Raw genomic sequence first — 72,089 nt, 5'->3', positions numbered from 1 at the left:
CAAAACTGTGGACTTACAAAAACATTAGGACTTCAATATACCGTCTGTCAGTGAAGTGCTCAGAGCTATGTCAAATATAATTTTGTGTGTGGCACACACAAACAGCATTTATTTGCTAAAACACTGATGAGCCAACACAAACGTTGAATATTGTGCTACCGCAGCACAAAACTACGAAAGGTGACTTGGCAATGGAGGACACAAAATACAGTCCTCTTATGATGCTTCAAAAGAGAGAAACGCGTCTGGTCTAAATAAGTCGCTTATTACAGTTGCAGAAGAGGGATATATTTCAATACCATTGGTAAAACTGCGACTGTGGAACAAAAACAAGAAATAGAACATGAATACCATTGTGTATGTACCATACCTTTCATCGATGGAAGTGCTTTAAAATAAAGCCAAACGCGCCCTGTGTAAATAAAACTTTTATTACAGTCGCGAAAGACAGAATATTTCTCAATATTACATACGACACCTATATTGAGATATTTTTAAACAGTAAATACTATATGAAATTTAGGTATCTTGTCCACATTTCATTCTCAACATTGTGGCAACTAAAATCGACCATACGGAAAGTATACGCTATGGACTTTTACTCTTCAAAATTTCGTGCAATGGTTTACTACATTTAATTCTGAACATAAAAACAAAATTAAGTCATTTATGGGGGGAAGGTATCAGTCAAGAAGACGTGTAAAAATCAAATTTTTTGGCCAAATAGTTTTTGTGAAATCGAATGATAAGTGTGGCAAAGCAGTGGAAACACCATGTGTCTGCACAGGCGAGAAGTGCAGTGATGACAAAATCGCTCACAGCGCGGAATGCGGGGAGCACGTGTCTGCAGCAGCGAAAAAGTTAATGAAGAGGCAAAGCACTAGAAATTTCATTCAAACGAAAAAAATTCGTGAAGTAAGGCACTCCAATATTGTTTTTAAATAAAGAAAATACTAAGCACCACTCAAGGTTTGAACTCATAACCTTTCACTTGGCAGCCCAACACCTTAACCGTTCTGCTACCTCAGCTCGTCGAACAGTGTAACTCCATAAGGACTCTAACACCTCACGCAACTAGTTATAAACACTGTTGGTATGACTATGAATTACTCACGCTTCGTCGAAGTACAATAGGAAATAAACAATTACTGCTGTTCTTTATTGCGAAAAAGCAGTTCGTGAGATTGAAACAAACACCTTTCCTTGCTATCGCCTGAATTAGGAGTCTTATTGCTTGTTTGGTTTAATTAATTAATAGAATATGAAGCAATTGGTATAAAGAATGCTTTTTCCAAACTTTCTATAAAAGAAATTCTGATATCAAGACATTGCTTTTGTTCTATTACTTTATTTATGACTGAACGTTTCTAAAACTGAAGACACTCGTCCGTGCTCTGCACTGCAGTCGAGATCTGGCAACGTCGTTCTCTGTTCATTGGCTGACTGTGTTTTGTGACGTCAGATGCGCAGAACGAACCTAAACTCGGCCGCCAAGATATATGACGCGCACTTTAGTCCGCCTTGAGCGTCGGCACATGTGAGGTCGCCACGTGAGTCCAATGGGCAGCGCCGTATAGAAAGGGATAGTGGCTTCGCGGTTCACACGAGAGCAACAGGAGTGAAACCACGACATCGGGCTGGCCCGGGGCGAGCTGCGACGCCGTGAGACGGGAGATCGGCCCGCCTTCCTGCGTCCGTTGAAGCGGCAGGCAGCGGACGGTTCGGGAGAGCGATGGGGGTGCTGCTCCAGGTCTTCGCCAGAAATCGCAGTTCATTAGACGTTAAGTGACTGGAGATATGTTGTTTCATTTACTTGTTAAATTCTACTTGTTTTCCTGGTGAGGTCACCAGCCGCTTTGTTTTGGGGTCGTCCCACCATTATTCTCCGTTTCCCCACCCATGGTAAGGTGGTTATTTATGTATTGGGTGGTCCGTTTTCCCTTGTGGAGTTGGGGCGGGTTAGAGCAATCTGCGGTTCGGGTTGTTCAGTAATCCCCCTGTCAATCTGCCATACGTTAATAGCTGCCTCTGTCATGTTTGTCGAAATCGGTGTTTATTGCTTAAGGTGTAAAGGCCCAATTCCTGAAATATGTTTTAATCGTGCCTATCATCTTGCGAGATGGTATATGTGTAAAGTAAAGCATGTTGGTACATTTTATGTAAAACTACATTTCATGGAATTTATTTTAAATGGTCATTTTAGTATATAAAGTTGCCACCCTTCCACTGTAAGAGTTCTTTAAAAACAAGTTGCACTTTCGGTGGCAAATAATTTTTAATCTGAGTATTTTGTACCATTTCCGTCCCTCTTACGAAGTGCGTAGTTTATGTGTTTGTGTGTGTTGTTAAAATTTTTAGTTTAAAGTAATCTGGTGTGTTGCACATTTGCACCAGTGTAGTCTTTCAGATGTTGTTGTGAGTGGTCGTGACTAAGGCCGTGTTAAGAGGGAGCGGCAAGTTTCTCAGCCCGGAAGCTCTTACTATAAAAAAATTGTTATTTCTGCCTCTGAATAGATTGTAACTTGATATTTACAAGGTACTTTCTGATGATAATTTTAGATCTGTGTAAAAAAAAGGGGGGGAGGTCTTTTAGCAATAAAATTTCCATTTATTAAAAATATTTTTTAATTCGTTTCTTCAGTTACCATTGGCAAGTACTTCCACGCTCACATAGTGTGATTAAATGTGTTAATGTTCTTGATGAATCGGGCACAACCACCAGCTTCGACACATTAGACGCTTAACAATTAGTTTCTACATTGCCGACGATGCGAACCAAATGCACCAGATGTTACCGCTTACTGTCAAATGCTCTGTACGTACGACAATGAGGAACGCAAGCTGGCGACGTTCATTCTCTCTGAGCCTTAACATACGAATATATCCACCGTGGTTTTGTATGCACAAGCGAGACTTGCGTGGAGAGAGACGCTGTATGCCACACCTGTATCTACGGTTGTCCGTCAGGTGAGCCATTGTTGACGCGCTCCTCCAGCCGCATAAAGGGAAGTAGCATCAATTGTCGGTCTACTGACAGTCGTTGGGGCTCCAGGCGTCGTCTTCATCATCATCATGCCCTCCTCGCCGTGTCCGGCGACAGCGACTCCATCAGTCGTTTAATCCGTATTGCGGTGGCTCAATTGTGGCTTCCAAAACCGGGCTTTGTTTTGAAGATCCGGTAGCACGAAGTGCAATACAGTTGCCCAGTGGAGTTACACGTATAGATGTAATTAGGCTTGGGCTTATATTTGCTGAGCTTTCGTTTATCGTCCAGGTTCTTTAGGCGGATATGCTCGAATTGCTCCACACTCTAGCGTACAGTTGAGCGCTACTCTGATCGGTGCAATGCCAGCTCCTCCCAACGTTTGCTCGGAATGCCACACACTGTGAGGTGGCGTTTGATGGTTTCCTTATACCGTAGGTGTTGGCCACCTTGCCACCGCTTTCCACACGAGAGCTCTGAGGAGAACTCCGCTTTGGGAAGTCTACTGTCGTCCATGCGTATGGTATGGCCAATCCATCTCAGATGGGGTTTCATCAAGAGAGCTTCAATGCCAGGCAGTTTCACGCGACGCAAAATCTCCGTGTTTAGAGCACGGTCGTCCCATTTCATGCGGAGAATTGATCTCAGACATCTAAGATGCAAGGTGTCTAGCCTCCTAATGTTAGCTTTATAACAGCACCAGGTTTCCGAGGCGTAGAGTAAAGTTGGTAATACTATAGCGTTGTAGACCGCAATTTTAGTTTGTAATCTGAGATCATGTTATTTCTATACTCGGTGATTCAGTTTGCCGAAAACTGAGGCAGCGTTGGCTATACGATCTTCAATTTCTGTTATCATGCTGTTGTCACTTCTAAGTTGGCTACCTAGATATTTGAAGTGTGCCACGTTTTCCAAATGTTTGTTGTCCAACTTAATACTGCAGTCATCTGTATTAGAACCCCTAAGTGGTTGCTGAAAGACTTGCGTCTTGGTGATGCTCATGACTAAACCAGACCTTCTGCAGAGGTCATTTAGCTGGTTCATGTAAGTTTGGAGAGATTCAGGAGAATCAGCCGTCATGCATACGTCGTCTGCAAAGAACATTTAAGATAGGAATTTTATTTACGGGACTTTTTGTTCTGAGGCGAGAGATGTTGAAGACACTTTTGTCTGTTCTCATGCAACATTTGATCACTGCAGGCTTTGGTCGCGTCTCTCATAACAGCTGCGAAATTAAGTGAGAAGAGTGTGGGAGCCAGTACACAACCTTGTTTTACACCGATTTTTGCCATCATGTTGTCATGAAACTGTCAATTAAGCTAATAATTTTGTCAGGGCAGCCGGTTTCTTTAGTATAATCCAGAGATCTTCCAGTGGGACTCGGTCGAATGCTTTTCCCAGGTCTACGAAACACGTGAACAGGGGCTGATGTTGCTCTAAGCTTCTCTCTTGCATTTTTTTGACGACAAATATGGCATCCACTGTGCCTCTGTTCGGGAGAAAGCCACACTGGGTCTCTGGTAGCACTTTTTCTGCAAGTTGCGTTAGCCGGTTGTTGAGTATGTGAGCCAGGACTTTCCCTGCTCCTGACAGAAGAGAGATTCCCCTGTGAGAACTGCAGTGAGAAATGTCACCTTTGCCTTTGTAAATCTTGCAAATGGAGGCATCTTTCCAGTCTTGTGGAATTATTTCATACTCCCAAATCTTTAAAATTCGAACATACAGTGGGTTCGTAATGTTTGGTCTACCATATTTATAAAGTTCTGATGGTAAGTTGTCTAATCCTAATGATTTGTTATTTTTCAACTTCGCCAATGCTGAAATGAATTCACTGAACGAAGGGGCATCAGCAAGTTGTTCATCGACTGGCAGGCACTCAAGTGATTCTACGTATGGAATATCAGTCGTCCGATTCTTGGGTTTAAGAACGTCATCAAAATGTTCGGCCCACTGAGCAAGGATATTACTCTGTTACGTCAGCCGACAGGTTTTATCTTCGTCATAAACAGGTGCTATCTTGCATGATTTTGGACCAAAGATAGTTTTCAGGCAATCGAAGAATCTGCCTGTTTGGTCTGTGACAGCGTATGATTGCATTTCATTGGCTTTATTCAGCCACCTTCGCTTTCAGATTGTAGTGTGCTACTTTACGGTTGTCAAGATCCGGACTGCGAAGAGATGATCTGAAATCATTAACAAGTTTTTCGATGTCTGCATCTGAATACATGTCTTGATGTATCTGTCTAGATGCTTCAGTCCGGAACCGCGAGACTGCTACGGTCGCACGTTCGAATACTGCCTAGGGCATGGATGTGTGTGATGTCCTTAGGTTACTTAGGTTTAAATAATTATAAGTTCTAGGTGACTTCTGACCTCAGATGTTAAGTCCTATAGTGCTCAGAGCCATTTGAACCATATCTGTCTAGATGCTTGTAAACATGCTCACCTCCTGAAACTAGGTCAGTCGCGTATCTCTCCTAGAGATGGGAAAAACCGACCGGTTTAAACCGATATCGGTATTTTATTTCTGAATACGCATTATTTCTCGGTCGGTTTGGTCTCGGTTGTAACAGGTACCATCTTGTTTTTAACCACTAACCGAGTAAAATAAGTGAAATAATAATTAGCCATTCAGCGATAATCTCCATCCCTAATCTGTACTGTCATGGAGGATCAAGCGAGTAATACGTTTGTCCTCTGGGGTGGTAGTAGCATGGGCCGCTGAGATAACGCATGGTGTTGAGTATGGCCCTCCAGAGGCCATCGATTCCATAATTTCGAGACAGTGAGGTAATCGCGACTGACACGATCAGCAGCATGTCGATAGACCACAGACACTGTGTACACCTACATATCTATGCTTACCTTAGAAGGCAGACTCGTGAGGGCAGCCGGCAATTGGTGGCCGAGCGGTTCTAGGCACTTCAGTCTGGAACCTCGCGACCGCTACGTCCGCAGGTTCGAATCCTGCTCGGGCATGGATGTGAGTCCTTAGGTTAGTTAGGTTTAAGTAGTTGTAAGTTCTAGGGGACTGATGACCTGAGATATTAAGTCCCATAGTGCTCAGAGCCATTTGAATTCGTGAGGGCAGCTGACGTGATTGCTTGTAAAATAGCCTACTTATTCACCAGTTGGAGCTAGAGTCTCGTAAGAAACGCTAATTAGGAAACTAACAAGGTACACTACGGTGACTACCAGATGGTACTTCGTGTTTCATTGTTCCTTTTCGCTTTACCAGTTCCACGATTCCTGGTAAGCCTCTGTGTAGGCTCGAATGTCTCTGATTTTCCTTCATGATCTTTTCGTGAAATACGCGTAGGAGGAAGCAGTATACTCATTAAGTCCTATTGAAATATAAGACACTTTCTCAGTAAACGACCCCGTCATGCAAAACGCCTCTCTTTCATTGTCTGCCGCTGGAGTTGGTTAGTGTCTCCGTCATGCTTTCACGCTTACTAAATGAACCTATAACGAAACGCGCCGCTCTTCGTTCGATCTTCACTATTTCCTCTGTCCCGTTTATCCTATTTGGTATAGACCCCAGAATGACGAGTGGAATTCCAGTATTGGTCGAACGAGTGTTTTTTCGGTTACCTCCTTTGTGCATGGACTACTTTCGTGAGGATTCTTCCAATGAACCCGTCTGGCATCTGCCTCCCCCATGATTGGTTTTATGTGGTCGTTTCACTTTAAAATCCTCCGTAAGATTTCTGTGGATGTGTACTTCCAGTGATTGTTCTGCAATCTCCTAATCACAGATTAATAGGTTCTTCTGCCTATTTATTCTCAATATGTCACGTTCGTATATGTTCAGGGTCAATTCCTAATCTCTGCCCCTATCTACGTTCTTCTCCAGATCTTGCATTAGGCCTATTGTGAAAAGTAGAAGTAGTATAACAATCCTTTCGTCACGCACGTCTCAAAATTTCTCTCCGTTTAGAATAACGTGCCGTCTGATCTTTCTTAGAAACTCTCCAGTCCACTCGCACAGCTGGTTTCATATTCCAAGCTCTCGTATAATGTCAGTTTTCGCTCTCGAATTCCAAGCTCGTGATGGTAGACTTTTGCCTTCCAGATAATGCATAATACGCTATTCTCAGAAGGAACTTACATTTAAATACGGTTACTGAATGAGAAACACACAGTGCAATCATCCCTTATGTTTAGATTCAAGATGGCATTGCTCTTATCTGCTGTATGCGGTACTTCTGAAATGATGGTCACTTGCATATACCGAAGCATGTTGTCTGTTTCATACCACGTTTGCTACATACCGTTTCCATGGCATGCCAATTTTAATGTACAGTGGTGTCTTACGATATTTTCTTATCTCTTTCAACGATTCTACGTTCGATTAATTTAACTTGGTATCGTGTCATGTTTCTGACAGTTTTCAATCCTATGGAATAATATAGATACCCGGGGGAAGTGTCGGTGTGACCTGCGTTTTATTTTAGTTTTTAAGTGCCGTTTCTGTGCCGGTTTATTGTAATGTATGAGAATGTAAGTCTAGATGAGTGCTAAGACGTATTTCTTCTCAGCCTTGATTAGTAAACACAGGGAGATTCAGTTAGCTGAAATGGCTCTGAGCACTATGGGACTTAACATCTATGGTCATCAGACCTTCAGTTAGCTTTCGTGGCACAATGGACAAGCCTAAAAAGAAAGTGCTCAACGGTATATTTCTATGGAGCCTAAGTGACTCGGTCGGTGTGCGCTGATATAGAAACGGACACTCCCGTCAAATTTTCAAGAGATACGATCGACTAGCTCGTCATATTCCTCAGGAGTGGCTTGTAGAAGCCTCTGGTAGCTTTCGCTCTTCCGAAGCGAGCCAAAATATAAGGTGCATTACGACGCGTTTTTCTTGGAGACTGATCGGCCTGTACTGTTGCGCAGAATAGCCTGACGCAGGATTGATAGGTGAGAACTGAAAAAAACAAAAAAAAAGTGGACTTGTTCTCTGAAGTGAAGACAGAACGACTCTGCGTTTCAGTGCGCATGAATATCCGGTAATTTTTTTTTCGGAAGGTCATGGTTCAGATATGTTCATTGTGCTATTACGATCTTAACGCGTAATTAGGGGAGCTCTAGCTTGCCTTCCTCAATTTCTTTCTTACATGCTCTGTAGCTTTATCTGCTAAAATAGCAGTGTTCGCTTTCTGTTTACATAGTTTCCTTTAACGGAGCATGTGACATGTTCGCATGGTTAAGTTCCCCTCCAATGTAGAATCTTTTTCCTCACTGCACAGACGACGTGCCAAGCTGACCATTCTCCTATTTACGTTTCACTCAGTTGTGAACGTAGCCGGGACAATTACATGAAGTAAGTACTATTTTTACTGTCAATTTCCATCCCCGTTGCTCAAGAAAGAATTGATATCTGTTGCTCTTTGCAATTTTCCTTTAAAATTATGTAGTTTTACTCGTCTGACATAGCTGTAATCGGTAGTATAAATCAGGTAGGTATCAATTGCATAAAAATATCTTGCCATCGTCATGCTAAGGGTGTACCGAGTTAGTATTTGGTGGCATATGGTTAGATTAATGGCATGGACAGTGTCTTGAAGAGAAGGTATAGGATGAACATCAACAAAAGCAAAACGAGGATAATGGAATTTAGTCGAATTAAGTCGGGTGATGCTGAGGGAATTAGATTAGGAAATGAGACACTTAAAGTAGTAAAGGAGTTTTGCTATTTGGGGAGCAAAATAACTGATGATGGTCAATGTAAAGAGGATATTAAATGTAGACTGGCAATGGAAAGGAAAGCGTTTCTGAAGAACAGAAATTTGTTAACATCGAGTATAGATTTAAGTGTCAGGAAATCGTTTCTGAAAGTATTTGTATGGAGCGTAGCCATGTATGGAAGAGAAACATGGACGATAAATAGTTTGGACAAGAACAGAATAGAAGCTTTAGAAATGTGGTGTTACAGGAGAATGCTGAAGATTAGATGGGTAGATCACATAACTAATGAGGAGGTAATGAATAGAAGTGGGGAGAAGAGGAGTTTGTGGCACAACTTGACAAGAAGAAGGGACCGTTTGGTAGGACATATTCTGAGGCATCAAGGGATCACAAATTTAGCATTGGAGGGCAGCGTGGAGGGTAAAAATCGTAGAGGGAGACCAAGAGATGAATACACTAAGCAGGTTCAGAAGGATGTAGGTTGCAGTAAGTACTGGGAGATGAAGAAACTTGCACAGGATAGAGTAGCATGGAGAGCTGCACCAAACCAGTCTGAGGACTAAAGACAACAACAACAACAATGCTTAGATTAAGATCTTTCTTTTAAATTTATAGTGTAAATTACTCATTTTTCTGTGTTCAAAACCCGGTACGGACGTTGAATTTGTGGTTGACGAAGGAGTTGAAATCATAACAGTAAAGTTTGGGATGTCTGATGAGGGAAGACACTGATATACTCAGCTACGACAGGGACCATCAGCTGTTAACTGTTCAAAAGATTTGTCAGTTATAACCCCCAGACATCTACAACGATCTGTACTACTATGAAGCGTACTAAACCAAAATCAAAAAGGAAGTACACGGCAGGTAGGGCATTTCGAGAAATAAATTACCCGATATAGTTATTCTGGCTCTTACATCCTGACATTTGTCAGCGAATATTCAAATTTGACACGGAAATTGTCGTCACCATACATTTACACTCCTGGAAATGGAAAAAAGAACACATTGACACCGGTGTGTCAGACCCACCATACTTGCTCCGGACACTGCGAGAGGGCTGTACAAGCAATGATCACACGCACGGCACAGCGGACACACCAGGAACCGCGGTGTTGGCCGTCGAGTGGCGCTAGCTGCGCAGCATTTGTGCACCGCCGCCGTCAGTGTCAGCCAGTTTGCCGTGGCATACGGAGCTCCATCGCAGTCTTTAACATTGGTAGCATGCCGTGACAGCGGGGACGTGAACCGTATATGCAGTTGACGGACTTTGAGCGAGGGCGTATAGTGGGCATGCGGGAGGCCGGGTGGACGTAGCGCCGAATTGCTCAACACGTGGGGCGTGAGGTCTCCGCAGTACATCGATGTTGTCGCCAGTGGTCGGCGGAAGGTGCACGTGCCCGTCGACCTGGCACCGGACCGCAGCGACGCACGGATGCACGCCAAGACCGTAGGATCCTACGCAGTGCCGTAGGGGACCGCACCGCCACTTCCCAGCAAATTAGGGACACTGTTGCTCCTGGGGTATCGGCGAGGACCATTCGCAACCGTCTCCATGAAGCTGGGCTACGGTCCCGCACACCGTTAGGCCGTCTTCCGCTCACGCCCCAACATCGTGCAGCCCGCCTCCAGTGGTGTCGCGACAGGCGTGAATGGAGGGACGAATGGAGACGTGTCGTCTTCAGCGATGAGAGTCGCTTCTGCCTTGGTGCCAATGATGGTCGTATGCGTGTTTGGCGCCGTGCAGGTGAGCGCCAAAATCAGGACTGCATACGACCGAGGCACACAGGGCCAACACCCGGCATCATAGTGTGGGGAGCGATCTCCTACACTGGCCGTACACCACTGGTGATCGTCGAGGGGACACTGAATAGTGCACGGTACATACAAACCGTCATCGAACCCATCGTTCTACCATTCCTAGACCGGCAAGGGAACTTGCTGTTCCAACAGGACAATGCACGTCCGCATGTACCCCGTGCCACCCAACGTGCTCTAGAAGGTGTAAGTCAACTACCCTGGCCAGCAAGATCTCCGGATCTGTCCCCCATTGAGCATGTTTGGGACTGGATGAAGCGTCGTCTCACGCGGTCTGCATGTCCAGCACGAACGCTGGTCCAACTGAGGCGCCAGGTGGAAATGGCATGGCAAGCCGTTCCACAGGACTACATCCAGCATCTCTACGATCGTCTCCATGGGAGAATAGCAGCCTGCATTGCTGCGAAAGGTGGATATACACTGTACTAGTGCAGACATTGTGCATGCTCTGTTGCCTGTGTCTATGTGCCTGTGGGTCTGTCAGTGTGATCATGTGATGTATCTGACCCCAGGAATGTGTCAATAAAGTTTCCTCTTCCTGGGACAATGAATTCACGGTGTTCTTATTTCAATTTCCAGGAGTGTATGTCCAAAAGTGTGGTCTGGCTATGGAAGCTGCCTGGTAAGCAACCTAGCCGACATCTTTGTCAGTAGTCTTGTAGAAAGAAAATTCTTCTCTAAGTTTGAAAAAATTACCAGTAAAATTATATTATACAAAATATATGTAGATGACTACATTTTACTGTCTGAAGATTCTATGCAAGAAATTGATGATCTGTACGTTGCCCTTAATAACTTGCACCAGAGTATAAAAGTTTCAAAAGAGCTTGAGACAAAGAACTATATTAACTACTTAGATCTACACGTTACAAGCTGGAATAACGAAATCACACTGGGGATTTGTCACAAACCTATTACTTCATATTGCATAGTAAATTAGATGTCATACCATCCAAACACACATTAAAAATGCTACTTTAATTCAATGATTAAATGACTCACAATATTATCATTAAAAGAAACTGCAATGTATAAAGAGTTATGCACCTTAAAAGAGAATGCTGGAAGTATTGGCTAAAACCCCTCAGCAGTGAGCAGTCTTCGGAAAAAAAGAAATGCAAAATAGACCGCAACAAGAAGTAAAACTAACCAAATAGAGTAGGGACGACAGTAGTAACAATAAACAATACTTCACACCTATACCCCATATGGATACAGTTTCCACTAAAACTGCCTCATAATTTAGAATTATAAAGGTGCAAATTTCATTTAAAACCAATAACAATTTAAGCAAAAATGGCTCTGAGCACTATGGGACTTAACATCTAAGGTCATCAGTCGTTTAAGCAAACAACTGAGACAATACAAAAATAAAATAGATCCCCATACAAATTATGGAGTATAAAAAATCAATTCTTATTTCAATTTCCAGGAGTGTATTTTATATGAAACGTTTTTACCGAATACGGGGTGTAAAAAAGCGTGTACAAAATTTTACAATTTTCAAAATAGATAAACACTTGATTTTACCTGGAGGAAGTGTCACGGGTCATTTGCACATAGCTGTCCATGCAAGCTCTTACCAGTGATGGCGGCTTTTGCGAAATTTACCAGTGTGTTACGAAATTTTAAGAATAAATAGAGAAGAAATTCACAAAGAACAGGTTAAAAGAAAGCATTACTGACTCAGTGACGAAATATGAAGTCCATATATTGCTTTCTTCTGTGTAGAACTTCTCTATAACTTCGGAGTTGAAACCCTCTACGTTGGTTACAATAAACAATATAATTTGGTAGAAATCAGTTGTTGGAAGAGTCATTCCACTATCTGTTTGGTTACGTCGCTTCGAACGTAAGTATTGCATCTTATATCGGATCGCTACGTGACAAATCGCACCGCCCACGGCGCGGCGCCGCTGCCTGTTGCACGGCTACTGACTGGTTCGGCAAACACGCTGCCCCGCCAGAGCGACTCGCGCGACGTCAGATTTTCTGGGATCTGGCGGGACCTGCGGTGACGTCGGCGACTTCCAACGTTTGCCTTGCGTTCAAAGCGCTTCAGGCTCTGCTGGATATCAAAGAGCTTTACCTCGCCAACTCACACAGGAGTTCGCCTCTGCCGTCGTACTCAACGTATCGTACCACATGTAACGCAGCAGGATGACAAGGTTGGAGCGTATTAATTTCATTTACGTTTACTTGGAGAGGCTCTGCCGCTTACATCCTGACATTTGTCAGCGAATATTCAAATTTAACACGGAAAATGTCGTCGCCTTATATTTATTTTATATGATACATTTTTACCGAATACAGGGTTTAAAAAAGTGTACAAAATTTTAGAATCTACATCTACATCTACATCCATTCTCCGCAAACCACCTGACGGTGTGTGGCGGAAGGTACTTCGAGTACCACTATCGGTTCTCCCTTCTATTCCAGTCTCGTATTGTTCGTGGAAACAAAGATTGTCGGTATGCCTCTGTGTGGGCTCTAATCTCTCTGATTTTACTGTCATGGTCTCTTCGCGAGATATACGTAGGAGGGAGCAATATACTGCTTGACTCCTCGGTGAAGATATGTTCTCGAAACTTCAACAATAGCCCATCCGAGCTACTGAGCGTCTCTCCTGCAGAGTCTTCCACTGGAGTTTATCTATCATCTCCGTAACGCTTTCGCGATTACTAAATGATCCTGTAACGAAGCGCGCTGCTCTCCGTTGGATCTTCTCTATCTCTTCTATCAACCCTATCTGGTACGGATCCCACACTGCTGAGCAATATTCAAGAAGTGGACGAACAAATGTACTGTAACTAGATAAAAAACAACAACTGTTTTTACCTGACGGAAGTGTCACTGGTGCATCATTTGCCATTAGCAGTGCTTGAAAGTTTTGACCAGTGATGGCGACTTGATCGAAAATTTACCAGTGTGTTAAGAAATTGTAAGCATAAATAGAAAAGAAATTCACCAAAAACAGGTTTTAAAAAAAGCATTACTGATCCAATGACGAAATATGAAGTCTATGTATCGCTTTTTTCTGCTGTTGAACTTCTCTATACTTCCGAGTTGAAACCCTCAACGTTGGTTGCAATATACTACTCAGTTCTTCTACCTAAACACAACTTTCGAATTCACGACAGTTACAAATGTCATTGCTGATACCAGGATCTATTACAAACTCGAAGAATGGAAAAATAGATTACGTACAAGAGGATACGAATCTACTACCGTCGGTTCTCTGGCAAGACTTCGTGAATTACACGAACACACCGATTCTACACAACTCTTATCAGTATTATTACTTGTGTTAGGATCTCCTAAAGACTTTTAGTGCTAGAACATCATTCAGTGACATTTCATTAATGTAATTGTACCTAAGTTGGTGTGTTTGGGTCCAGCCTTCAGTGTGCCGGAAACAATTTTAGTAATATAAACGTGCACGTTGGTGAAACATAACCCTTTCTGATTGGCCTTCCAGTGATGGCTTTTATTGGTCACTTGGATACAGCTCTGCAGCTCTGATGCCGTGAAGGATGAGCTTTCCCCATTTTTTGGGGGGTGGGGGGATGGGGGGTGGGGGAGTTATCAGTCTTCTGGTTGGTTTGATGCGGCCCGCCACGAATTCCTCTCCTGTGCCAACCTCTTTATCACGGAGTAGCTCTTCAAACATATGTCAATTATCTCCTGGCGGTATTTCAGTCCCTATCTTCCTCTACAATTTTTGCCCCCTACAGCTCCTTCTAGTACCATGGAAGTCATTTCCAGATGTCTTAACGGGTGTTATCATCCCGTCCCCTTTCCTCATCAGTGTTTTCCACATATTCCTTTCCTTTCCGATTCTGTGCAGAACTTCTTCATTTCTAACCTCATCAGTCCACGTAATTTTCAAAATTCGTCTGTAGCACCACATCTCAAATGCTTCGTTTCTCTTCTGTTCCAGTTTTCCCACAGTTCATTTTTCACTACCATACAATGCTGTACTTCAGACGTCCAGACGTCATTCTCAGAAATGTCTTCCTCAAATTGAGGCCTATGTTTGCTACTAGTAGTTTTGCCCATGAGCGCCCTTTTTGCCAGTGCTAGTCTGCTTTTGTTGTCCTTCTTGTTCTGACCGTCATTGGTTATTTTGCTGCCTAGGTAGCAGAGTTGCTTAAGTTCATCTACTTCGAGACTGTCAATCATGATGATAAGTTTCTCGCTACTTCTCATTACTTTCGTCTTCCTTCTATTTAATCTCAATCCATACCCTAGACACATTAGATTGTTCATTCCATTCAGCAGATTATGGAAGCGCTACCGCCCCTAAAAAGACTAGTCAAAATTTTCGTATCCAAGGCGGCTTGAATGGGAAGGTCTTACCTCAGTTAATGGGCGTGATAAATACTGCTAGGCCATCGGGATATCATGTTATTATTCTACAGACCCTGAAGGCATGAAGTACGACCCTACTTGCAGGTAGCCACTGATTCGAATGGATACTCGGCGAATGTGGTAGAAATCGCAACATAAAAGATTTGGAAACTAGTACAAAGAGATAAATTCTGATAATAGCATGGAACAACGTACCGTTAACACCGGCAGCCTCCACTGACATAGAAACATCCACAGAATGACATACGGAATGTATATTTACCTATAGCTGCACAATTTTAACTGAAAGTGTTCCAGGGAGAGAATAATGAACAATGAGAGCTAGGTTTCAGCGACAAAATGGCGGGGGGGGGGGGGGGGCAGAGTTCGGTGAACCTTACCACATGGCTAGTGCCATTGCCCTCCCGCATTATTGCAAAATACTCGCTATTGCTAACGACCGAAACGGCCATCGAATCCGAGCATCATTACTAGGCTGTGTCCTAAGTAACGAACTATTAAGCTTTACCGTCGCATGTCGGGGCGTAACTGTGGAAAATAGGCGGTCGGTGGCGATATGGTAACTAGTGAACTTCCCGAGAAGACGTTCCAGAGTGCTGTGGAGCTACGATGCTCAGGGCTTTCCATAGCAGGTCAGCACATCACACTAGTGTGTGTATATGTGCAAAATGTAGTTTCGGTGCCATCTTACTGGATGCCATCAAGCGGCAAGCTGGCACCTGATCGGCCATATACCTGGCCGCTTCCTTTTTGTCGTAGAATTTTCCTAACCTGGCGCAGCCTCAGCCGTTGGGATTACGCGGAGGGATTTTCTGTGTTCGTGCGCGGCTCTAGGTGAAGAAGGCAGTCCGTTTGAACTTCACTAAGGGCCATAATCCTTCTCAAAATGACGACACCAGAGATCAGTTTACGGATTCCGGTTCCTGTGTACGTAGGAAACAATTATTACAATGTCTCTTACGTTTCAGTAATTATTTCCTGCTTTAATTTGTGGTTGAATCATCAGACACTTCGAAATAAAATTGATAAGCAAATTGGGTATAGTGAAGCAGTTTCTTCCTCAGCAAAAGATCCCAAAATTGTCACCTGATTTCATATTCATTAATTATACCTCGACTCAAGCTTTATTTACGGCCTTGCGCGGCCGCCTAAGTGTTCGTCACTGCACGTGGGATTCTCTGGAGGGTTTGTAACACGATGTGTTGCATGGGTATATTGCTAGGTTCCGTGGTACTTCTGGGGTATTGTGAGAATTTAGCACAGTTAGTGCCAGCAAGGAGGAGGTCACATCAGGGCATGCACGTCAGAGCTTGAACACAGCTTTTTCTTTTCCTTGAAGGTATCATAGCGTAGCTGAAATCGTTTCATAATCTAAACCTGTGATCTGTATTTGTCATGAGACATATCTTCGTGCATTTAATTTGCATACCAGAACACATTTGAGGAGAAATGGCGTAATTTTAATGCCTTTTCCGGATCTCTTTCTAACAGAAATGGGGTAATTATAATGCGACACTTACATTGTGCTGTAGAACATTAGCACATGATCACCAGCCACCACTGTCTTGACGCTAGTGAGTTTCAGCTACTGTGCTATACATATTGTTTCAGAGATGTACTTGAAAATGTTGTCCAATTACACTAATACACAAGTGGTATATGTGTGTTAATGACTGTTTAACACGCTCAGCACAACCAGGAGTTTCACTAACGATGACTGCAGCTTGAACCAAATGGACAACCAGCTATTCTGCGATATCTTTTGGTTTCTCGTACATGAAAACGCTTCATGAAACACCGTCGCCCCCTCTCCCGAGTAAAAAGGTAATCCAAAGGATTGAGGTCTGGTGGACACGGTGGCCAGAGAACTGGCGCAAATCTCCCATCTGGCTGGACAGTAGAGAGAACGTCGTATAATTGTTATCTGTCATCAGCTGCGAGGTAATGGGTTGGTGCTTCGAATCCTTTCTCCATATGTTCAATAAACATAAGAAATACACGTAATAGAGACCTTAGTCGTCAATAACACTGGTTTAGCTTTTCGATTCCGCAACTGCAGGATTCACATGAACCTTACGCGAAGAACTCGTCGAGCCATATTCGCATATCCCTCCAGAAAGGAAGTTGCTCCAAGGCTGTTCGATGTAGATCAGAAAAGGTGACAATCTGAGGACGCAAGATCAGGTAACGGGCTCAACCACTCCTTTGTTTTTCATATGATACTATAAACATATCATTTCTAGTCACCAGTAACAATAAAGGAGAGGAATGGTCAGTGTTGTTCACGATCCATTTGATGAGGCGCAAACAAAGATTCATGTATGACCACACTCGAATTTTTGTGATTTTTGGCTTAGAGCATTCTGTAGCCGCAAAACCCGTTTTCAACCTTCGTCACTGCATGCAAATGTCACACGATAGTGGAATAATCGCAGTTCACCACATTTGCCAGTTATCGATTACACTGACGTGAAACTCCGAAGCTCTTCCTGAAGGTGGAGAGTCACTAACGTCAAAACAGTTCTCCTTAAAACCAGTAAACCATTTTCTTGATGTGGTATTAGCCCCATACAAGGCTTCCGCTCCCATCGTACCTCTACTGAAATCAAACTGAAGGATATGTCTGGAATGTTGCGATTTCTCCCATTGGCACTCGATTTTCTAGTGTTCACAGATTCACTCACAGTCTCCAGGTGATAAAATCACAATATATAAATAGCAACAGTGAAACTCAAACAAAAAACTGCAAGCGATAAATGAAATTGCAATCAATAAATAAATCCCTAGCAAACCTAATATCAACATGTAAAACAAAAACGCATCAACCTAATATTAGAGAGCTTTCATGCTGAAATCACATTCGTTTCCAGACTGCTAGACGGATATTCCTCATTTCTAGTAGTCCGTCACGGACTAAGACACTGTAATTTCCTTCAACGCGCGTGTTAAGTAGAAGATACTATTCAATCAGATGGTCCTGAACAGTATCAGCCCACACATTTATGGCAAATCTGTGTTGATGATGGAACACACGCGTTACTAAAGGGTTTTACATTTACCAGACAGTATTTGGATCCATGGCTGTCACCATCAGAGCTTGGACTTGCGTCAACTCAGAGCCCTGATTTGTCACAGAGCCGCTCTATGTAATAATGCAAGCTCTGTAGAGGCACTCAGTTGGTGCTGCGAGACTGGAATGAAAAATGTAGTTCATGACCAGCTGAAGCCATGGGCTAGTCTGTGAGGCGTAATTATTCCGCGTAGTAGAGAACATATTATTTGAGAAATGCCCGGATTCATGTTAGAGTCACAGTTCAGCTTCCGACGATGTTTAAAGACAGCGCATCACGAAAGAGTGAAATATTCATTTTGTATGCTATATCGTAGGCTGCGGCCAAGCCATTTCCCTGGAATGTCCTTCTTTCCAGACATGCCAGTCGTGGATGCTATGCAGGAGAGCTTGTGTGAAATTGAGAAAGGTGAAATTCAGAAAGTAGGGCAGAGGTGAAGCTGTGAAGACGTCGGACCTGGATTCCAAAGAGGAAACGTTATCTTTTGTAGGCAGTCACTATTCTGACTGAGCTATACAAGCATTACTCACAGCTCGCCCTATGAGTGTTGCTTCCGTCATTATCTTTGTCCTAATCATGAAAGCTCTGAAGAGGTATTCAAGTGATTTGTCTGATGTGACAGAAGAAATAGGAGTCGATTTAGGAAAGGTATGGGATAAAGTACTAGAATCGGAATTTAAGAGAGCTTTGGAAGACTTAAGATCAAATAAGGCAGAAGGGTTGGATTACATTTAATCACAATTTCTAGAATCATTGAGGGAAGTAGCAACAAAACGACTATCCACGTTGGTGCGTAGAATGAATGAGTCTGGCGACATAACATCTGCTTTCGGAAAATATCATCCACACAGTTCTGAAGACTGCAAGAGGTGACAAATACCATAATTATCGCACATCAGCTTAACAGCTCATGCATCCAAGTTGCTGACAAGAATAGTATAAAGAAAAATGGAAAAGAAAACTTGAGTATGTGCTAGATGGAGATCAGTCTAGCTTTAGGAAAGGTAAGGGCAGGAGAGAGGCAATTATGACAGTGTGGGTAATAATGGAAGAGAGGCTATAGAAGATTCAAGACACGTTGATAGTATCTGTCGAGCTGGAAAATACATTCGACAATACAAAATGGAGCAAGATGTACAAAATTCTGAGAAAACTATGGGAGAGACGAGTAATACACAATATGTACAAGAGCCAAGAGGTAGTAATAAGAGTGGACCACCAAAAACAAAGCTCTCGGATAAAAAAGGATGTAAGACAGAGATGTAGTTTTTCTACCCTACTGTTTAATCTGTAAATGGAAGAAGCAATAATGGAAATAAAAGAACGATTCAGGAGTGGAATTAAAATTCAAAGTGAAAGGATATCAGTGATGCGATTCGCTGATGACATTGCTGCCCTGAGCGAAACTGAAGAAGAATTACATGATCTGCTGAATGGAATGGACAGTCTGTTGAGTACAGAATATGGGTGGAGAGTAAATCGAAGAAAGGCGAAAGTAATGAGAAGTAGCAGAAATGAGAACAGCGAGAAACTTTAAAATCAAGAAGTAGACCACCTAGGCAGCAAAATAACCACTGTCGGACAGTGCAAGGAGGACGTTAAAAGCAGACTATCGCTGGCAAAAATGGCATTTCTGGCCAAGAGAAGTCTACTACTATCAAATGTAGGTCTTAATTTGAAGCAGAAATTTCTGAAAATGCACGTTCGGAGGACAACATTGTGTGATACTGTAATATAGACTGTGAAATGACAGGAACAGAAGAGAATCCAAGTATTTTATATGTGGTGTTACAGATGAATGTTGAAAATTAGGTAAAGTGATAATGTAAGGAAAGTAGAGGTCCTGCATAGGATCAGAGAGGAAAGGAATGCGTGCAAGAGGATGGTGAGGAGAAGGGTCATGATTACAGGCCATCTGTTAAGAAGTCAGAGGATGACTTCCATGATACCAGAGGGAGCTGTAGAAGATAAAATGTTTGGAGGAAGACAGGGATTGGAATACATCCTGCAGATAATTGAAGACTTTGTTTGAGGGGTGATTCTCTGAGATGAAGAGGTTGGCACGGAACAGGAATTCATGGTGTCCTGCATCAAGCCAGTCAGAAGACTGATAGGACAAAAAAAGAAAAAATACTCTTTAGTAGTACTGCAAAAGCGGCTGCGACTCACTTCACCCATCAGGTTGCCTACATGCAAGAGCAAATGTAAGCAGCGCCATGTGTTGTTTGTCTGGATGAAAGGGGTGACATGCATTAGAAACCTGATATACAGTCATATAAGCAAGAAGTCTGTTTTGTCAATGAAAACTGTGTTGTCACTAAAATGCATCTCTTTCTCTCTTACACACACGCAGTTACAATGGTCATGTTCAAAAGTGTCCGAACGATCCGACTAATTTGTCGACAGGGTATGATGATCTCGATAATACTGCAGTATTACCTTGTACAAAATGTGTATGTGTGACCATCTGCAAAACACACACACACACACACACACACACACACACACACACACACACACACATACTCATACTTGAACTCTGTACCACCTTTAAAAATATCTGAACCACCTGTATTATATTTCCAAATAAATCACTTGCACCTAAATTGTATAAATTGAACGATCTGAATATGTTCACATAACGTTCTAAAACAAAAAAATATTGACAATGCTGATGTAAGTTACAGGAATTTTGTGCCAAAAAATACTTAAGCTCACGCATATGATGACGAACTCTAACGACCGACAATATCTCGAGGACCACATCAAACAAATACTGCAATACCAAAGAAATATTTTTACTAATACAGAACATAATGTACACAGAAATGGTACGTCTTCGTATTGTACAAGCAATGTAGCCCTCAGTACAGAAATTAATTGCTGACATGGTTGCTCAGCTATAGACAACAAAGTTACTGAACACCTCGAGTGATATTGTCTGAAAAAACGCAAATTTGCTTTAGGAAACCTTCTGTACCCTCATTAGGGAGAAGAAATCTGTGAAACAAATTCTGAAGTAATCACCGAGGATGTCAAAACTGGAGAGAGGTGGCGGCATTAACGGGAGAAAGTACGCTGTCAAAACGTAAATAAATGAACAACAAATAAAAAATGAAAAGTTAGCTCTGTTTGGCAAAGCTTTCTGATTTGAATTATGGTGTGGCGCACCGTTTCACTTTGCCAGCGCACACTGCGCTGCTCAACGTAAAATTTGCTGTAGTTGTTAATAGTCAATTTTAATTTGGTTGTTAATTTGTGTACCCTTCCATTACTTTCATACAGTTGCTTATACGTATATTTCATCCTTTTACTCATCAGACCAAGTAACACTTAGTTATAAGTACCTAAATATTCGTAAGTGTCAGAGATGACATGCATGCAGTATATTGCTGTGGTCATGTGGTTCATAGTGCCCATACAAAAATCGTATAAGGAAGCAAAACGACAAGTGCAGACAACATTCCAGAACTGGAACTAAGCAATTCATCATATTAGTTCTTCCTCACACTGCACAGTAAATATTATCCACTCCTGTATCTTGATACAAGTGGAACTAAACTCTGTTCAGTACTTTATCAACTATCCATTTACGGCAGGAAACGAATTTATATAGTTTCATTCAAGACATGACAGATGATTTAGATTGAAATATCTTCAGAAATAGGCCTTAATCGTAGTCCGATATTATAGAGGCATAAAAATTGCAGAAATTTAAGAGTGGCGATGATACAGAAGTGGTATTTTCGTAGACTTAGACGAAACAGACTAAATGCTGAGAAGAATGCCAAGAAATTAATGTATGCATATTTGGTATTACGTTTGAGGCACCATTTTGTCCTGTACCTGTGATACATGATCTATGTGTACCTTGGTACTTCATGAGTGTGAGAGCAACCTCCTTGGGAAAGACGAGGTTCTATACAAGACATTCACTTTCGAGCCAGAGATAAATACGATATTTCAATCACCATGTCGGCTCCAGAAGTCACTAATCCACCAACAGGTGACAAGAAAACGTGGTCATCGATGCAAAGGCAAAAATAAGTTGTTACCATGACCGTGTAGTTGCTACCTGCGTTGTTGCTGCCAACAACTCAACCCATATATAAAATTTATCTGTCAGCTGACTTTAGAGAATCTTATCACCTGTCTCCATTGTCTTCGATAAATACTCCCACAACTTGTCATTAGTAACAAGGCCAAATTGTCAGATGTAAAAGTCACTTCCGGAGACCTCCCAAGAGAGTGCCATACGACCATTTCTTTTCACTATATACAGGTTCTAACTGCCGAAAAACGTCGACGGGTAGTACGTGTCTTTAGGATCAAAGCGGATATAAAAAATCATGACTGGAAATGTCGTATGACGAAACTAGAGAGCGTCGAAGGCCCACAGCTAGGCCAAAACTTCAGCAGAAAACGCTAGTTCCTACGCTGATACCACTTACATTTACTGGTCTCTACAGTGCTGTTGCGACCGCTGTGGAAGTGTTCCATGTCATCAGTCTTCGTACTTGTTATCAAGTCACGAAGTACTGCTGGCGACCCATTAATATTAAAAAATATCATTTAATGTGGAAGGAGTGAAGTAGAGGTAAGTGCTGTCCGCTAAAGCTTCAGTGCTCTGTAGTGTCGTTAGACGACGTTACCCGACGGGAGGGGGTAGCTCATCCACCCCCCCCCTTCCCCATTTATATGCCAACTATCGGTAACTCAGGGTAGCTACCACTACTGGGAGGCTGGTGCGACTTACTGCCGGCTTCCTAAGGGATTTGCGATGTAGGACACAACGATTTTAAGCTGATAACGACATATTTTTTGGTATAAAGTTGTTTGCGGGATGTGAAAGAAATATAGGCAAAATAATCACACAGTAATTGTAACCTGCCCCGGAGTGGTGCTGGGGTTCGGCAGTTGGCAAATGTCTTGGTTGTGCGGACAACACAATAGTAGTGCTGCCTGGCTGCATCTCAAACCAAGCTGGCCCTAAACTCGAGCACACTGGGCATCGTGATAAAATGCACATCCTGTCATTGCTACGTGATGTCACTTCAAATGTCAATTGAAAACGGAACTAATGATATTCGCGGCTTCTGAGAAATCTCCTGTCATCTTCTCCTTACATCATGTGACTTATATTTTTAAAAAAAAGCACTCCGTCTTCAGGCCACAAGTGGCCCATTAGGACCATCCGACCGCCGTGTCTTCCTCAGGTGAGTATGTAGATAGGAGGCGCGTGTGGTCAGCACCCCACTCTCCCGGTCGTTATGATGGTTTTCGTTGACCGGAGCCGCTACTATTCGGTCGAGTAGCTCCTCAATTGGCATCACGAGGCTGAGCGCTTAACTGCGGTGACCTGATGGGCACCGGTGCATCCACTGCGGCAAGGCCGTTGCCTATATAATTTTTGTGGAGTATATGATACTCACTTAAATAACGTTTCTCTCGGAGTTTCGATCATAACTGCACGTAGTGGCCCATAAACAAAATCACCGCTACTCCACACAAGTCGTCTGTCTGTAACCACATAGTGGAATCTTTGAAAAGCTGTAACAGGTCACAATATCCGAATATATTATTCCATGTGCCATGTGTTCAGTTTTATAGGACACAGAGATAAAATGGCTAGATTATAACCCAAACAAAACTTACAGAAGGAGTTAAACAAAGGCAAAGGAATAAGTTCAAGTTAATTTTAATAAATTCCATCAGCTAGTTTAATGCACTTTAGAAATTCATTTGACAACAGAACGCGTGGATTTTCTGAGGATTAATTCGAGCTCTTTAATAAAGGAAACATCACTCAAAGAATGACGAGTTTGTCTCTTTAGTTTGTATTTCTTTGTAGACCTTGTTTGTAAGCCATCTCAGTGAGATCTAGGCACCTTGCTGGTCCAAAAACGAGGCCACTTCTACCGATCCATCTTGCAGGAATATTAAGTTCAGAAGATGTGTCATCTGTAACCACAATGTGCAGAGGCTCTTTCATCTTGTAAAAACACACATGCCCCCGTAGCCTTCCAGGAAGCTCGTTCTCAAGAAATTATAGCTAAGGGGTTCTGCACAGCAGTGCTGTAACATAAGGAACCTAACCTGCTGAAATGATTTTTGTAACATTACACCATTCATAAAAAAGGATGGGTTCCTGAAAGTATGGCTCCACAAAGGCATGTGGATGTTTGTCGCAACGCCAACGTGACTCACGAGTGTTACCGTCATGAGCGAAAGTTCCTTCATCATTATTAGTACTAACTAATGGGAATGCAGGATGCCCGGCAGTGATCGACAGATGGTACAGGGTTTTCAAAAGATAGAGCACAGCAGACATTCTTCCATTTTTTGCAGGTTTTATTCGACAAATCTGAATTTCGGCTAATGCCTAGCTACTAATCCACCATTTCATAGTATCAATGCATGTTATAGTATATTAGTCCCCTGTTGTTCAGGTACTGACATACTAGAACATGCATTGGTACTATGAAGCGGTGCATTGACAACGGCTAGAAACCTGAAAGAAAAGGAAGACTGATTGCCGTGCTCTATCATTTGAAAATCATAAAACAGTCGTTGAGTGCACCCACGTTCGTAATGGAAGGTAACCTGACTTTGTACAGTTACATTCGATGTAACTAAATGAATGCATTGCAAACAAATCTTTGGTGTTGTCAGGAGTTCATTACCTATGCCACTAGCTACAAATCGTTCAAAAAAGTTAGATCCGTAAAAGATAGAGGAATTTCTTACGGAGTTGCTTAATGAAAATTGTGATAAGAAAAGAAGACGAAAATACATTGAAATTACTAAGGAAACTCATGGGTTACAAAACATCTAAAATATGAATGAATTTTCCTCAGACTGAAACTAATTGAAATTCAGTTTTGTATGAACATGACAAATTGCAAGGCTTCTAGCCTCATCTCCAGATTACCTCTTCTTTATATATATATATATATATATATATATATATATATATATATATATATATATATACTCGTATATTCCGGACCAAGTCTTGCATTCGATCACTTTAAAATGAAACTGAGGATTATTTAATTGCAGTCTAAGGTAAAATGTTTGTCACTTTTAATTAAGATACAATTGACGTTTCTTTATTTTTGGAGTCATTTGTCTACTGAAAGGTTTGATGCATCCCTCTAGGAATTCCTCTCCTGCGCCAAACTCTCTATCTTACATTATAGCAGGCACCCTACCTTCTTCCACTACTTGTTGTATGTGTTCCATTCCGTGTCTTCCCACACAATTTTTGCCCCCTACAGCTCACTGTAGTGCAATGGAGGTTTACATACATTCCTTTCTTCCCTGATTCCGCGGATAGACTTCTTATGACTTATCAGTCCACCTGATGTCGAAAATTCTTGTGTAGCTCCACATCCGAAACACTTCGATTCCCTTGTGGCCGGTTTTCCCACTGTCCATGATTCAGTACGATACACGTTGTGCTCCAAACTTACATTTTCAGAAATTTCTTCCTCTAATTAAAGCCTATGTTTGATACAAGTAGAGTTCTATTGACCAGGAAAGTCTTCTCTGACTGTGCTAGTCTGTTTCTATGTCGTCCTTGCTTCGCCCGTCATGGGCTATTTTGCCTCCACGATGCGAGACTTCACTAACTTCGTCTACTTCGTTATCGCCTAGTTGCTAGTCACATTTTCGTTACTTCTCATTGTTTTTGTCTTCCTCCGGTTTATTCTGAACCCATGTTATGAACTCGTTAGCTGATCATTGCATTCAACAGATCCTGGATTTATTCTTCACTTTCACAGAGGATACCAATGTGATCAGCGATCTTACTGTTAATATCCTTTCGCCGTGAATTCTAATCCCATTGTTTACACATTTATTTTATAAATTGCGTCATTGCTTTTAGACATAGCTTGAACAGCAGGGACGGAAAACCATATCCCTGCCTTAACCTCTTTTTAATCCCAGTATCTCGGTTTTCCAATCTAATTGCTCCCTCTTGGTTCTTGTACAGGGGTGTATGTTGCACCTTTCCCTACAGCTTACTCATATTTCCTCAGGATTTTGAACATATTGTAGCATTTTACAGTGTCGAGCGCTTTTTCCACTTCGACATATCTATGAACATTTCTTAATTTTTCTTTAATCTTGCTTTCACTGTCCTCCATTCATGCGTATATTGAACTTGTTTGCAGCTGGAATACCTTCGCACTTATCTCACCTTGCTGTCTTCGGGATTGTACAGATGAATGTTTCACGAAAGGCTGACGGTACGTCGCCAAGCTCATATATACTACTTGAACAATTGTCTGGTTGCTACTTCCACCAATTATTTTATAAATTCCAGAGGTATGGCATTAATCCTTTTCGACTTGTTTGAGCCAAAATCTTCGCGAGCTCTTTAAATTCTGTAATGCAGGGTCCTTATATTTGTTTATTTATGTGAGTCATCAGTCTTCTGACTGGTTGGATGCGGCCCGCCATGAATTCCTCTCCTGTGCCAACCTCTTCATCTCAGAGTAGCATTTGCAGCTTACGTCCTCAACAATTTGCTGGATGTATTCCAATCTCTGTCTTCCTCTACAGTTTTTACCCTCTGCAGTTGCCTCTCCTTCAGCCTTTTCCATATATTCCTTTTCGCTCCGATTCTGGGCAGAATCTTCTCATTCCTTACCTTGACAGTCCACCTATGTTTCAACATTCACCTGGAGCACCACATCTCAAATGCTTCGATGCTCTTGTGCTACGGTTTTCACACAGTCCATGTTTCATTACCATAGAATGCTGTGCTCCAACGTACATTCGCAGAAAATTCTTCCTCAACCAGCGCGAGACTGCTTTTGATGTCTTCCTTGTTCCGTCTGCCATTGGTTATATTGCTGTCTAGGTAGCAGAATTTCTTAACTTCATCTACTTCGTGACCATCAATCATCATGATAAGTTCCTCGCTGTTATCATTTCTGTTGCTTCTCATTACTTTGGTCAGTCCATATTCTACACGTATTGAACTGTTCAGTACATTCAACAAGAAAGGACTCAACGGAATGGATCCATAAAGCTTATGCCAGTGACGGTGTGTTACGGACAATTTCCATGTATTATTTCGCTGAATGTTTCTCGCACTCCCTCGAGGAGGCTGAGCAGGGCTCAATAGTTGAGATTGTAATGTTTCACTACGGTGTACGTTGCCGTTTGTGAACGTTACCCAATGATCAAGTTGAAATTTTATGTCGTAATTAAATTCTGTAGATACATGTTCCCTCCTGTCTGAATGTTACTTGGTATGTATGGTTTGAGAGTAAATGATTAGTTTATTGAATGATATGATAGATGAAATGCACATTATATATATAATGTGCATTTCATCTATCATATCATACAATAAACTAATCATATATATATATATATATATATATATATATATATATATATATATATATATATATATATATATATATAGATGAAATGCACATAACTTTAAATTTTCACGCACTGGTACTTTGCTCTCACAGTCAATTAATATGGTTTTAAGCAGTTTGTTGTTTCCTAGTATACTTCGTCTTCTTGTGATTCTTGAAGTTCAAATCAAGCAGTATATATGAACTTGGCGACGTACCGTCAGCCTTTCGTAAAAATTTCATCTGCACAATCCCGAAGACAGCAAGGTCAGATAAAAGCGAAGGTTGATTGAACACTTGATACAATTTAATGAAAGTAATTACTCTTCATTCTCCAAGCAAGATCAATTATTGAACTTAAGAAACATGAAATACCCTATAAATGGGACTGATGATAATTAATAAGTAGGCGGGAGACGGAAGGTTGCAATCAACAACCAGATTACCTGACGAATTCTAGTTCGCTCTAGAAAATCTAAGAATGGCAATACTGGTGGCGACCTTGTTTCTTCTCGTTGAGGTTTGCCATCTTGGCTGGCTTATCCACGCTCATGAAAGGTTCTGTGATCTTGGACTGGGTACAAGAAGTGACACTTGCCGGTTCAGGGCTAAGTAAAGGTGCTTCGACGAACTGGGTTTTACAAGCAGATCATGTAGTTCTTCTTCACTGTCACAGAGCCACTGTCAATGTGATCAGCGATCATACCATTAATATCCTTTCACCATGAATTATATTTCCACTGTTCAAACTTTTCTTTAATCTCTTCATCACTTCTGCGATGTACAGATTGAACAGTAGGGGATAAAGACCACATCCTTGCCTTACACCCATTTTAATCCAAGCACTTCGTTCTTGGTCGTCCGCTCTTATTATTCCCTCTTGACTCTTTTACATATTGTATATTATCCGTCTCTCCCTATAGCTTATCCCTATTTTTCTCAGAATTTCGAACATCTCGCGACATTTTGCATTGTCCAGTGAGTTTACCAGGTCGTCAAAACCTGTGAAAGTGCCCTTATATTTTTTTTCGTCTTCCTTACATTATCAGCCACCATGTCAGAATTGCCTCCCTGGTGTCTTTATCTTTCCTAAAGCCAAACTGATCGTCATATAATACATCATCAACTTTCTTTTCCATTCTTATGCAATATTATTCTTCAGCATCTTGGATTCTTCAGCTGTTAAGCTGATTGTGCGATAATTCACGCACTTGTCAGCTCTTGCAGTCTTCGAAATTATGTGAGTGATATTTTTTCGAGAGGTAGATGGTACGTCGCCGGATTCACATATTCTACACACCAAGGTGAATAGTCGTTTTGTTGCCACTCCCGCAAATGATTTTACAAATTCTGATGCAATGTCATGTATCCCTTACGTCTTGTCTGACCTCAGGTCCTATAATGGGCTCTTAAGTTCTGATTCTAATACTGGATTCCCCTTCTCTTCTAAATCGACTCCTGTTTCTTATTCTATCACATCAGACAAATCGTCACCCTCAAAGACTCTTCAGTGTAGCTACTCTTTCCACCTATCACCTCTCTCCTCCGCATTTAACAGTGGAATTCCAGTTGCACACTTAATGTCACCAACCTCGCTTTTAATTTCACTCAAGACTGTTTTGAGATTCCTATATGATGATACAGTCATTATGACAATAATCTCTTTTTCTATTTCTTTACATTTTTCATGCAGCCATTTCGTCTTAGCTGCCTTGCCCTTCCTGTTTATTTCATCCCTCAGGGACTTGTATTTCGTTATTCCTGAATTTCCCAGAACATTTTTTGCTTCCTTCTTTCATCGATCAACTGAAATATTTCTTCTGTTACCAATGCGGATACCTTTCTTGTACCAATGTTTTTCTTTGCAACTTCTGTGATTGCTCTTTTTAGAGATACGTATTCCTTTTCAAAGTGCTGCCTACTGAGCTATTCCTTATTGCTGTATCTACAGCCTTAAAAAACTTCAAGCGTATTTCGTCACTTCTTAGTATTTCCGTATTCCACTTCTTTGCGTATTGATTCTTCCTGACTAATCTTTCGACCTTCAGTTTACTCTTCATCACTACTAAATTGTGGTCCGACTCTACATCTGCACCGCGGGAGGTTAGCCGAGCGGTCTAAGGCGCTGCAGTCATGGACTGTGCGGCTGGTCCCGGCGGATCTTCGAGTCCTCCCTCGGGCATGGGGGTGTGTATTTGTCCTTAGGATAATTTAAGTTAAGTAGTTAGTAAGTTTAGGAACTGATGACCTAAGCAGTGAAGTACCATAAGATTGCACACACATTTGAACATTTGTTTGTAAGTCTGCTCCTTGGTACGTCTTACACTCCAGTATCTGATTTAGGAACCTGTGTCTGACCATCATGTAATGTAACTGATATCTCCTGGTATCACCTGGACTTTTACAGGTATACCTCATCCGCTTGCGATTCTAGAACACAGTATTCGCTATTTCTAGCTGCTTTGCCTACTTCTTCATTTTCAGCTTGCGATGTCGTCATGTGTACTTGAACTATCGTTGTAGGTGTTGGTTTCCTGTCGATTATGGTAAGAACCACCATATTCAACTAATCTCACTACCGTTATATCATTTTCTCCTGCTGTTGATATTATACTATACTCAAGTGACCAGATATCATTGTATTCTTTGTATTGCACCTCAGTGGCAACGCCCGCCTCCCCCCCCCCCCCCCCCCCCGCTTATTTATTTTCCTTTTCACATTTTCTAGCTATCCTACCACGTTCAAGCTTCTTACATTCCGTGCCCCGACTCGTAGAACGTTATTATTCCATTCGTTATACCGTCTTTTTCTCATGGTTACCTCCTCCTTGGCAGTCCCCACACGGAGATTCGAATAGGGGACTATCCCGGAATCTTTTGCCAACCGAAAGATCATCATGACACTTTTTCAGTTACAGGCCACATGTCCTGTAGATACACGTCATGTGTCTATAACGCCGTGGTTCCCATTACCTTCTGCATGCTCACACAGTTGATAGTTGCTGATTCTTCCGCCTTTGGGGCGATTTCACACCCCACGGACGAATGTGTGCCCTGAACCTCTGCCTTCTCTTCCGCACTCTTCGACAAGGCCTCTTCAGAATGAGGGTGACTTCTTAAGCCGGAATTTTTCGGCCGCCAATGCTGATTATTAATCAAAAATTAAGCGGTGACTGGTTCCAAATCCGGGACCGCGGACGTTTTGATTAGTAATCACAAACGGTACCCTTTTTTTATCTCAATTTGTTCGTTGTTGGTCACTGAATTATTTCAAAGCGGACATCTCATGATACTTGTTCAAGTTAATCGTTGATCCATTAACTCAGTTTGTTATTACAGAGGCAGTTTACGAATATGTTTAATTAATCTACAGGATCCGACTCTGCAAGAGTTATTGGTATTTCAATATCAGAAGACGCACAGTCCAAGAGAAGCTATCCCACTTCTTACAACCTCTTTGCACATCTCTTGAAGTGACCTCGACTAGAAAATCAAGGATATACGTGCTCATACGGAGCGTCGTTCCTTTCACGCACCATTCACGAAAGGGAAAGTGAAGCGGGAAATGATTTTGGTACCACAACTGCTCCGTGCTACAAACCATATAGTAAATGCAAAGCACATAGATAAATATGTAACTAAGGAAACACATATAGATTTTGAGCACTAAATTCTGGTTAAAGCGACGACCTAAGTATCAAGAATAACGTAACACAAAATAAACTTCCCCTTCCCAAACGCACCCACGTTTCTGCCTTTGTGTAAATATGGTGCCCACTTCGTGTTGTGTGTTATTAGCTCGGGTCTTTGATTACATCACAGACACATTGCTTGCCCACCCCATCCAGTAGAAAAGACCTACCTCTGCAAATTGGTCTTGCAGGGCGGCGCTACAATCCGCCTTCATCTCATGGTACTCGTTCCACAAAAGCTGTGTCTCTTGCTGCCGGGTAAAAGGAGGTTTCGGGCTCTCCAGTTGGCTGCTCTGTTTCACCAAATGTCGCTTCTCTTCTGTTCGTTCCATTATTTCCGCCCGGTGCAGGAGCTACTCCTGGGCTGCAATTTTCTAGCTGCAACCAACTCTCCTCGCGTACGTCGCCTAGGTGTATTACTCCACCTTAGACCTTTTCCCGTAGTCGATGGTACGACTACCAACATGCGGCGACGCTTTGGTAGTGAGTGAATACAATTTATTAGCAGGAGACGGTGTGATGAACTCCGTCGCTATTCGTTCAGAGTATCATCCATCTTTTTCTCAGTCAACGAGTTACTTCACACTGAATATACAGTTGTGGACAAAACGAGCGAGACACCTCGCCTTTTCGTTATGCTGATCCGCACGGCTTTAAAGGCTGCTACACAGCATAACAGGCAAGGCGACGAAGTGCTACCAATATACTATGCACGGGCGTAAAATTGAAAAGATATCCGAACTTGTCAGACTGTTTTCAATCATGTGTAAGACTATATTAATACTCATTAGTATGTTAAACACAACACGTAAATATAACATGTAAATGAAAGAAGAAACACTAATTAGTATGAACTGTAATAATAAAAGTGAATTTCAGCGTATCGAGATAAAATGACTGTTTTAGTAAGACAAAGTAGCCCAGATCGTGACGAATTAGCAAAACATTACGCGTATCCGGCTGCGAAATGGTGTCAACGTTCAGACGAGTCATACTGGATTACCCCTTCTGGCCTACCATGAAAGTGTGCAAATTTACCAATGCGTGAATATTCATAACGAAATTCAGTTAAAAATCATTCAGAGTCACACTTAAGTCAATTCAATTATTGACAGAAGCGGAAAAAGTAGGCAGTAACAAGCATGAAATTCTACAAGAGTTTCATATTGACATGCACAAGGCGCCGGAACAGAATAAAGGTAGCAATAAAGCGCACAGGGGGCGCGAGAATTTCTTAAAATTGCTTTACTGATAATCTATCTGCCTCCATCGAGATTAGAACCGAAAACAAACCAGACCTCCCTGGCAGTAGCAAACACTACGCTAGCAGATAACCCAAGCAAACAGCCCTCTATTATTACCCCAGACAAGAATAAGCCGGCAATTTCGCAATGAAAATGGCAAAATGATCTGCAGTTTCTTTTGCATAGTGTTTCTGGACTAAAAAACATGAATTTTCTACCTTTATGTCGCCGCCTATGTGACAATCATTCGGGATGGTTATCGAAATAACAAAATACTGTTATTAGCGAGTAAATGTAGTAGGATAATTCTGCACCACCCCAGGAAATAAAGGGCGACATAACTGCCAAACGTATTCTAAAATATTTCGAACTCTCCATTAGACTCCCCTCAGCCAGAAAAAGTTCATTAGCCGAAGTGTTTCATAAGGTAGCTGGCAATGGGAATGCTCGCACTTCTAAAACGCGGTGACATTAGTACTAGGATCTCAATTACCACGTGTATAGGCAAATAGATTTTATTTGCATTCCTGTAAACGTGATTTGGATCGAAAGCGTAGCTACGATTGATATGCTGATGTATCGACTGCAACTAGAACATTTCGAATAAAGTGTAGGGGGAATTATTTATGTGCCCCTCATCTTCAGCAACTGTCGTAGCTATTTTCGTTGTTAAGATTTCGTCACCTAAATCGGTTAAAATGAAACCCTACTAGTCTCACTTTCTTGAACGTCTGTCTACCCAACCCTTAAAACCCGTTTACCTCAAGTACGGGTAGACATAATAAGCGGAAATATATCGTACTTTCTGCGTTATACGGTCCCTTGGTGGTGTAAAAAAGTGAGCTTCTATGTCAACAGTTGTTTCATAGCTTAGTGCAGGGGCGGGCAGGAATTCTGCACGTGTGCGGTGCACATGCACGTGTGCAGTTAACAGGTGTTCTGCGCCCACACAGGGGCAAGCTGGCCACCCGCTTCTCTCCCCTCCCCGCCATACCGACTCACCTCTTCTTCCTTTGTAATGCGTCTTGTTTCCTGGCCCGCTTTATTGAATGAAGGAATAAGGTTAGTAGGAGTGCTTGAAAGTAATCGTGGTTTGCAAGAGTACCTATTACCTACGATACGTTTTATTTAATTATTACAGGTGGAGTTTAAAATACGTTTAATGTCTGCAACAAAATTTCTACATACAGACAAACGCAAACAGTTACGTAAATTTTCATTACTGATGTTTGCTCTTAACCGAGACTTTCATAACAGAAAAAAGCTCTTAACCGAAACTTTCATAACAGAAAAAAATCTCTCACAAACGTATGTCGTGCCAAACATTGACATTATCTTCATGGCTTCACGATGGAGACGAGGAAACTCTTGCCCATGGAAAGTCGTGATAAAAATCTATTACACGTCTTGCCAAAAGGAATTTGTCTCTCAGAAGAGAATTACGCTGTAGATCTAATAATTCCATTTGCAAACTGGGATGAATATCATCTACAGAAACAGCAGATTGTCTTGAGAACTATTCAAAACCTTGGGATAAGTAAGATATATCCCCAAATCGCTTGAGAAATTCCTCTTTTATTACACCAAGAACGGCAACATACTGAAATTTATTATAATGGCGTTCAATATTAAACTTCCGCTTACCAGCCAGAATACTGTCACATATTATACATTTCCAATTTTCACGTTTTTGCACAGAGAATAAAATGATTCTCCCAGTCCTGTTTAAAAGATAGCAAATCTCCAATTCTCCGTTTCCTTGATTCACTCTGCATTTTCCGGTTATTGAAATACAACGTTCACTACGTAGTGGTCGCTTCACTTCAACGTCCGCATCTTAGCCTGGTACTACACTGCCGCAACCTGCTGGCTGTCGCCACTGCCCCTGTCGACGATTGCAGGCGAGCAGCACACGTGCAGCGCTGTGTGCTCATGAGCCGCGTGCAACGTTTGCCCGCCCCTGGCTTAGTGGTATTGTCTGTTGGTGGCGTTTCTTCTTTCATTTATATCTTATATTTACGTGTTGTGTTTAACACACTAATCAGCATTAATATAGTCTTACACATGGTTGAAAACAGTCTGAGAAATTTCGGATGGTTTTGAATTTCACACCTGTGCATAGTATGTTGGTAGCACTTCGTCGCCTAGCCTGTTATGCTGTGTAGCAGACATTAAAGCTGTGCGGATCAGCATAACGAAAATGCGAGGGGTCTAGCTCGTTTTGTCCACGACTGTACCTAAATATGTACGCATAGCATCAAGACTAGAACATGTAGCAAAGGTGGGACTGTTCCCATATTCTTCAAATGATCAAAGGTGAGGAGCAAAATTGGATTTTGTGCAGAGCGAGGAATATAATATTGTTTTACGTCTTTAGAGATGTTTCTCGATTTTCATGTGTGCGTACACCTTCGTGCATTAGTGAACTAAATTGTAGGCTAGTGAAGTACCGGAATAGTATTCAGAAGAATCAGAAACTTACAATTTTTTGGTTATCTAAGATTTCATTTATTTACTTGTGGGGAAGAATTCTCTCATCTCGTCTGAGTGCTTGCTTTCCGTACATTTTGTAAGAGGTCTTGCCTCCAGAATAGAACATATAGTTATTATATGACTTAGGTATGGGTGTTTAATGGTAGTTCCGTCAAGACAAGAGTGAAACTACATTAACTGACATGACAACTCATTCAGCCAACCACTATATTAGTTTATGAATTGCTGCTTGTAACTGGAAGTCGTGCTGCGCTAAGGCGTTTGCATTCTGTTCTCATCAGTAATTGATCAATGGAAGGAAAACTGAGCTAGTCTGATGGTAGAATTCTGTCTCAAAGTCTCCGTCTCCGTCAAAACTTTTCTTCAATTTTCATTACCAGACAGCTCTTGAAGATTTTTCTACGACGGGAAAAGCTGAATGTTCCACAGCAACACGAACTCACCTGTCCGACGGGAAATTTCATTTACAATGTAAAACACCTTCACTGCTGAAAGCAGTTTACTCCCTCCCAGCTTTAAATCCATTTAAAGTGATCGTAGTGCACTCGAGAACGTACTTCTTAAATGAACAGTTATAGTTATAAGGAACAAGTCATAGGCTAACTTGGGTAAACGTCAGGGGAATGAAAAATTATATCGTACTTTTCCAGTTTAAATTCACTCTTAATGTATCGTTCAGAAAATGCATATAAAAACTTCATGTTCCATACAAAAATCCCATTCAACAGATCACGGATTTTCATGACAATTCCTATACAATACACAACGAAAATCATTGTATAATAGCGTTAACGACTGAAATGTTGCTTGATGAGTGGAAGACGAATATCTCTGTGATCACTATATAAAACCTGATATTGATTCCCGCGCGCTCTATCCAAGGTGTGGACTCGAACAAAGACCTAACACTTCCTACGACAGACACAATGGAAAAGGATCTAGCAGAAGGAACTATAATGTTCCACAATCTTGAAATGCACTTAAATTACGTAAATGAAGCGCAGGGGAGTTGCCATCAACCATCTTACCATAATCCTAAACGAAGACGCATGGTCTCTACAGACCATGAGACCTCGCTAGCCAGTTTTACCCCAAACATTTCCTATTGGTAACTTCCTAAGGCATGCCTTACAGTCTGCACCTATCAATGTACTTGATGGACGCGGACGGGTACCCAACCCGGTGTCCCGCGACCAAATAACGAAAGGAAGTACTCGGCTGCTTTTTGTTCATTTGCACATAGTTGATGGGTTGGTAAAACTGCCGTTATTTAACATTAAGTTAGCCTTGACAGTACAAGCTAGTGATCTTTAACAAATTATGAGTTATTTTGAAACACTGGTAACCACGTAGGCAGATACAGTTTGTCACATACAGCCTGAAGGGTTAATATAAAAAAGACAAACAGACAGAAATATAACAAATTACCAAAGCAAAACGACAGAAGGTCTGATTTTAAGGAACGGCCAGCAACAGCCAATAATGCCTGAAGGGATGATTTAAAGAATTTGCCACTACCATAACCAATAACTACTGAAGGGCTGACTTAAAAAAATTGCAACTAACGACCAATAACGCTTGAATGGCTGATTCCAACAACAAAATGCAAACTGCAGCCACTGACGCCTGAAGGGCTGATTTTAAGAAATAGCAACTACAACCAATGATGACTGATGGGCTAGTTAATGAAAAGAAATTAAAAACTGGATAATTAACTAGTACTTGAAAAGTTGATTTTAAAACGGGCCTGAACGGCTATCTGAAACACACGCTATTTGACAAGAAGGTATTTGACTGAATAACTAGCAAGGCACTTTAAACAGAAGCCTTAGATCTAGCAAGGATAGCAACAGTTTTAATAAAGGAATTACAGTAAAATTTCCAGATTATAATTACAATCGACAACAAAATAACTGAAGATTTGGTTTTCATTTCTAAATTAGTGCGAGCTGCTTCACGTTACGCACATACATGACCTGGTAGGTACACTAAGGCCGGCTCGCAAACCACCAATTTAGCGTGGGAGTGTCCACAAGTGTACAACAGACTAAAACATTCAATTACCAGCAGGTACTGACAAATTAAATACAATAATAACAGAAACGAGAAGCTAAGCTGAATTATACTGCCCCTATGTTAATAAGTTGGCCCCGCAAGGAAACATTTTGTTGCCAAAATACGAGTTCGCGGCCCCGGCCGCCAATGAAACAAACACACGTGACATACCAATACGCCAGACAAATCGCACACTGCAAACACTATCTCCATGCAGGTGATAAAGAAAAAGAGCAAAAATACCTTAATGTAGGGAGCGCAGATTGAGCCGACACAGAGATCCCTTCAATAAATACAGTCAGGTCTTTCAAATAACGACTAACAAGAACGGCTGGGTATAGCGGAAGAATCTTAAGGAGGTGCACGCCCATTCGTAATAGTCTGCAGAAGCAAATAATACTTGTGCTCACCGTAGGAGCAGGCTGCTGATTTAAATGCCCAACTAGCAAACCGGAATGGATAACCTCTAACGAATTCCGCCTGTGCGTCTCACACCAACAGCAAGGTCACCATTCCATAATTCCTTACGGGTTGTAACTAGCAGGTTGCGCCGTGCCCACAGCCCGTGCTGAAATGTCCACAAGCAACGGCGAACGGCGTAATGACCTTTCCCATTGACAGCTAAGCGCAACTCTCTACTGCACACCACTCCAAAGACTCTCTCCCTGTGCTCACTAACCACTCTGACAAAGATCGCTAGCCGTAAATTGGAAAGGTAAACTAGCCGATCGCTGATGGCGATCAGCGATCCGGCTCAGTACTATACTAGCGGACAGCTACAAGACTACACATTCTTCGACACAGATAAGTGGATTCCAACGTATGCATAAATACATGGCATGGAATGTGTCTGATAACAGACGATTTTGAGGTTGATTAAATGTACACATATGGACCATGATAGTATTTATATCTTCAGATTAGCATCAGCAAAAACCTATGATTATAGGGACGATATGTCATAGACATACAAGGACCTTATTACTCATACTATGTATATTGAACCGTTGGGCAATCGATAACTCAGTTCACTTCTCCTAGAACGTGATCTTTGGCTTGAAGTGAGTGTGGCACGTTTGGAGCAAGTGGTGTTGAGGTCGTTATATGGGAGAGGCAATGAGTGAAGCAGCATGGACAACGCAGGTCTGTGGAGCAAAGGGCTGGCTGTTTGTCCTGCCACCTGCCTAACTTCCAGATTTGTGTGGTAGAGCATCTCCCATACACGAGGAACGTGCGACGGAAATGGGAGTGGACACAATATTCCTTTGGCCGACCAGATTGGGAGGCGGGCGGTGAGTCGTCGTTATCCACGCATCTCCTGGCGACAGGAAGCTTTCCCACTACAGGTAATCGCACACTGGCTTTGGCTGCTCGGTGAGCTACTTTTGCATCGTTACTTCGGTATTGAGAGAACGCGACATTCGTAAAGATTGATTTTGCTCCTCTGTGTAAGAGTGATGATTGCCAGTGGTTCGGTACGTGCGTGTGTTTGTGTCTTGCTATTCTATATTGCACTCGGTTCAGTTTCCTTTTGTTGTCGTTCTCTGTTCCTGTGTTTGCACAGGTGATACGAAAGTGTAATTGCTTCGATTTGGTAACTGACAAAGTGTTGCGAGCTGATCGTGTGTTTTAAGTTACTGGGGTTTAGGACTGCTTGGGGTTACTTTTTTTTTTTTTTTTTTTGCTCACCAAAATGTTTGTAACAAGGTTTGCCTTGTACGTTGTGCACTGAATCACCAATTTGCCTTCTTTATTAACTGGAGCCCTCACGCTCAGGCGTCCCAGGGGGGCAAATCTTGTTACATGCATTTAGGTGGGTTATACTTCAAAGCCAGGCTTGTGTTTAACGTAGATGAGGTTTAACAGCCAACCGTTAGCGTCTCCCTTACACCTACGTTTTCCGTCCCACACGAAGTGTGTCCATCAGATGCAGGTTGGGGTGGTTGCGTTGTTCAGTTACTTTATTACCTTTTAGCGACTTATCACAACTGTTTCGTCTACGGTGCCAGAGTGTACTTCGGTGACTAAAGTTTTACTTAAAGCTTACCTATCCGTTCATTAAGTTATCACTGTATGTTGTATCTTGGGGCCTATGCCAACTGGGTTCATAGAAAACGGGGAGTGTGGTGAGCAGAGTATCGGTCCTGCCTTAAGTAATATAATGACCGCTCCGCTAAACCACACTCCCCGACGAGTGGTGTTTTCTTATCAGAGAGCTGTAACTGTTTCTTTTTTTCATTAAATGAACTCCTTTTACGTAAACCGGAATTATTTGTTGTATGTTGGTCACACACTAAAAGATGTTTATTGCCTCTCTCTCTTGGATCATAAAACGCTGTTACTTGGGGCATTCGTGGATATTGTACTTAATCGTTTACCTTTTAATAACGGAAACGAACCTTTGAAGAGTTTTCTATCTATTATCAGTAACTGTTCGAAAATTGTTTTATCTAATTGGATGGTATTGTCTTAATACGTCAAGGTACACTTGACCTAATGGGTGAAGTTACTTTACCTGAGGAATGTTAATGAATATCTTGATAAGAACAATGACACCAACAGTGACAATGGAGTCAATAATATGTTAATCCACACCTTTGCGTTCCCCATACACATATCACTAGCCTAAAATTTTCATTTGATAGGAAAATAAAATAGAGGACGTGGATAATTTGTAGTATATTATTTTGTCAGTTCTGTGCTGTAGTGGCTGCAATTTTGATTCAAAGGTAGTCAAATGACCAGCAAATATGCCACACATGATGGGAATGGCAGCTATTTGCGTGCACAAAACAAAGGAAAGAAATAGGCAGTAAATAACTACAAAAAAATTCTAGTCAGTTGGAACAACCATGTACTAAGGGAGGTTGTATCTCGATTACCTATGATTATATACTAAAACCACTGTTATAAAAGTGATTGACTAAACATGAAAATATTGCAGTATACTGCGTCAAGTGAGCCTTCATTCCCATTTTCACCACTGAAGTTTGAACAGAAGGGAATCTGCTCAGATACTACGCATCTTTGCTGCACTCAATTGAAACCTCTTCATCCTCTTTCACCAGTTTAACGCTTTGTATTTCTTTTTGCAGGTTGTACGAGTAAACAAATATGCCTCGTCTAAAAGCAGACTAACCCTCATAGTCCTACTCTCAGACCACATGAAAGTCTATTCATTAACGACTTTTAGTTTAAAGTAACGAAAATGAGAAAGGATAATAAATGTCAAAGCCCAATTAAACTATAAATTCAGAAAAAACTGTAGCCGTAATGCTCATCCAGCTGGGACTGTAGACATTCACATTCAAAAATATGTCAGCCACGGACAAATTTGAAATTAATCTGGCCTTCCCCAACCAAGCTTTCATCTCAAATTGCCGTGCAGAATAGTAATTTCATAACTCTTTACTGCAAAACACGCAGTGTACCTTCTTACAGAGATTGTCATTACCTCTATCCTGTCTCAGAAGACCATGAGGGAACTGACATTCCCTTCCACAATTTAAAAAAAAAATCCAATCGACACCTTTAGTTATAGACATATGATCTTAATTTCGCTACAATTGTCTTGGAACTACTTTCTCCTGCAAAATACACAAGTTGCTTACACTCACCCAATTAAATGATTAACACGATTTTTTTGTGGACGAAGAAAAACAATTCAATGAACCAATAAAGTTTTGGCCTTGCGTTGTCAAGGAGAAGGAATGGTGTTGCAGCGAGGTGTTTGACTGTGATCCGCCATTGACCTCGAATGAGAGAGTCTGCACGTTCCAGCACTGCAAGAGTCACAGCCGGAGATCGGTCAGGTTTGCGCGACCGCGTTAGGATGAAGACAGTCGCCTCACGCATCGACTCGCTGTGATTTTGTTCACTGCCAGGTCTCTGTTGATATTCGTCAAGCTCCTACGAATATCCACGATGCTCTGATTTTTCTCCAAAAGAATTACAGCTCTCTGCTTGGAGCTCACCTCCGTTACAAACGCCATTTTGATTCCTACGTGTAGTGACATCACCTATCGAAATTTCATGAAACTGCACGAACTGAAACAAGAATATTCCACGATGTAACGCAGCCAATTCCGCATTTGGCAACCGAAAATGGCCCAGAAAACAAATGTGTTGCGTTACTTACTGAACGCTGCACGAAATAAGCTACTCGCCAGTGGGGAACGTAAGATGGCACAAGAGTAAGTGAGCTGCTACGACTCTTTCTTATTTACAATTCGGCTGTATGTAATACAGTTCAGTAGTACTTCTAAACGATATGTACAAAATTACAAATATAGGGTACTATTAAAAAAAAACTTTTGTCCATATCTTTGTAACGAGTAAAATTACAAGAAATGCAGTCCTGCTGCTTAATGGCCATTTGGTAGCTAAACAGCATTTGTTTGATACTGTATTTTTATTTTGTTGTTCGACAACGTAAGTGAGACAACCCGTACAAGTAAAATGATGTCACTGCTTTTTGTTCGAGTATTGCGGCACTCTGACACTTCTCATCTTCATATAAAATCAGTTGAATTACGTGAAACCCTGACAGGAATATCATAACGCATTTATTACGTTCCTAGCTCGCATATTAGCGGCCCATATGTTAGTATTTGCTTCTCCCCCAAGGGACGCGTTGCTTCCGTCAGCTTATTACGCCCCCGCAGACACTTCTGGACATGAGGGCGATGCTGCCGCACCAACGTGCTTGTCTGCATATATTGTTCGCTGCTAAATTCTGTCATAAGTGGAGGTGGCTGAGGGTGGCCATGGGACTTGCCTGTGTTACAGGCCTGTGATACCGGCCTCTGTTCCTGGCCTTGTCTTCCCGTGCTGCCGGTCTCGTCTGTAGCCTTCTTGTGGGACCCCCGTCGCTTCTGTTGTTCCTGCTGGGTGCTTCCAGAAATTTAATTACGTTGCTAGCTAGGAGCAAGAAGCTGCCCTACAGCATCTCGCTGGCTCTTGTGCAGTATTCACGGATACTCTGTTCCACCTTAGTTCTGGCTTTTGAAGTGGTCTGCTGCTAAACACCAACAGATCAGATCAGCACAATACGAACATTTGTGAGGTGACTGCCAGTCCTCTTCTGATTGTTATATCGTGGCTGTGTTGCCCAGAAAAGTTTGCTCTGTGTTGTTAGCTGTGAAAACAGTAGAACGTGCAAGAAATGTGCTAGGTGTGGAACAACTTACGTTGTTGTGAAATTTACATACAGTAAAATTTACATGCTCAATTTTTATCTCCTAGACAACTTGAAAATTTCCTTTGTTCCGTGTAGGTAAGGCGATAAGCATCATCGGAATTACATTCGTCAGGCTTCCAGTACCTTGTCAGCCCTTAGCAGACGAAATACCTGCTGATGCGAATATACCCTGTCAGTATCGATATTCCTAGGGCATGAAACTTTTTTGAACACACGGAACATGCGCACCCTTCACGTGACCAGAGATCCGGTTACGCGGAAACTCAGGTACCCGCACTTTCCTGGTGAACGCGAACCAGAGAGAGGCTATACTCGGACGATTGCATATGTTTAGCGAAATATTCAGGAACCATTGTGGTCGCACAAATTTAATTAGTATGTTTTCGCAAATAATAACGTGCGTAACGATCAATCGGTAAGTCAACACGCCTTCTGGAATAAGGGGATACTCTTGCTTCTTATATTCTTTCTTTGTACTTTCTTATTCCTGTTCTCATTCATTGTGTTTCTAAATCCAGTTTTATAATCGCAATTATTGAAAGATTTCACGAGGCTTGCACGTTCGGTAACTCATGGTCATACATTTTCTGCCTGTAATATTTGGCCATGTGTATATTTCATATAATGTGACTCGAACCGAAAATGTTTCTGCTGTTTTGAGTCAACACAGAGTGCATGAAATTGTTGTGTCTATTTGGTCAAATGTGTAACCGGAGCGAAAAAACAGATTCCTTTTGAATCACATACTCAATTTTTGACACAATTTTCATACAAAAACTAACAGTGCAAAAAGGAAAAAAAAATTGCTTGAAAGTAAACAAGGCAATTCAGAAAACTTTAAGGATTTGAGTGAAAACTGAAATATTTTAGGAACAGCTGCTTTTAGCCATTTAAATGAAGTGCTAAGACCATCTCTTCAAAGCTCACCTATTTTGCGCATAACAGGTTACATAGATGTGGTAATTAAATGTAGAAATGGCATCCTTCGAATCCAGTACTAAATTCTGGGCATTTCGGGAAGAAGCTAGAAAAGCAGATAATGGGTCAGTAGGAACACGCTTTCTGAACAAAAACTTGAAAATAGAAAAGATGAGAAAATAATGCTCAAATATATTGTGAAATGATAAGTCTAAAAGTAAGAAATGAAATAGATGAAAGAAACATCTGACGCACCTCATTTGCTGTACATGCGTTCGAGCATCATTCAAAGGCGCGTTGAATGTTTCTCTTACCTATTTCATCTCTGAATTTTACACAATTTTTTGTGTTTAATTGGTCCTATTTTTAATTTACACTATATCTGCGTGATCTTCCGTAATCCTCGAACTGTCTGTCTCGTGGTCACTATCTAGCCTGTTTCTAACAAAATTAGTTATGCTGTTCAAGTAAAGAAATGTGTTCTTGAAGAATTTGACGTAAGATTTTCGCAGTATGAGTGTACGAAATGCAAGACACATGCACGCAGAAATTCTGTTCAGCAAACTGTCATTAACTGATTGTGTTGTTACAGTTCAGGGCTATGATAAATTAAAATGGATTGTTAATACACTTTAGCTATGACCCTAACCCACTGTCGGAGGTAGTGCCTATTTTCAATAAGAAAGAGTGCTATATGAAAACACTTATAACAGTTTCAAAGTAACGTTACAATCAGCGGAAGAATTGGCTACTTGATGTGAAATAGCATTGCTCAAGTACAAGTTGGTGTCTGTTACCAATTCACAGTCCAAGGATTGGCTGCTGACACTGACTGAGAATGTGATTTCGTGACGTAAGGTTAACGATACTGGGAAACAGAACAAATATATACCACTTGAGAAAAACGACATCTCTGTTATTGCTAAAATTCGGAGGGTGGATAGATTATAAGTTCAAACAATGACTCTAAGCACTATGGGACTTAGCATCTGAGATCATCAGTCCCCTAGACTTAGAACTACTTAAACCGAACTAACTTAAGGACATCACACACATCCATGCTCGAGGAAAGGACTCGAACCTGCGACCATAGCAGTAGCGTGGCTCCTGACTGAAGCTCCTAGAACCGCTTGGCCACAACGGCCGGTAGATTACAAGTAGCGCACAATAAAGAGAAATGTAAAATCAATGACTTCACAAACTAGCATAGGAAGTATGGTTAAGAAACCAAATGAAGCCACATGTGCCTTTTGAATAGTGCTTTCAACAACACCTTGCAAAATTATGTACGCTATGTGATCAAAAGTATCCGGACAACAGCAAAAACACACGTTTTTCATATTAGGTGCATTGTGCTGCAACCTACTGCCAGGTACTCAACATCAGTGACTTCAGTAGTCATTAGACATCATGAGAGAGCAGAATGGGGTGCTCCGTGGAACTCACGGACTTCGAACGTGCTCTGGTGATTGGGTGTCATCTTTTCCATACGTCTGTACGCGAGACTTCCACGCTACTAGACATCCCTGGGTCCACAGTTTCCGATGTTATAGTGAAGTGGAAATGTGAAAGGACACGTACAGCACAAAAGCGTACAGGCTGACCTCGTCTGTTGACTGACAGTTGAAGAGGGTCGTAATGTGAAATAGGCAGACATCTATCCTGACCATCACACAGGAATTCCAAACTGCATCAGGATCCACTGCAAGTACTATGAGAGTTAAGTGGGCGTTGAGATAACTTGGATTTCTTTGTCGAGCGGCTGCTCATAAACCACACACCATGCGGGTAAATGCCAAACCCACCTCCCTTGGTGTAAGATGTGTAAACATTGGACTATTGAACAGTGGAAAAACGTTGTGTGGAGTGCCGAAACACGGTACACTATGTGGCGATCCGATGGTGGGGTGTGGTAATGGCGAATGCCCGGTGAACATCATCTGCCAGCGTGTGTAGTGCCAACAGTAAAATTCGGAGGCGGTGGTGTCATGGTGTGGTCGAGTTTCTCATGGAGGGCCTTGCATCCCTTTTTGTTTTGCGTGGCACTATCCGAGGACAGGCCTACATTGATGTTTTAAACACCTTCTTGGTTCCCAATGTGGAAGAGCAATTCGGGGATGGCGGCTGCATCTTTGAACACCATCTAACACCTGTTCATAATTCACGGCCTGTGGCAGAGTGGTTACACGGCAATAACATCCCTGTGATGGACTGGCCTGCACAGTCCTGCCCTGAATATTGTAGGGCACCTTTGACATATTTTGGAGCGACGACTTCATGCCAGGCCTCATCGACCGACATCGATACCTCTCCTCAGTGCAGCACTGCGTGAAAAATGGGCTGCCATTCCCCAAGAAACCTTGGAGCATGTGAGAGAACGTATGCCTACGAGAGTGGAAGCTGTCATCAAGGCTAAGAGTGGGCCAACAACATACTGAATTTCGTCATTAACGATGGAGGGCGCCACGAACTGGAAGCCATTTTCAGCCAAGTGTCCGGATACCTTTGATCACATTGTGTATATACGAGTATATGAAACGTTTTGGTAATGGCTAATGGTTTGGCAGCGCTATTGGCTGAGATTTATATCATCAACATAGAACAGAAATATTGTCAAACTAATCAACGTATCATAAATAGTATCATCTTCTATAGTAGATCTGTTGATGACGAAATCATGGGCAGCAGCTGTGGCTGAGCGGTTCTAGGCGATTCAGTCAGGAACCGCGTTGCTGCTACGGTCGCAGGTTAGAATGGTGCCTCGGGCATGGATGTGTGTGATGTCCTTAGGTTAGTTAGGTTTAAGTAGTTCTAAGTCTAGGGGACTGATGACCTCAGATGTGAAGTCCCGTAATTCTTAGAGCCATTTTGAACCAAATCATGGTTCTTGATGGTTCAAACGGTGAAATTAATGCACTGGCACCATATCGCTATGTGTCCTTAAAAATATTATAATCTCCGGGTTCCAGTACCACTTCGGCACATAGCTTTAATTTGCCGGGAAGAAGTCACCGTGTTCTCATTGTATGAAAATGCGGTTGCCCTGTCACTTGTTATTGTAATAACGACTGTGTCTCAGAGGTAACTAAGAATACATAGACAAGGAGATATGTCGACGAAGATAGTCTGTGCGCGTTAAATCTACAGACACCCTGGATATTAGAGACCAAGATCGAACTATTTTAGATGCCAGTGTTGAGAATTCGTTCAGGTGAATTGCATAACCAATGCCGAAAAATGGCCAGTGTCTGTGATTACTGTCCGCCGACGCCCGCAAGCCGCTCTATTCCTTTTTTGTCTGTAAGAAAAGATGTGTTAACGTCTCACCAACGAGAAGCACACATAGGGTTCTGTCTCACGTACCTCCTAGCTGGCACTTTCTGGTACGACGGGAAGACATAGCGTCTTTCTTCCTCTCTGTAGATCCTATGATGTTCTCAGTAAATTAATGCTGCTGAAAATGCAGCTGTTGGCCACGGAGCTATAGCTCTCGCTTCTCTCCTGGTATTGGCAGGTTGTCTTGTCAGGTTCCGGCCGGTCAATCGTCACCAAAATTCGCAATGTCTGCGTGGGTGGTTTTGTATTGTTATGCGTAATCATTCTGCTTTATGAGTGATTCTGAGGGTCAATGTTCTGTGCATAGAATACTTGCCATCGCACGTCTTGCTGGTGTATGCTGGGACCAAACTGATGCCAGAAAGAAAAATTAATCTGTAATATCTCAAGCCCAAGAACAACCTTGCCTATGACGAAGAACAACTTTGTCGAAACACAGAAAATGGCGACGAAGACTGTGGAGTCCCAGAAGGAACAGTAACACCACAACTTCATTGTAAGCTATAGGTGTGAGCGCTGTCCTCCAACGGATGTAAACGGGAAAGTAGATTTACTCAAATGGGAAATTTGAATAAGGAAGTGGTCTGTAGAAATGCAATAGAATACAAAAAAAGAGGACAGTATACGACGTCCGGTTAATTCCGTGACCGACTTTTCGCTGGCTCTCTGCTTTGTTATTGCTTGCGTAACAACTAACATATGAGATAAAATATGTTGCTACGAAAAGAGCCCTGAAATACTTTTTAGGGATGCTGTGCTGTGACTTTCTTTGGATCACTAATTTTCAACAAAATTACTCTGGATCTGGCTTTCTATAAAAAGAACATTTTTCGTTACTGCAACTCGCTATAAAGTTCATCATATCTTCCTTATTTCATAGTTATTGAAAAGGTTACTGAAAATTATTTCGTTATCAATACTGAGGTTACAATACGCAATGTTTGTTCTACATCAAAATTTTGCAGTGGAATTTTTTTTAAAAGTAAAACATCAATAAGTACCACAACTAACACGAGAACATGAGACTATTATCAGAGAAGAAGATGTTTTTACTATAATGTTTGCCAGACCAGAACTACGCACAGCAAGATTTCTTTTATGTTATGAATGTAAATTATCCTTTTGCACTGTTAATGTTATGTCATCCACAGCCCGCGTCTACCTGTAAAACACATAATAAAATCTGCTGCTCTGCTCTGCAATTCCGAAAGCTGAAAGAAATAATTTTAGTTCACTATTACCTGTCCGCTTCTTTGCGGTATGATTGGTTTCATTTAATGGAGTTTCAATGCACCGCTGCAGCGGCTCGTACGTTCTTACCGCAGCTCTGCACCACGAATAATATTTAAATAGATGAAAACGTCTTAAAACGATGGGATAAAATACCAGACAAGTTTTCACCAAGTAACTCTATCTAAAATATTTAGACAGATTAAATTATTACACATCTTTATAAATCAGTACCTAATGGCGTACGTCTCTCAATCTCGACAAAAGAATGCTACACAAGCATACAATATAAACTCACAGGCTCGTCCTACTCACATAACTCCAAGAAGACGACAGTGAAATTAATGTTCAGTCACTACTATTTATACTCGTTGTCACATATTCTCGTCTTTGTTTGATATTTAATAAGTATCGTTTGTGGCGGTTTCAGTACTCGCCGACCCAGATATTATCTTTAAAAAAAATCGGTATATAATTCTATACAAGAACAAAGAATGACACATAATGCTTTCTCTCTATTCACTCAATCGTTGTCCACGCAATTACAATCATCCAGTTCAATTATTCTTTTCTCCTTTCTTACCACATACATGTTTTTTGGTAGGAGAATTTACAGACTCCAAATCAAAATTGCATATGCTGGATCGGAAAGGAAGACATGGGTTTTAATTCGTAAAATGTAAAGACAGATATAAATTTCTTACGGAACGAAGAGATATTGCCGCCTCAAGAGCTACATTTTTGCTGAATATTCTATTCCTGCATCATCTATTCTTTTCCCCAGCGATTACCCCGTCTACTACGGAACGCGCGTTTTGTAGTATTTAGTAAAATCCATTTCACTGTGTAACTTTGTGGCCGGATGCCGTTCCTGTCATCACAATCATCATGTTAACTTGAGGAAGTCATGTGCTTGATATGTCTGTGAATCGTGGAAACGTTCTTTATGATATTGCATTTATGCATTTGATGCAGGATTTGTGAACGTTATCTTTAACGAGCGTGAGGAATAGCATAAAAACTACACTCACGCTGGTTGGTGTACCAACCCAAGGTCGGCAGTCTGCCGCAGAGCTTCGAGCCGGGGTCCGGTTTACTTCACTGTCTCACAAGCCACTGCACATCACATTACGATGTACCAGCAAGTTGCTATGTGTTCATGGCATACGGAATAAAAATATGCTTGCAGTTTATCCATATGAAACCTGACTTTCGCAAAACGATGCGAACAAATATGCAGGGTGTCCCAGAAAGAATGGTCAGTATTCAGGGATATGACAGGAATGAACGTTAGAGGCAAATAACTTCATATGTACAGTATATGTGCCGTAATCCGAATGAATTATCAGAGAGAACACATTTAATGTTCAAATGTTCAAATGTGTGTGAAATCTTATGGGACTTAACTGCTAAGGTCATCAGTCCCCAACCTTACACACTACTTAACCTAAATTATCCTAAGGACAAACACACACCCATGCCCGAGGGGGGACTTGAACCTCCCCCGGGACCAGCCCTACAGTCCATGACTGCAGTGCCTGAGACCGCTCGGCTAATCCCGCGCGGCCTCATTTAATGTACAGTGTTATTTATTTACTATATTATTCAGTCAATAGTCAGGTTTACATATGTGCAACACTTACTAAAATCTACAATTCGCATTTTACAAACTATCAGTTGAAAAAGACATGTTTTTAAAACTTTAAATCTCTCAGCATTATCGTACACTTCACATTATATCTGTTGTACAATTCACAATATATGTCCGAATACCCCCAAGTCAACGCAGTACATTTGTGAACTCTTGAGAGAACATATCACTTTGATTGTGTTAGTGCCCCTGCACGTTCCCTAAGAAAGGCAGTAGCGTCCATGATGTTACCAAGTAGTTCATCTCGCGTATTCAAATTTCGATTGTACTCCTCAGACTTCATCAAACCTCAAACAAAAATCTCAATGGTGTAAGGTCTGTCGACCTTGGTGGCCAGTTAATTGCACTACCACTAGCAACCCAGCGCCCAGGATAAGTGTGATTGAGATGTGTCTTCAAACGTCATGTGAAATATGGAAGGGCTCAGTCGTGCTGGAAATACACTACAATCCGCGTAGCCGAGGAAGCTTCCCCAGGGGGATCAGCGAACAAATTTTCCTAAAAACGCCAGTAATCCTCTTCCGTCATTCGTTCTTCTAAAGTGACTGGACCAATCAACGTGTTATCGATCATGCAGCAGCAAACACTCATCCAAAAAGGAACTTGTAAATTTGTTTTCACTGTAGCGTATGGATTTTTCTGAATCCATCGATATTTGTTACGTTCATTGTTGCTTGCATTTAGTTTAAACGTGGCTTTGTAAGTGAATACTATTAATAGAAACAAATGACGATTGTCATTTAACCAGCGACAAAATTCAAGTCGTACGCCATTATCGCCAATGTGAAGATCATGGACACGTCGTATATGAAATTGGTGCAGGTTTCCTGCATGTAACGTTTCCCATACACCTGTTTGTTGACCGCTGATATATGCAAAAAAATCGTCACGTTGTAGGACTATGTTGGACCATTTCAATAATTTGTTGCTCTTCATGCACGGTTTGTTGAACTACAAGTTCAGAAGAGAAATGGTAACTTGGAAGGATATTTGTACTGTGCAACATGCTAAAAGTTCTAGTTTTAGTCTAAATGCAAATGTGTTTAATATTTTTTTTCGGAATTTCTACTAGTATTTGAAGTCATCGGTAACTGGTGATGCTGAAAGTAGAAGAGACGACCTTGATCCTCCTGGTTCTGTGACCTGATTTGAAGTACAAAGCATTTCGAGGTGAGACAATAGATGTGACTGCGTTCCAGAACGACCGCGTAATCGTGACATGCGACAGAGCGCAGTCCACCCGTGGCCTGATTTCTGGAACACGCGCTGCTGGGGCCCCGCGACATCCATCACAGCCAGGCGACTGCTATCTGCTCCCTGCTGGCAGGCGAGCCGCACGCATCCCTCAGTGCGACGCGCGCCCATTCGCGACAGGGTAAATATTTTCGCATCCGCCAGAGCGCCGCAAAGCCAGCTCCGGGGCCACTGAGCCAGTTAATACATGTGTATACATTCAGCCGTGCAGGTACACACCTACTACGATCATCCGCATACTAAAGCCTCGTACCTCCCGCCAAGAAATCCATACATATAATAAAAAATAGATACACGTATATATGTACGTATTTTCCACATCTCCTGCTAGACCAATCGATCGATTTCAACCAAACCTGGTACACATATCACTTACTGTCTGGACTGAATCGCTATGAAGGGAAGAATCACCTATCTATGAATGTGGTGGGGTGAAAAGGCATCATAGACCACGAGATTAGAATACCCTTACTTTAGTCATCTAGTATCTGGAAATGGGGGGACTGAGTGAAGAGACTTGCAAAAAACTTTACACATAATTTCAAACCTTTACTCGCTGACACCTCCCCCAAATTGGTTCAAATGGCTCTCAGCACTATGGGACTTAACTGCTGAGGTCATTATTCCCCTAGAACTTAGAACTAGCTAAACCTTACTAACCTAAGGACATCACAAACATCCATGCCCGAGGCAGGATTCGAACCTGCGACTGTAGCGGTCTTGCGGTTCCAGACTGCAGCGCCTTTAACCGCACGGCCACTTCGGCTGGCCACCTCCCACAAAATGATGACAGGAAGATGTACATCGCTTAGTACATTTTCACTGTTCGTGCAGTAAAAAAGCTGTAGGAAGCATGATGTTTTAATTTATTACTCCTCTATTATTAACTTTATTCACAATACGTTTCCCAGACAGTAGCCACGTATACCACTGGACGTGTCTGCTAATTCATGTCATTGTACGATGCATGGTCCAGGAAATATGACGACATAAACATTGAGCTACGCGAAAATGAAAATGCTGGGTGAAATTCGCTAGAGGTCCAGGAGATCATGTGTACAGCTACTTTAAATATTTGTCAAATATATTTGGCGTGTGTGCACGTGGGCAAAGCCATCCGTAGGAAGTTTATCCTGAAGATGGACAGACAAAGATGGGGGAGGAGGAGATGGATACAAATGGGATGGGGAAGAGATGTTCAGGCAGAAAGGGAAGGGGAAGTGTGCAGAGAAATGGATGTAGAGAGATAGAAAAGAGGAGTTGGGCAAAGACAGATGGGATGAAGAGATGGGCAGAGCGAAGGGAGATGAAGATATTGATATTGCTGTGGTCTTCAGTCCAGAGACTGGTTTGATGCAGCTCTCCATGCTACTTTATCCTATGCAAGCTTCTTCATCTCCCAGTACCTACTGCAACTTACATCCTTCTTAATCTGTTTAGTGTACTCATCCCTCTGTCTCCCGCAGCTCTCCATGCTACTCTATCCTGTGCAAGCTTACTCATCTCCCAGTACCTACTGCAACCTATATCCTTCTTAATCTGTTTAGTGTACTCATCCCTCAGTATCCCTATACGATTTTTACCCTCCACGCTGCCCTCCAATACTAAATTGGTGACCCCTTGATGCCTCAGAACATGCCCTACCATCCGACCCCTTGTTCTAGTCAAGTTGTGCCAAAAACTCCTCTTCTCCCCAGTTCTATTCGGTACCTCATCATTAGTTACGTGATCTACCCATCTAACTTCTGCATTCTTCTGTAACACAACATTTCGAAAGATTCGATTCTCTTCTTGTCCAAACTATTTATCGTCCATGTTTCACTTCCATACATGGCTACACTCCATACAAATACTTTCAGAAACGACTTCCTAACACTTAAATCAATACTCTATGTTAACAAATTTCTCTTCTTCTGAAATGCTTTCCTTGCCATTGCCAGTCTACATTTTATATCCTCTCTACTTCGACCATCACCAGTTATTTTGCTCCCCAAATAGCAAAACTCCTTTACTAGTTTAAGTGTCTCATTTCCTAATCTAATACCCTCAGCATCCCACGACCTAATTCGACAACATTCCATTATCTTCGTTTTGCTTTTGTTGATGTTCATCTTATACCCTGCTTTCAAGACATTGTCCATTCCGTTCAACTGCTCTTCCAAGTCCTTTGCTGTTTCTGATAGAATTACAATGTCATCGGAGAGCCTCAAAGTTTTTATTTCTTCTCCACGGATTTTAATACCTACTCCGAACTTTTCCTTTGTTTCCTTTAGTGCTTGCTCAATATACAGATTGAATAACATCGGGCAGAGGATGAAACCCTGCCTCACTTCCTTCCCAACCACTGCTTCCCTTTCGTGTCCCTCGACTCTTATAAATGCCATCTGGTTTCTGTCCATATTGTAAATAGCCTTTCGCTCCCTGTATTTTACCCCTGCCACCTTCAGAATTTGAAAGGGATTATTCCAGTCAACATTCTCAAAAGCTTCCTCTGACTCTACAAATGCTCGAAACGTACGTTTGCCTTTCCTTAAACTTTCTTCTAAGATAAGTCGTAGGGTCAGTGTTGCCTCACGTGTTCCAACATTTCTACGGAATCCAAAATGATCTTCTTCTACCAGTTTTTCCATTCGTCTTAAAGAATTCGCGTTAGTATTTTGCAGCTGTGACTTATTAAACTGATAGTTCAGTAATTTTCTCATCTGTCAATACCTGCTTTCTTTGGGATTGGAATTATTATATTCTTCTTGAAGTCTGAGGGAATTTCGCCTGTCTCATACATCTTGCTCACCAGGTGGTTGAGTTTTGTTAGGACTGGCTCTCCCAAGGCCGTCAGTAGTTCTAATGGAATGTTGTCTACTCCTGGGGCCTTGTTTCGACTTAGGTCTTTCAGTGCTCTGTCAAACTTTTCACGCAGTATCATATGTCCCATTTGATCTTCATCTACATTCTCTTCCATTTCCATGATACTGTCCACAAGGACATCGCCCCTGTATAGTGCCTCTGTATACTGCTTCCACGTTTCTGCTTTCCCTTCTTTGCTTAGAACTGGGTTTCCATCTGAGCTCTTGAGATTCATGCAAGTGGTTCTCTTTTCTCCAAAGGTCTCTTTAATTTTCCTGTAGGCAGTATCTATCCTACCCCTCGTGAGATAAGCTTCTACATTCTTACATTTGTCCTCTAGCCATCCCTGCTTAGCCATTTTGCACTTCCTGTTGATCTCATTTTTGAGACCTTTATATTCCGGTTTGCCTGATTCACTTATTATTTTTTTTTTTTGTATTTTCTCCTTTCATCAATTAAATTCAGTATCTCTTCTGTTACCCAAGGATTTCTACTAGCTCTCGTGTTTTTACCTACTTGATCCTCTGCTGCCTTCACGTCATCACCCCTCACAGCTACCCATTCCTCTTCTACTGTATTTCTTTCCCCCATTCCTGTCAATTGTTCCTTCATGCTCTCCCGGAAACTCTGTACACCCGCTGGTTATTTCAGTTTATCCAGGTCCCATCTCCTTAAATTCCCAAAGCCTTGGGTAGGAAAATTATCCTAAACCTAAACTGTTTCAGTCGAATTTGATAAACATTTCAGTTACGATTTGGAAAGAAATACAGGGAAGGAGGAGGGGGGGGAGGGTTTGGAAGGTTAGAACCACCAGATTCCTATTGGTGTGGAGGTGATAACGTGAATAAAGGATGTGGGAGGAGAAGATGGACATACGAAGAGGATGAGGAGGTGGATACGGATGGATACGGATGGGGTGGGACGAGATGTTCAGAGAGAAGTGGAAGAGGAAGTTGGCAGAGAAAGGGATGTACAGAGATAAAAAAGAGGAACAGTTGGGTGATGACAGAGGTGGGGGGAAGAGACGGGCAAAGTGAGGGGAGAGGAAGAGACGGACACATAAAGGAAAGAGAAGGAGACGGATAGAGAGAGGAGGGAGGAGGACATCAACAGTGACAGGGGCGGGAGAGGATTGACAGGGAGGAAGAGGAGATGGCAGAGAGAGGGGGTGGAAGCGATGTGTAGAATGTGAGAGAGAGAGAGAGCCAGAGGAAGAAGAAGCAGACAAAGGGAAAGGAGGGAATAGATAGGGCAGCAGGAGATGGATATTTGGGGAAGGAGCATAAGGACAAATGGTGGAGAAGTAGATGGGCAGATGGAAGGGGAAGAGCAGATAGACAGGGAGAGAGGTAAGAGGAGGCGAACAGAGAGAGGAACAGGAGGAGATGAATAGAGAGTGAGGGTGAAGGGCCAAAGAGGGATGGGTAGGGTGGACAGAGAGGAGTTGGCGAACAGAGAGAGGAACAGGAGGAGATGAACAGAGAGTGAGGGTGAAGGGCCAAAGAGGGATGGGTAGGGTGGACAGAGAGGAGTTGGGAGGAGGATAAGGATAAAGTGGGACGGAGGACGAGATGGACTAATAGACAAATAAATACATACCCAGGGAAAAATGGGTATTAAGCGAAGCAGATATAAATACTGTGACGAAAAAGTGAAGCACCCTGGAGACATGGTAGAATATCAATGTAACTTCGTGCACATACACACCGTCAGCTCACAGGGAAATGATTAGAGTTGCAGTTCTGGTGATAGTAGATCATCCACCATCCATCACTGTGGGCCTGACGTTATGAGGCAACTCATCACTACACGTTGCACCCCGTGTGGCCTGAACAAATGTACTGATGTGGTTTGGAAGGGTGTCACATACCCCTTGTATCCTCTTCTGAGGCATGCTGGTCAAGAACTGTTGTACCCGATCATTGATATTCTGGATACTCACACTGGGTATATGTTGACATCCGAGCTTGTCCGTCACGTGTTGTATACAGGAGCAGATCTGTGGATCTTACTGGCCACAGGAGTAACTAGACATCACGTGGATAGTTCAGAGACGAGTTTTGCCTTGTTGAAAAACTGCAACATGATCCTGTCGCGTAAGACGAAACACATGAGAATACGGGATGTCCGTGGGCTAAAACTTTCGCGATCAGCACCAGCATCAACTAAAGTCATATTAAGTCATATTGATGAACCCCGAGATCATGATGCCAGCAGTCATACCACTGTGACTTTACAAAACGTTGGAGCAATGAGACATACAACTTAGTCGCCACCATACTCGCAAACGATGGTCATCTATGGTAGTGCAGGTACACGGTTTACCGCTGGACATAGTACGAAGCCAATCATTTGCAGTCTGTTCATCTTGGTCACGGCACCACTCCAAACACAACCGACTACGTTGCGACATTAACGGAGACAATTTCTAATTCAGTCTCTGCCAGAGAAAACAGAATGTTGTAGGGAACGCCATACTAGTTTTCGGGTAACACGCATGGACGTGATGGGGCTCTGAAGAACTTGCTGCACTATGTGGCAGTAGCATCTTGATGTGGTCAAATGTGTTGGACTGAAATCTTGATGACACGTCCCCATGCAAAACAACATAGAGTCACTGCCCCATTCCATTCTCCCTTTAATTTGTATGTTCCATGACTCGACAACGCATCTAAATAGAGAACCATAATGATGTCACTTTTAAGCTGGCAAGTGCTGTCAACGATGTCTGACACGAGTATGCAACATATGCGCCTCCTGCACAGTAGTCACTCAACATCTGACGTTGTTCACGTACCTTATATACAGGGTGACACAGAAAAACGGGAACATTTCCACAATCCCATAAAACTAAAAGTGTAAAGGAAAGAAACTGTATTCATAGTAATTGAAACCTTACAACATTGCCATTTACGATGCTTTGATGGATTTATTACTTTTTAAAAGTTACGTCCTTTAGATTGCGTCTTCCTTTACCAATACATTCGTTAAACCTGCTGTTGAGATTCCTCATTGACCGCTGCAACATTTCGACTAGGATACTATGAATTGTATTCCTAATTCTCTATTTTATCTCATCCAGGGTTCTTGGTCGAGTCGTGTAGACTTTGCTTTTCAGGTAGTCCCGCAAGGAAAAATCACAAACGGACAAATCTGATGATCTAGGGGGCCAGGGAATGTTAACGAATCGTGAGATCACACGGTTGCCAAACAATTCTCGTACATATGCCACTGATTGCCGTGCAGTGTGTGATGTCGATCCGTCTTGTTGAAACCAGCCTTCTTGAACGTTTAGAAAGTTGTTAAATGCAGATATAACGAAAGTTCGTAACATCTCCACGTAACGATCAGCATTGACAGTTATTGTGTTCCCCTGTTCATTTCCGAAAAAATATGGTCCGATAATCCCATGTGATGAAACAGCACACCATACTGTCATTTTACTATCGTCTAAAGGGCGCTCATGATCGTCATTAGGACCTGTGCTTGCCCAGCAATGGTAGTTCTGTTTATTCACATAACCTGTGAGATGAAAATGTGCCTCATCTGACATCCACAACTTGTTTGGAAATTCATCGTCACTCTTTATTTTTGTTATTATTTGTTGACAGAATCCTAATCCTAACCAGTAATCGCTGTCCTTCAGTTGTTGCACCTTCAGTAGTTTGTACGCATTAAATTTTAAATCAAGATGAGGACTTCTGCAAACACTTTTCCGGGATATTCCAACCACAGCTGCTCCTTACGAATTGAGCACCGTTGCTCCGTAAGACAGACTCGCGTACACCATCAATGTTCTCTGGAGAACGCACGGTTCTTGGTCGTCCTGTTGGTTTCTTCTTGAGAGCGGATTCATTCTCTTCAAAGTTATTTATCCAACAATTTATCGTGTGTTTCGACGGAGAGGCATAATGAAGGAACGGTATCATTTTAAATCATAAAAACGGCGAAACTCTCTCTGCGCCACCGCTACCAAACTGTCAGTGTTTTTATAAAACATTTTTATGGCTAACGCAAGCTCTTGTCCATTCCACTGATCCATGATTACTGAAATGGCGAAGTGTTTACTCACTGTCACGAACCCGCAGTGCTGCCACCTACCCATGGCTTCCACTACTCATTTCAAACCTGGCCTGGTAATAACACTGAGCACGAATAGCACTAATTCACCTACAGACTGTAATTCTAATCATTTACATGCCAGCCGATTTTGTGTACGTGTACGAAGCTACATTGACGTCCTATCATGGATTCTGCGTGCTTCGCTTTTCTTGCTTGGCTGTGTATATTATTCGTGAAGTTAGGATAAAATTTTTTTATGGGTTAAGGCTAAGGTTCTCTAAGGCTGTAGATACAGCAGTTAGGAACTGCTCATTAAGCAGTACAGTTGGAATGGACATCTCCAAAGAAGAGTGTCGCAGAAGTTGGAAAGAAAAACCTGGGTACAAAGTTGGTAATTGCGAAGAAACCATGGTCACAGAAGCTATACTTCAGTTGGTCGGTGAAAGGAAGAAGCACAAAATTGTTCCATGAAAATCAGGAACATGGAAATACAAGTCGCAGAGGAATGAAATAAATAGGAAGAGCAGGGAGACTAAGAGGAAATGGCTACTTGATGAAGGCGAAGAACTCGAAAAAGGAATGATCATCGGGAGGACAGACTCAGCATACAAGAAAGTCAAAACAATCTTCGGAGACATTAAAAACAATGGTGATAACATAAAGAGTGAAGTAAAGAGTACATTGAAGGCCTCTGTGAGATGGAAGATTTGTCTAAAGCGATAGAAGAAGACACGGGAGTCGATTTAGAAGAGGTAGGGCATCCAGGGTAGAGGATCCAATACTAGAATTTAAATAAGCTTTGGAGGACTTAAGATCGAATAAATCAGAAGGAATCGATAACATTCCATCAGAATTTCTAGAATCACGGGTGAAAGTGGCAGCAAAACATGAGATCATCCACACAATTCCGAAGATTGCAACAACTTTCAAGTGCGAAATCTATCGTACAATCAGCATAACAGCTAATGCATCCAAGTTGCTGAAAAGAGTAATCTACACAAACATGTAAAAGAAAATTGAGGATGTGTTTGATGACGATCAGTTTGGATTTAGAAAAGGTAAAGGCACCAGAGAAGGAATTCTGACATTGCGGTTGATAATAAAAGCAAGACTAAATATAAATTAGGAGACGTTCATATTATTTCTCGACATGAAAAAATCATTCGACAATGTAAAATGGTGTATAATATTCACCATTCTGAGAAAAATAGAGGTAAGCTATAGGTTGAGGCGGTTAGGACACAATATGTGCAAGAGCCAAGAGGGAATAATAAGTGTGGACAATCAAGAACCAAGTGCTGGGATTAAAAACGATGTAAGATAGGGATGTAGTTTTTACCCCTATTGTTCAACCTGTACATCTAAGAAGCAATAACGGAAATAAAAGGAATTTTCAGGAGTGGATTAAAAACTGAAGGTGAAAGTATATCAATGATACGATTCGCTGATGACTTTGCTATCCTGAGTGAAAGTGAAGAAGAATTAAGTGTTCTGCTGAATGGAATGGACAATCTAATCAGTACTGAGTATAGATTGAGAGTGAACCGAAGAAGGACGAACGTAATGAGCACAGCGAGAAACTTAACATCAAGATTGATGGTCACGAAGTAGATGAGGTTAAAGAATTCTACTACCTTGGCAGCATAATAACCTATGACGGACGGCGTTAGAAGGATATTAAAAGGAGAGTAACACTGGCAAAAAGGGCATTCCTGGCCTAGAGAATCTGCGACTATCTAACATCGTCCTCAATTTGAGGAAGAAACTTCTGAGAATATATGTTTGTAGCACACCATTATATGGTAGTGAAACATGGACTGTTGGAAAACCGGAACAGAAGAGAATCGAAGCATTTGAGATGTGGTGCTACAGACGAATGTGGAAAATTAGTTGGACTGATAAGGAATGAATAGGTTCTACACAGCATCAGAGAGGAAAGGAATATGTGGACAACACTGACAAGGAGATGGGACAGGATGATAGGACATCCGTTAGAAATCAGAGATGACTTCCATGATACTAGAGGGTGCGATAGAGGGCAAAAACTAGAGGAAGGAGGAGATTGGAATTCATCCAGAAATAATTAAGGATGTAGGGTGCAAGTGGTACTGGGAGATGAAGAAGTTGCCATAGGTGAGGATTTCGTGGAGGGCCGCATTAAACCAGTCCAAAAACGAATGATTCCCCACCCCCAAAAAAAGAGATTAAAGCTACGAACCCAGATGTACAACTGTCCAGCAAGTTCTTAGGTTTTCACGAGGTAAGTATCTTCTTTGTAAACCTACTGACTCATTCCACATTGTTAAAATTGTTTAGAATATGATGCAAGGAGCTTGCAGGGAAACCTAGAATAAAATAATTTAACCTGCTATTGTCGTACATTTTCACAAAACTGCCTCTCGTGTAGCGTTACTGTGGGATATACCAGAAGATCACTCTCAAGTCTGAACGCGAGCATATCAGTGAGCACGACGGCCCACTCCAACATACGGTATCTCCCACGATAGCAGGATATCGCAGTCTCAGACCTCGCAGTTTCCACGTCGCAGCGTGAATACATCTAGGAGGTCGCTGAGTATACTCAGAAGCATTCGAAGACGCTTATTTACTAAGGCGATTTCAGCCGTTATATTAGCCTGAAGTACATGAAACTGGTACAGTAGCCAAAATCCCGATAGTAGACATATAAATTTAATAATTGCCTTAAGCGAAGAACATAATCGGAAACTACGTATTCTGCAGCGGCTGTTGTAGTTACCTACGTACCAGTACTGTAGTCTCAACCGACCACTGCCGTTACTCTCACAGGAGAGCAGTCCAAGATGAATGTCCAGAAGGTACCTTCGTATGATTTTCATTCTACGAAAAGGATGTATTTAACGCAGAAATATTGAACTAACGCAATAATGTAGAACTGTTCACGAAATATGTCCAGTCTACAACGATCTGAAAAGATCGCAGTTCAGAGAAAAAGATTTTAGGAGCAGTTTACATGCTTTAATTATAAGTAAGTGAATAAAAAAGCGATGCGCAAGTGTAAAACTCGCAAACCTCTGCTTTCTATTCGAGTATTTTAAAAAGTGAGTCACGTGGCTGTCAGAATATGCGATAAAAGTTGAAATTTTAGAAAGGTCATTAGTTTTAGAAATCAATACTTAACACATGACCTCAAACATCCAAGAAAAGTACTACTCATCTGTCATTTACACCTGTTTGTAATATTCGCGAAATTTTCCATGGAGTATTTGATTTTCAAAATTACGTATCATTGTCTCATTTATACTTTCCTTGTATAACACTATGTGTACTTCATTTTCTAGTAAATAACATAAATTTTTGGTTCTGTAATTGCTGTCATGGGGGACTGGAATGTCGTTATAGGGGAAGAAGTACAAGGAAGGTTAACGACAAAATACGGGCTTGCTACTAGGAGTGAGGCGGAAGACTCAGTTCTGCAATAAGTTTCAGCTAGTATTAGCGTTCAAGAATCACAAGAAGACGAAGTATACTAGGAAACAACAAACTGCTTAGAACCATATTAATTCACTGTGAGAGTAAAGTGCCAGTGCGTGAAAATTTAAAGTTATGTGCATTTCATCTATATATATAGACACATATATATATTCTGTGAGTACATTTTCTACATAAACATTTTGCGTATTTCATATAATACCTCCAGTAAAATCTCATCCATAAGTTTTTCCCTGTGGAGCCCACAATATTTCCTGTCGTTGCGGGATGTTCAAGAAGTACGATTATAATGGCAATACGTTTTAGTGAATTTATAAAACTTGGATTGTGTCCAGATGCCATCTTGTTGCCATCTACGTAGTTTCAGCAACAAAGGGGTCGGAGAGACCATGCTACCCAGCTTCCTTCCGACAGAAACACTAACGATCTTCGGCTGGCGAGCCATGTTGCCGAGTCGCAAATTTACATCTTGGGAACCCTGACGTTCAAAGCAATAATAGGAAACCGTGTGTAAAATAACATAGAATGACGGAACCTTCAGGTATGGGAACACTTGAGTGACTTAATAAAACATCGGAAACTATTATTTATAACTCCAAGTAAAAATTAATTAACTGGTATTTTCAATCAGTCTGTCAGTGCATACATAGCAACACTGACTTCTCTCGAAGATATCTTGTGGTGTCACCGCCAGACACCACACTTGCTAGGTGGCAGCTTAAATCGGCCGCGGTCCTGTTCCAGAATTCACGCCAGTCGGCGTGTGTGTACGCGTGCCTTTCTTTCAGCTCCCTTCCCAGTGTGGCGTAGCAAGCTTGTTACGCCACAACAGATTGGCGACGAGAGAAGTGTTCTTTCTGATTGCTTACATTTATTTCGCCACAATCTCCAGATGTACTGTCCGAATTTTATCGCTTGCAGAATCAGCAGATGCAGGCGTTATTGGATGCCCTTGGACAGCTCGTCCAGGGTCACCGTGCACTGAACACGATGTGGCAGCCGCCGCTTCACCGCTACCGCAGCCACAACTCGCAGTTGCACCGCCTTTTAGGCACTACGATCCAGCGCAAGAATCGTGGCCAGAATAGTCCCGACAGTTTGGCTTTCATCTAGCCGCCTACAGAATTCAAGGTAATGAGCGGCAGCCGTTTTTGCTTTCTTGTGTCGGTGTGTCCACCTACCGTGTGATAGAGAAATTGTTTCCCCGACGCGACGTAGCAACTCTGTCCTACGAAGAAATTTTGTCTGCTTTAGATGCCTATTTCAAAGAAACAGTTAATGTGGTTGCAAAACGGTATACGTTTTTTCGTACATAACGTACGGCCGGTCAAGCTAATAGAGAGTGGGTAGCAACATTGCAAGGACTTAATAGGGACTGTGCCTTTGACTGTGACTGTGGCCTTTCTTATTCAGATACAATGGTTCGTGATGCAATTGCACAGAACGTTTCTGATGTTCGCATACGGGAACAGATTTTGAAACTCGTTAATCCCTCCCTTCAACAAGTGATAGACATATTGGATAGACAAGACACACTTGACTGTGCTCAGGAATCTTTTGAAACTTCGCCAGCAGTGTGTAACATTAACCGGCCCGCCGGGCGAGCTGCGCGGCCCGGTCACCTGCCCTCGCGCACTTCGAGGCAGCTGCCGCCGCGCGCTAAAGCAGGTGTGACACGCCAGCCCACAAATGCAGTGAAATCATGCCCGCGGTGTGCTACTCGACATTCACGTGAACATTGCCCGTCACGCCAAGCTATTTGCTTTTTCTGCAATAGGAAAGGACATGTTCAAAGTGTTTGCCAGACAAAGCTCCGATCAGACAATCACAACCATTCCCGGCCCTTTGCTTCACGCCAGAATCGAACCAAGGACACTCAGGCTAGTGGACCTTCGCCCATGGACATTCATGTAGTTACTTCCAACCAGTCCAGTGCCACTTTCTCTAACAGTGACTGTGTTCGTCCCACAAAAAGTGTGCGCCGACGTTGCCGGAAATCACGTCAATTAGCCAGTAATTCTGTACCAGTGTCTGTTCCAATTGCACAAAACAGTCGCTCTTGTCGTCAGCAGGACAATAAACTTTTTGTAGATTTGGACTTTAATGACAAGGTCATACCATTCCAGCTCAATACCGGAGCTGCAGTTTCACTGCTCAATCACGACACGTACAAACAACTGGGCAAAGCTCCGTTGCGTGCCGCAAATGTTACGCTAAAAAGTTATTCAGGACAGAATATACCTGTGTTAGGACAGTGCAGCCTTCTTGCCACATACAAGGTACAAACAAAGCTTGTGTCATTTTACGTTCTTCGTTCTTCTTCTGCAGTGAACTTGTTTGGTTTAGATTTATTTCAGTTGTTTAACATGTCTATTGTAAATCAGGTCCTATCAGTGAATCAGACTGTGCCTTCAGACAGTGTTTCTCGTTTGTGTGAAGAATTTGCAGACATTTTTTCACCGGGCTTAGGTTGCGCTAAACACTATGAAGCACATTTGGAACTGAAAGTCAACGCGCAACCGAAATTTTTCAGAGCGCGCAATGTTCCCCACGCATTGCGTGATGAGGTCGCAAGAACATTAAACGATCTGGAATCACATGGTGTAATTGAACGTGTGCAAGCTTCTCTCTGGGCCTCACCCTTAGTAATTTTGCCAAAACCTTCTGGAAAATTGAGACTTTGAGTGGACTTCAAGGCCACAGTGAATCCACAACTAGTGACTGCTACTTTTCCTTTGCCCTGACCGGAAGATCTTTTTGCTAAACAGTGCCCGGGAAAATATTTTTCGAAGTTGGACCTAGCCGATGCGTACTTGCAAATACCGGTGGACGACGAATCCCAGCGCGTATTGGTGGTTAACACGCATCTTGGATTGTACAGGTTCAAAAGACTGCCGTTCGGGTGTGCATCCACCCCTGCATTGTTTCAGCAATATTTACAAACTATTTGTGCGTCGGTCCCTACTGCAGCAAACTATCTGGACGATATAGTGATCTCCGGACAGACAGAAGATCAGCTTGCGAACCTACGAACATTATTTCAGGTCCTGCGACAAAATGGTCTTCGCTTGCGGAAGGACAAATGTGTGTTTTTTTGCTCGTGACTTACCATACCTGGGACATGTCATTAATGCCCAAGGCATACATCCGAGTCCAGAGCACCTCCGTGCCATACAAGAATTGCCTTCGCCACAAAATATGAAGCAGCTACAGAGTGTGTTGGGTAAACTTAACTATTATCATAAATTTGTGCCGTGCACTTCTTCCATTTCAGCTCCGCTTCATCGCTTACGCCGTAAAGGTGTTCCGTTCGTCTGGACGACGGAATGCGAACGCGCCTTTCGCCAGTTGAAATCGGCGTTGCTTTCTAATACTTGCCTTACGCCATTCGATCCCCAGAAACCCCTTTTGTTGATGGTTGATGCGTCGGATTTCGGGATCGGTGCTGTGCTTGCGCACAAAGTTGGCTCGCATGATTGCCCTATTGCCTTTGCGTCCAAATTGCTCTCGTCTGCGCAAAGAAATTACTCACAGATAGAGAAAGAAGCTTTGGCTAAGTTCCATGATTTTTGTATGGTCGTCACTTTACCATCATCACAGACCACAAACCTTTGACATCGCTTTTTCATCCGACCAAGCCTGTACCTCCGCGTACAGCGCAGAAATTCATTCGCTGGTCTATTTTCCTCTCGCAGTACCGCTACCATATCTTGTATCGGTCCACTGCTAAGCACGGAAACGCCGATGCGTTGTCCCGTTTGCCTGTTGCTGAGGATAAAGCATTCGATTCTTCCGAACTTGCTTGCCTGTCCATTGATTCGGAAACCGATGAAGTGGTCGAATCGTTTCCGATTGATTTTCGTCGTGTAGCTACAGCCACAGCTGCTGACCCTGTCCTTGCTACCGTTTTGCGTTTTGTTGCTACGCAATGGCCTTTGTCAAAGTCTCGGATCGCGGATCCGTTGGTTCGCAGATTTTTTGCTCACAAGGAGAGACTTTTTGTTTGACGTGGTGTTTTGTTGTTGCGTTCTGATAATAATCAGTCCAGAGTAGTGGTCCCACGTTCGTTACAGTCCTCTGTTTTACGGCTTCTTCACCAAGGACATTGGGGTATAGTGCGAACGAAACAACTTGCTCGTCAGCACTGTACTTGGTTCGGAATCGATGCTGCGATTACGAATATGTGTTCTTCTTGCATGACGTGTGCCGAACAACAATCCGCGCCGCCGCGGAAAGTCTTTGCATGGCCAAAAGCCTCTTCCCCTTGGCAACGCTTGCACATTGATTTTGCTGGTCCATTCTGGAATGCTCGATGGTTGGTTCTGGTTGATGCCTTCAGTAATTTTCCTTTTGTTGTCCGGATGTCTTCCACGACGTCCTCCACCACCTTCCAAGCGTTGTCTGCTATCTTTTGCATTGAAGGTCTTCCGCAGACTATTGCTTCCGACAATGGCCCACAATTCATGTCCGCAGAATTTCAGTCATTCTGCCAGGCCAATGGTATTCAACATCTGACATCCGCGCCGTTTTCGCCTCAGTCAAACGGTGCCGCTGAACGGTTGGTCCGGACTTTCAAGTCACAGATGTTGAAGTTGAAAGAGTCGCATTCTCGGGAGGACGCGTTGTTGCTCTTTTTGTCTTCGTATCGCTCTCAGCCCCGAGATGGTCGCTCGCCGGCTGAGTTGCTCCACGGTCGTCCTCATCGAACCTTGATGTCTTTGCTGCATCCGCCGCATCAGGTTCCTATGCAGCGGCAGACTTCTGCTTTTGCTCCAGGCGACGTTGTATTCTATCGCAACTATCGAGGTTCACGGCGTTGGCTCGCAGGGCGGATTCTTCGCTGCCTCGGCCGCGTGATGTATTTGGTTTTGGGGGCCTCTGGTGAGGTGCGTCGGCATCTCAATCAGCTGCGCCTCTGTCGTCGCACGGGTTCTGCCGCTCCCCGTCTGCTTTCAGCGACGGTGCCGTCCGGTCAGCGCCCTGGGGACCCATCTACTGGCTCGCCTCATCCCCAGGTGTTACTGACGATGCCTTCCATTTTGCCCCATGGCGACGCGCCGCCGCAGCTGCCGCCGCCGCCGCCGCCTGTTCTCCCGCCGGCGCCACCCGCATTCGACGCTTCGCTGCAGCTGCCAAGCGCCTCCCTGGGTCACGCGCCGCCGATCGCTTCCCGTGACCAGCTGTCCTCCGCCATGGAACTCTTGCCCGCTCCGGACCACATGATGTCATCGTGCGTCGGATACCCTGACGCAATGGAGGTCGACCCTTCGGCCCCTCCTGTCTCTTTCCGGGCGCATACGCCGCATGTTGACGTGCACCCTGGACTAGGTTTTCAGGCGTTTCCTAGCTCCCCTCGGACCGAATGGCCGGGTGCGGGTGGCACAGCCTCGCCTGTTGTTAGGCTCCCCACCTCATCGCATACGTCAACATGGGGTCCTCCCCACAGCGAGCGGAAGCTTTATCTCACGACCGTTCGCCGATTTGCGGGGGAGGAATGTGGTGTCACCGCCAGACACCACACTTGCTAGGTGGTAGCTTAAATCGGCCGCGGTCCATTTAGTACATGTCGGACCCGCGTGTCGCCACTGTGCGATCGCAGACCTAGCGCCACCACAAGGCAGGTCTCGAGATACGATAGAGCACTCGCCCCAGTTGTACGACGACATTGCTAGCGACTATACGGACGAAGCCTTTCCTCTCATTTGCCGAGAGACAGTTAGAATAGCCTTCTGCTAAGTCCATGGCTACGACCTAGCAAGGCGCCAATTGTAACAGTGCATGTATCTTACAAGTCTCATTTGTATAGTCAAGAGAGATGTATCACAAGGAGTGATTAAAAGTTAAGTATAAAACAGCTACGTACTTTTCTTGCTACCATTCAGTACTATCCTGTACCAGAATTCACGCCAGTCGGCGTGTGTGTACGCGTGCCTTTCTTTCGGCTCCCTTCTCAGTGTGGCGTAACTAGCTTGTTACGCCACAACATATCTGACATATAAGATTTGTTTATATACAATTAGATACGCTCAGGTTAAAGTTGTCGTTATTTGGAAGTTGATAGCAGATTAAGCTTCGTAACAACGTGTTAGGGAAGTCGCATCATACACTGGTGTTTCATGGTTTCACTCTAACTTAAAAACAGACATTGTACGTCAGTTAATACAGTCTTCATTATGCGCTCAAGTAATTACGACGTGTGCCATGGTGTATTACACTTTGGTTGTATTATGTGAGTGGATATATTTGAATACGTATGAATGTGTCAATCGAGAGACGTGAGACATTGCGTTATCCGTTTAGTACATTTTGATATCGATGGAACAAACATACGGAGAGTAATAACGAGTTTTATGTATTTGTCAGATCAGGAGTAAAGAGCACTTGTCTTCGAAATAGTAAAATATTGCGAAGAGGAGAGAGAAACGTTCATTCCAAACACGTTGCTGTAGGGAAAGTCGAGTTAAGCGTTTTAAGAAGATTATACGAGGGTTACAACTTTAATAGTGGCAACTATTTATTTACAGCTCGTACAAAATAGATACGTTTTTCAAAGTTTCACTGACCTTCAAAGTCGTCACCAGCGTTGTGTATAAACCGATGCCAGCGATGTGGAAGTCGTAGGATAGTCTTAGCAGTGCCAGTTGTGTTGACAGTTCGAGCTCTATTGCCCGACAAATTTGTAGCATTTCTAAAGTGAATGCCGTGAAGCCTTTCTTCAGTTTAAAAATCGAGTTGGTCATAGGTTGTGTTCCAAAAATGAACAGCATAGAGAGAGGAGTGATGACACATTATGCAGGACCTGACCATCATTTTGCAGGACAATGCTGAAGCACCTACAGTGTAAGCTGTTAGTGATTTGTTTTACTGATGGGGCTGCTAAGTGCTATACCATCGACTGCACTCCCCTGACTTAAGCCCTTGTGAGTTAAGCACGATTTCTAAACTGAAGGAAACAATTCATGGCATTTGCTTCAGAACTGCTACAAATTCGTTGGACAATAGACCGCGCTACTCGAACTGTCAACAAAACTGGTACTGCTAAGAGTGTCCTACGACTTCCACATCGCTGGCAACGGGTTATACACAATGCTGGTGACTACTCTGAAGGGCAGTAAGACTTTGAAAGACGTATCTATATTGTACGAGCTGTAGTTAAATAATTGCCACTATTGAAGTTCCAACCCTCGTGTAAGGGGCACTCAAATGAAAACGACACAGATGGGAAAATTGTAAGTAAATTGTTTCTTATTTCAAAAGCAATCGCCGTAACTGTTAATATATTTATCCCACTGTGAGACAATATGGTGAACGTATTCTTGGGAATTACGTTTCGGCTGCCTACGGACCCATGAGTGCATCGAGGCTTGCACCTCTTCGTCCGTAGCAAATCGATGGTCACGAATGTACATCAAGGCTCCAAAATTATGGAAACCGCATGGGGAGAGAGCGTGACAGTTTGGAGGATGTGTAAGGGCTTCCTTGTGAATCTTTTGCCTTGGCCGAGCGGTTCTAGGCGCTTCAGTCCGGGACCGTGGGACTGCTACGGTCGCAGGTTCGAATCCTGCCTCGGGCATGGATGTGTGTGATGTCCCTAGGTTTAAGTCCTTAGGGTTAAGTAGTTCTAAGTTCTACGGCACTCATGGCCTCAGATGTTAAATCCCATAGTGCTCAGAGCCATCAATCTTCTGTAGCGTACCCGATGCAACATTGCCCACGTGTTGCCAACGTTGTCTCGGCTGCTGATGGCAGCACATGGAGCGATAATTTATGCAACATGCTCTCTAGATGATACGAGGAGACCAAACAATTCGTCCTACACCGACATACGCGTATTCGATAACCAGTCTTGTACTGACGTGAAGGGTTTCCGTTTTGCTGTGACAGTGTATTTCGCACAGGGCCACCATGTTGCAGTACTTTTTATGGATTTGTAATACTCCAGTAGTTACCGATACCAATAGCTTTAACAAAAAGAAGGCTATCGAAATATTCAGAACGACAGTCTCCATGATGATTTAGGCTTTCTTGTAGAGTCTTGCAGTAAAGCTTACTGAAGAATGAAGCCGGTGTCGGAACACGAAGCTATTGTTCAAACAGTGCCAAACTGACGAATAATATTCAGGATATGGTATAATAAACAATCGCCATAGGTGCATTAAATCTCATGAAGAATCTTCTCATAAATTAGTGTGCCGTCTACTTCCCTAACAACTGGATTTAAGTCCTCTTTCCACAACTGAGAGGTGCCGTTGAATAAAATAGTAATTTTAATTTAATCGAGACATGATCGCCTATTATCAGATGCGTTTTGTGGCCAGTGCGGGCAGCAAATTAAATCTCAGTGCATTTTTGCAACTTATAGGTCATTACCGGTAGGTATAAAACGCACGGCAACTTTAGACTGACTCAGGATTAACGTGTTCCTTGATGCCCTCTGTCACCAAACACTCTCGTACAGCTTGTAGATACTGGATGTTCACATTTTATTAGAAACGTTCAGTAGTGGGATTATAACTAAGTGTGAAAGTACATAAATGAAAAGAGTCGCTGACAACATTTTTACCCATAGAGAAAGTAAGCAACAACTACACTACCTATTAAATGGTTTAAAGTTCTTGAAGCGTATACCATAACGATCGTGATGAGGAGTAACAGAAATGAGATTAAAAATACCTCAACATCAAATCCGGGCACCACGAAGTTTTCGAAGCAAATTCTGGTACCTTGAAAGTAAAATCACTCATGATCGTACAAACAGAGGACTTTCAAACTCCACACAGCTTTCCTACTATCACTTTCATCGTTTGAAACGAAATGTCCTGAGAATGTTTTGAGCACAGTACTGTTTGAAGTGAATCATGGACTGCGGGAAAAAAACGTGAAAGAAGAGAAACGTACCGTTTGGGATGTGAAGCAGTTGACGGATGTTGAAAATTAAGTGTAGGAAGGAAAGGACAGGATGACAGGAGATTTGTTAAGACGTCAAGGAAAAATTTCCATTGTACCTGATGGAGCAATAGAGCCTAAAACTGATGGTGGGTGACTTAGGATAGAATGTAAATCACGTATAATTGAGGACGCTGGGTGCAGGTGCTACTCTGATCTGAATTGGTTGGCATTGGAGAGGAATGCGTGGCAACCTACATCAGACCAATCGGAAGACCGAAGAACAAAAGGCATCTCACTACTAATTAGCTATACCGACTTTGTGCGCTAACTTAGGAAATTGGGGATAAGACACAAAACAACACGAAAGTTTCAGTTATGACGACTATCAAATTACTGAATTACTCTTTCTGTGATGGCTGATGCACAAAAACCGAATAATACGGGCTTTCAATAGGTAGGAACAGCCTACTCACGGATGTTGTAGATTATGTTGTGCTGATGTGGCTTTTAAGTTTCGAGATTGATATGAATGTGAAATTTCGTGGGTGTTTTGGCAATCCATTTTTATAAGAGGCAAAGAGTGTCAAAGCAGACACCAGTGGAGCGGGACTTGATCTTGTTTTACAAAGTTACTTAAAACCAAATAAGGTAAAGCCATATAAATATTGGAAGGCCGAGAAATGTCAGCCCCACTATCCATCTATATCTGTGTAGGCCTCGTAATGGAGCCAAGCGAAAATAAAAATTACTGGCAAGCTGCATAAAGGGATAAGTCAGACGCAAACCCGTGAGACGAGCTGAAAAAGAAAAAGGACAAGATTTTGCTACAGTGGAATACGTAAACTTAATAATAAGGAAAGTAATATGGATATCGACAAAAGAAGGGGAATTACAATAAATACCTCTAGAGAGGAGATGCAATAGAGCGTTCATTACATACATCAGAAAGATAACTTAAAGGACTATCAATCTAGGAATTATACTTTGATATTGTTAGGTGGAGCAATGAAGAACAGCGCGAAATGAAGTTGCTACAATAATTAATAAAAAATGGAAAGACTGGTTAGTTATACAAGGATAAACGAACAGATATGCAGTACAAGATGTAAGACCTCTAGCCTTCTATAACATGCATTTTGGTGTAAGCCCTAGTGGAAAGGAGAAAGAAAGAAAGTCTACAGAAAACACTAGGTAAGTAGGAATGACGTTATAGAAGCTACTGGAGATTACCAAGCACGAATAAGAAGGGAGGGAACAGATAATATAATCGGAAACCATGGAGAAATTACTGTCAAAGCCAACTGAAATATGTGAAGAGATTTTGCAACTTTGAACAACTTCATTGTCTTAGACACTGTGGGAATTAACTTCTGAGGTCCCCTAGAACTTAGAATCACTTAAACCTAACTAACCTATGGACGTCACACACATCCATGACCGAGGCAGCATTCAAGCCTGCGACCGTAGGAGTCACACTGAATCGCCTAGAACAGCTCGGCCACCGCAGCCGGCTTTCCCGTCAGACCGCCGAAGTTACTCGCTGTTGGGCGCTAGCACTGGAATGGGTCACCGTTGGGTTTGTAGACCACTGTTGACAGGCAGAGTGCACTAAGGTTTCTTGATTCAGAAGTAACGGCACTGGTCACAAAAACGACCTGGAGAGAGTTGTGCTGACCACATGCTCCTCCATAACCTTACCAGTGGCACCTATCGGTAGAGGATGACACGGCTGTCGGTCGGTACTGTTGCGCCTGTTCTGACAGAGAATGTAACTAGTTAAATGGGAATATTTAATTAAACATCTTGATCTGACCGTGTGCATCTGATGTAAGTAAATCATCTTCCTCTAAATCAATGAATAAAGAAATTCATCTGATTACAAAGTTAGACAAAAATCGCAATGGTTTCTGTTTATTACACATGTAAATAATTAACATCACAATAAGCAAGTGGAACGAATATTAAAAATGAGTTGGCTAACGCTTGGGTAATCTGGATAGGGGATCTGGAATTGTGATTCACGTAACAGCATATCTGAACAAAACTGTTATATTTGGTGATGTAGTACCATGAATGCAAAGGTTAGAGAAAATATACTGAAAATGCTACGGAAGGATATCCGTGTTCATCTATTGCCGGAGACGAAGGCACGTTGAACCTGGAACTGAAAAAAAGCTTTCATAGATGGAACTGAAATCAGATTTCAGAAAAAAACTGAAATTACCGAAGGTCGTTAAAAATAATTGCTCTTTCCCTACAGTTCGCTTCGCTGTTCAAGTCGATCTTACCATACTCGTAATCGGTAGCTAGCGGGTCGTATTGCTGCAGGATCAGCCAGTGGGTCTCTGTTTGCATCTCAATTCAGCTCAGCCGGATGAGAGCATCTCTTCCCTGACGATCCTCGAGAAATCTTCTAAAAGCGGTGTTTCTCAG

The sequence above is a fragment of the Schistocerca serialis genome, chromosome 6, assembly GCF_023864345.2.
Source record: "Schistocerca serialis cubense isolate TAMUIC-IGC-003099 chromosome 6, iqSchSeri2.2, whole genome shotgun sequence".
In the NCBI taxonomy this organism is placed as follows: Eukaryota; Metazoa; Arthropoda; class Insecta; order Orthoptera; family Acrididae; genus Schistocerca; species Schistocerca serialis.
The sequence above is the reverse complement of the archived record's forward strand: the minus strand, read 5'-3'. Positions refer to the sequence as shown.